This window comes from Apodemus sylvaticus, chromosome 11 (genome assembly GCF_947179515.1).
Source record: "Apodemus sylvaticus chromosome 11, mApoSyl1.1, whole genome shotgun sequence".
Lineage (NCBI taxonomy): Eukaryota > Metazoa > Chordata > Mammalia > Rodentia > Muridae > Apodemus > Apodemus sylvaticus.
In genome coordinates, this window is record NC_067482.1 from 10,556,502 (window position 1) to 10,628,590 (window position 72,089).

The 72,089-nt window shown below is 43.2% G+C and overlaps 2 long non-coding RNA genes across 2 annotated transcripts; one reads left to right on the forward strand and one right to left on the reverse strand.

The window, feature by feature from the left end:
• Positions 1-1,057: 1,057 nt before the first annotated feature.
• On the reverse strand, positions 1,058-43,100 carry LOC127695953 (uncharacterized). Its single transcript, XR_007980146.1, has 4 exons — positions 42,967-43,100; positions 42,179-42,246; positions 3,095-3,140; positions 1,058-2,991 (listed from the first exon to the last, which is right to left on the reverse strand). It is a non-coding gene; the product is annotated as an uncharacterized LOC127695953 (long non-coding RNA).
• Positions 43,101-43,142: 42 nt separating this feature from the next.
• LOC127695954 (uncharacterized) lies at positions 43,143-51,401 on the forward strand. Its single transcript, XR_007980147.1, has 3 exons — positions 43,143-43,199; positions 49,578-49,769; positions 51,075-51,401. It is a non-coding gene; the product is annotated as an uncharacterized LOC127695954 (long non-coding RNA).
• The last annotated feature ends 20,688 nt before the right edge of the window (positions 51,402-72,089 follow it).

Here is a 72,089-nt window from a genome sequence, read left to right on the forward strand (position 1 = left end):
CCATTGGCTCAGGACCACAAGTCAGAGTTCGATGCTGTAAGAGGAAATGCAATGGTAACCACAGGAATCAGCCTCTTTACCAAGGCCATTGTGCCGTCCAGGGAGGCTGCGAGGTCCTCTGTTGTATCCAGCAGGGAAAGGACCAGCCTCTGTAGTCACAGGCCTGCCTCACTCACAGCCAGCATCCACCCTTACTGCAGCGCGCTCCTGGAGAACGTGACAATGACTCTTTAGGTGAAGCTGGATTTAGCAGAGCTGGCGGTAGAGTTAGACCTGGATAATGATGGCCACTAGACTCTTTCTGAGCGTGGAAGAGTAACACTTAAAAGTGTTGTTTTGTCTTTTAGCAAATTACAGGGAAGAAACGGCAGTAAGCTGGAAGTGGCCGCTGGCCCACTCGAGTGATTCATTCTGGACTCTGGCCTGCTGTGAGGTCTGTATCCAGGCCAATACCTGTCTGTCTTCCTTCTTTAAACTTGAAGCTGCTCCAGCAGAACGCATGTCTCTAAGGGTGACCTCTCAGTCACTAGTAGGCAGGAGAAGGAAAGGCTCACCGCCTGGGAAGAGAGTGTGTCCTTTTCTTTTAGTATGAAGGGAATTTCGTTGTATCAGGTCAGCAACTGACCACAAACACTCGAACTTGGCAAGAGGCCGTGGCCGCAGTGTCAGGCCCAGTTTTCCTAAATCACCCTGATCCGCCCGCCCAGGGAAATGTTTGGGTGAACAGCCAAGGCAGTTGTACATCTTCTGTCCCTCCCAAATGTGTAAGAATACCCATTTCTGGGTGGAGTAGCTGATATATCGACTCGTGCAAACAGTAGGAGCGGCCAGGCTATGAAACGTCGCCAACAGACTACCTTCCATGGCTAACATATATGCGCCTTGTAAAATAAGATGAAATACGCATATGGTCTGCACCTCAACAAGCGCTGACAAATGCATTCATCATCACCTACTCTGCAAGGCAGAGCTGGGGATGCTAGGGATGAACCAGAAGGCAGGGTTTCTGTCCCCACGGAGAAGCGCTCGGAGATAATCACTGCTGAACAGCCAGATGTTAAACCAGAATCTTTCTAGTCCCTTTATTTGCACACCCTCACTCCCACCCACGTATTAGAGCACAGCTTGCAGCTGCTCTGGGTGTAGCTTGTTTCCTAATCGAGGTCCTTCTCAGCCCGCTCGCCGGCCCTTCCAGGTCAGCACATGGGCACTGGACACACAGTCGGCGGGCAGACAGCATAGATTACAAAAAGCAAATACTCTGTACAGCAGCAATTTCCCTCAAATCATCACAAAAGGAATCCTCGTAGGCGTGCGGGCATCCCAGAAATACCCAAGAAAGCAGAGCTTTTCACCTTTTACAGGTTTAGTCTCTAGCCGGATTCTTGGTGACAAAACTGGCATTAACCAGATTCTAAACTTCAGCCAAAACAAATAGGCGTCTTAGGCCAAAGCTCAAAGCTGTCAGTCAAAGAGCAGAGGGCGTTTCCTGCCCCCGAAAGGTCAGTAAAATGTCTCTTCCTTCCTGTGAATTCTGTCAGCAGGCTTCCCGCGTCCCCTGCAGTGGCAGGTGATGGGTACTCTAACTCCCTTCCTTCAGGCCAGGTCAAGTAGAGTCCAGGAAGGGAGCAGAAGCAATGACAGGCCCAGGTGTCTTACTCCTTGCCTAGCTCTTCTTCCTCTTGTTTATTTGCTGCAGTACTATGGAAGGATACACTCCAAAATCAGAAAGAGATGATATATGATATGCAAAGAGAAACATAGCATCTTGTTTGCATTTTTAACTATTTCGTGAGAGTTTAGGTTGAGAAAAGCCATTGAAAACACATGGCGAGGAGCCAAACTGTTGGGTTCAAAGGAGCTAAGTACGCGACGAAGATACCTTTCACTGGAAAAAGCATCCAAATGCCAGGATTTTTAATCAGCAATGGAGGCCCATTCTCTGAGTTTCACAGCGGAATTAGAAAAGACAAACAAAACAAAATCTTTTCAAGGCTCAATTACTATTTTCCATCAAGGGCACAGTTCTTGGCGTCTTTAACAGACAGACATTCCTGTGATGCAGAGAAGTCATCTTCAAGATGACTCGTTATATTGCAGGGACGCTAAGGGAAGCTCTCTGTCCATCCTGGATATGGCAGACTGGGGACCTCTGAAGAGTACTGTGGGTTGTGCATTTTCCTGGTGGCACACAAACTGTCTTTGTGCCTTCTCTTGCGGAGGAGGCCTTTCCCAGCTTGGGATGGGAACACGCCTTCTTGCATGCATCTGAGGCAAACTATGAAACACTTGGAGATGCTCAGGTGCTGAGCTCTGGCTGGAATTTGTCAAGAACTCGGTTGTCCACATTCTGGAGGCTGCAGTGGACTCCTGGGCACAGCAACTGGCCTGCATATGATCGATACGTATTCCCATCAGCCCAAGCGGCAAGCGCAACACAACACCCACCCAGGAGAAGCAGAGGCTTCCGCCCTGGCTTTTCCTGATTCAGAGGCACCGCTATCACGTCACCTCAAGGCTGATGAATTACATGATTTGCATCTGGCGAATTTATGCTAAATCATAAGCAGCAGGCAGCAAACGATGTTGGAAGCATTTGCACAATAGTAATTTTTAGAGAGGGGCTGGCTTGTGAAACAATGTAATTAAATAAGCTAGGTAGGGAAAATATTTTCCCTCTTCTCCTTGCTCTCTTCTGCATTTCCTACCAAGCTAAGAAAAGCCTTTTCTTAGAGACTGGCCCAAACTGACGTGTGAGCAGATCCCAGGGTTGCCTTTTGATGTGATGTGACATGCAAAGATGACCTCTCAGTATCAAATCTAGTCAGTTTCTCACATCTCCTTCCTGTGTGACCCATTTTGGAACGACACTGGAAACTTAAGAACTGAGGGAAATGCCACCCAAGGAAGAGATCCTCGGCATCTGAATAAAGTGACCCTGAAGCGTTTGCCATGGGTCACAGATCAGGACCGCTTCATGCCAATCAAACACTGAAAAATAACCAGCAACATAAAGCAAGTCAGAAACAGCTTTCATAGTCACAAACCAGGCATCGTCTGAACACATCAATCTGAGATACTGTAGCATTCTTACCTGTTAAATCAAGGCAGTATCGCATAAGGCCATTCCCATTCGGTACCTAAAAAAGAAACAAACCTAAAGTTAACAGCAAATTGAACAGTTTGTGTCGTGTACATACAATGAAAAGCATGCATCTTTTAGGAAGGGGCCAAGTGTTGATCCCCAAAAGAGACATCTGCCCTTGGTTCTTGTGTCCTAGTGTCATCCTGCCTTGGTTTTGATTTAGGGACACAAAATATTTTATGGATATGAGTTGCTGCTCTTACTAAGATCTTACTATTGTTAACTGTCAAGCTCAGAAAGTGCCAATGTCTACTAAGCAATTTCTCTCCTACGCCAAGACAGAGTCAAAATTGATTCAAATGAGAAAACACAATCTAACCGTACAAACCTAAAAAAAAACTTTACCAAAGTGGAGATAAATTCCAGTGCTTTGAGGGCTTTCTCTGTTGCAAAAGGCCGGGTATCTCCAGTTCATCAAAGCAGCATACAACGAAGTCTGAGGATGCCATTGTCCTTAGTCAAGGACAAGACTGATGCTGTCCAGCTCTGACCTCCCAGGAAGCCTGGCTACTGTGTCCACAAAAGTAGGATGCGAGAGATCAAAGGCATTCTGTTCTGGTAGCTAAAGAGATAGCGAAACACTCCCTCTTTAAAAGCTCCCTGCCTGAGTAAATCAAAGTATACATGGGAAAAAAATAAAATACACTTATGCACAGTGTAAGGATTTTTGAAATACTGATGAATCCCTGCTTGGGGAATTTTACTAGAGCCATCTCTTTATTTCTGATTACATCTCTAAAATGCATCCAAAATGTAGTTTCTGTTGATTTTTCATTAATTACTTCTGGTAAAAGAGACTAGCTTTGTTCCAAATGTCTCAACTGCTAATGTGACTGCAAGGTGCCTTCTCCTGGAGTCACCAAGCAGCGCTGGGAGAGGGAAAGGTGCTAGCGGCAGGAAGTAACCCCCTGGAAGGGTGGGCTGGGCTGGGCCATGCATTGTGACCTCATTCGGCATGTCATCAACCAACCAAGCCCACTTAATCCTAGACACAAAAGAAGGTTTTAGCAAGTCTAGGGGAGGCCTGTATTGTGTGGAACTGATGTTAACTCTTAAATTCCTTAGAAATTACATGGTAATCCTGAGCAGGCTTCTGCCTAATGCAATGGAAGGCGATTAAGGCATCCTTCGTGGTGCTGTGACAGAGTTGTTTGTCTTTCCCCACTTCTGCACCCAAGAGTCTATGCAAATGGGATGTGAGTAGCAGCCAAAATTACCTACGTTAGAAACAGAGGGTCCCCTGAAAGCAGGAGCGCATTAGGCTTAGTTCCCTCTTTTGAAGAAAAGTTGTATTGGAGTATAAAAATTCACGGCTATTTTCAGTGTTCATTATTTTGTCGTTGTATACATACAAAAACATTTTCGAAAACAAGCGCCTCAGACAACTGGAATATCACAGAGATCTCTAAGGATCTGGGGTGCTCTCCTGGATGAGAACACAGAAGGAAATGAATAGCCTCAGGTGGACACCACAGTCGCATCACATATTGAATGGAAAAATGTATCAGTTTAGGACGTGAGGGGTGAATGCTGGGAGGTTGAGGGCTGGCTTGGCTTGGCTTCCGGATGAGCGGAGAGCACAAAGGTTCTGCGGAAGGACGGTAAAGGAAGGAGGAGGGTCACGTGTGGAATGAGTCACGTGCGGAATGACAGGAAGAACCTAGCCAAGAAGGGGCTGTGGGTCAAGATGAGGCTTGATTCTGCAGTGGAGCGAGGAGGGAACTTCTGAAGTGTTTGGTTGGAGCAGGAAGAAAATAGAACACCATCGTAGGGGGATCACAACTCACTTTATTTTTAAAAGGATCGGGCACACTGCGGAGAACAGATCTGTATGGAGCTACGACACAGACTCTTCTACAAACCACGGACCAGAATCAGAAGAACACAGAGGGCTAGAAGTGCGGGTCGCAGCTCGGGCGCCACTTTCGTGGTTCTCCTAACAGCTCTGGGCTAGAGTTTCTGTCCCCCATATTCTTGCAGAGCCTGGCTTGCTGCATTGAATGCACCAATGACCTTGTTCCAAGGGTGTCATCATCACCTCCACTTCAAGTGTGGGGAAGTTTAAAGCCTGGAAAAATATAGCAACTTGCACTAAATTCCTCATGCAGGCCATGGTGGAGCTGGGGGCAGGGGCTGAGAAGGGAAGGAGAAGGAACCAGGACAAATAAAGTATAGATAAGCATAATTGTACTGGAGAGGCGACCGGAGATTAGCTGTGGCTGAAGGTTGATCAAGAAAGTGGGTTGGATCCATTCAAATGCACATTTATGTGTATAAAACGATGCATTTAAAATAGTGCTGGGTGTTTTGTGTGCCATTAACTGCTGCTGTTGGTCCCTCCCAAAATAGAACACCTGGAGATACAGACACACACACACACACACACACCACACACACACACACACACACACACACGTATGTATATATCCTTCTCCTGCCAATGGTCGTTCCTATTCCAACTGCCCTTCACCCCACGTGTGCAGTCTGATGAATCCTATGGTCTGACTAACCACGTGTTACAGGCTGGGTTAATTCCTTCTGAGAGCAGCTTGTACCTGATTGCCTCTTCCCTGATGTCTAACAGTCTCCCCTCTAATCATGCCTGTATGAAAAATCTCTTCTTTTCGTAAATAGTCAACTTGGATTAGGAGTCACCCTCACTGCTTCATTTCTTTAAAGTCCCAGCTTGCAAACATAGAAATGAGGCAATTTTAGGGCTTCAGCATAGGACTTTGGAGGTGATGCCATCCAAACATGGGTCTTCTTCCCATCCATAACCTTCCCCAACGGTCTGCATTTCCGCAGGTTGTTGCCACCTAAAGTTACAGGTGACAGCGTCCCTCCATTCTCCGCTTCCCTCCCTGTGGAAGCGCTGTTGGGAGCAATCTAGACCTGGGCTTCTCAGCATCACTCAGCATGGTGCTGAAGATGAACTGAACTCCGGTGACCTACGGGAACGAGACGGAGTCGTCTCTTCCCACGCATGTGCCGTGCTCTTACACTTGGATAGACAGCTTCCTAGTTTCATTTCTCCTTTTGCTTGTTCTGAACGCCTAGAGAATTTGAGCTCGTACTGTACGAATATATGGCCCGCGAGTTAACTAACACGTGCTTCATTTTGACTTTCTGAAGAGTTATGTAATTTGCATGCCTCTCTTTTGGGATATAGCGAAGATAGTTTATTGCTTTAGGCATATTGCCTTATTGGACCTCCTGAAAAAAATTGTATACAATGAAACCCCCAAAGAGGTTTCATATCAACCAAGCGTCAAAGCCAGTTTTCAAAGACAGCCTCTCAGGGCAGAAGGGCAGTGTGCTTTTCACTGTCGGACGGTTCTCACTTGGGAGATCCCTAGAGACAGACATTCTTATTCTAGAAGAATTGGCTGTTGTAGACTTGTCCGTGTACTGGTTAACTCATATTTTATTACTCTTATAAAAATACTGTAAATATTGGTTTGTTATATAGGCTTTGTATAAGTTCTAATAGATTTATATTTAAATTTGTGATTAGTGAGTATTAGATATTTTAAAATTTTGAAATAAACATACCTACATAAAATATTGGTAAGCCTGAACAACTCATTTGTACCTTTCATAACTTTTATCAATTTTTTTATAAATTTTGCTCATTTTAATAAACTGCTATATTATGCAGCATATAAATAGATATGTAAAAATTCTCACTAAACTTAGCACAGAAGTAAGTCACAGTACCTAGAAAATCATTAATGATTGACAGCAGAGGGGGAAACCTATGTATTAAATTATAATGAAAACTCTTATGTAGCTGCTATTAAGCTCTGAAAGGTGACAAGGGAGAGTCACAACAAAGCATCTTTGATTAGTGTGAGCCTGTAGGAGCTTTGTCTGAGTGTTGGTTTATTTGTGAGGCTGAGTTTCAGTTTAAATCCTACAAATGAGGCTTCGTGTGATGTATGTACTAGTCTACATTTGGGGAAACTGAGGCTTAGTGAGGTTCAGTCACTCATTACTTGACTTACTATGTTGGAGTTGGAGTTTGGCCTCAAGTCTCTATGATCATCATTTCCACTGTGGCACACGCTTAGGCAATTATAGGCCAGAGACACAGTCAGCAGTTACTCATTGAGACCAGGGACATACTGGGTACAACAAGCATTTGAAACCAGGGAAGTCATAAAAGAGGACATTGGTCATCTGACACTGAGTTACCTAACCTCTGAGGCCCATAGTGTCTTCATCTATAAACGTGAGAACAATTATGGTATCGTGGGGTGTGTGTGTGTGTGTGTGTGTGTGATTTTGCTATTTAAAAAAGAGATGATGTATTTACGATATATTAGTATACCCCTCATATATTAGAGACAGCTCTGTAAATCAATCTAAGAAGCCCTTTTGAAAAGTTATAAGCTAATGATAAATAGCAAGAGCTATAAACATGTTTATGTCTTTGGCCCAAGAGTTCTACTTTTAGGAATCTAGCTTAAAGAAATTATTCAAAACAGGAATAGAAAAGAGTAGTTTTAATTACATGGGGGAAAATGATTATATATATAACTGAAGATACCAAAGCACAGGCACAATATTTTTTAAAAAATTTTTATTGATTCTTTCTGTGAATTTCTCATTATGCACCCCAATCCTACTCATCTTTCCATCCCTCCATATCTTCCTCCCCTTATAACCTCCCCCCCCAAACAAAACAAAACAGTATCTCCATGGAAGCCAGGGTGTGTCGCACAGTATACCCTTTTGCCCGGTGGCTTCGCTTGCAGATGTTCGCTTCAGTGAGTCATGGGTCTGACTTGAGGCCTCTGCTACACTATCAGTACTGGAATTCTCACAGGACTCCTCTCGGATATCCTGTGTTGCCCTGTGTCCTAGAGATCCTGCAGCTTCGCGTCTGGAGGACCAGCCGTTCACAGGGTATCAGATAGGTACTACGTGTTAGCAATCCAGAGGCAATAAAAACGTCGGGAATGCGCCACACGAGACGGGGAATAGGGACGGGGACCTGCTACGCTGTGCGCCCTTAAACCTGCGAGCATTTGGATGGAGGCTGGCAGGAAGCTCACACGTGGGAGGAAGCCCTGACCCTGAGGCCCCTTCGGCAGCACCACAAAGATCCACAAAGCATGGTAGAAGGATAAGGGCATTTCAAAATTCAGTGTAAAATGGACATTTATATGCCAAAAAAAAAAATGTAGCTTTCAATTTCAGAGAAAGGACTAAAGGAGATACAGAAAAAATGCATAAACTGGACAGGTTTAACCAGATCCTGCCTGGGAAACCTAAAAGTCAGGATGTTCTCCACGTTGACCCCCCTCCCCGCCCCGCCCCGCCCCTCCCCCGACTGCTCAGAAGCCGGTAATAATAATAACCAAAGAGGGAGGAGGCTATGTAGCAGCAAACGGAGCACACGGTTCACTCAAGTTCAGCCAGACTGTACTCATGTGGAGCAAACAGGAGAGAGTCTAGTCAAGCCCCAGTGAGTCAACACGGAGCGTCCCTCCGCCCTCCCCTCCTCCTTTCCCAAGGACACCTCTCTGAGTCTGTGTGTTTGACCTTTCCAAGGAAATGGCTGCAGCTGGCTGGCGGGAGGGGAGGGTACAGGGGGTGGAGAGGAGGGGGATGCGGCGGGGTGGTGGTAAGGGGGGAGCTGGAGCAACAGCCCGGGCAGGTTCCCACCTAGCCTGGAGATGTAAGGAAGAGGATGGAGGAGCTGATGGCCTTATACAGCCATGCCTTAAACAGAGTATGAAAAAGAAGGTTCTGGTTTCAGAGGGAAGTTTAAGATCCTTGAGCTGCCCAGTGACAACTCTTAAGCAAATGTGACTGCACAGATTCCCCTGTTCACTCAGCTGGGAAAACCCACCAGATGATCCCTGTCCTCCTTCAAAACCTAGTTCATCTCTCAGTACAAAGAGCCACTCATGTTCCTGGCTCCGGGACAAATGCTAAAGCTCGCAGCCTGGGCCGAAGCTCTTTGGTGGTGCTTTGCTCTCCTGGGAAAGGCCCCTCAGAAAGTTAGAGCACGCAAATACCCCCAAACTCCCTTGGGGACCGCTGACTTAGGAGTATTCTGAGTTTATCCTGGGAGGATAAGAGGTGATCATTGCTTTGACATTGCAGGGATCTGGGAGGACAGTCAGTTTGCCCAGGCAGGTGGGGGTGGGGTGGGGCTGGAGGCGGGGCTGGGGCATAAACACCTCCCTGTTCCTCTCTTTATTCTGTCCATCCTAAGCATTCACATTCCCTTATTCAGCAAGTGGTGAGTTCGGGGAGGGCAACACCTGTTGACAGCAGCTATCTAAGCACTTGACCACTGAAGAGACAAGGAAACTCTGAGAAAAGCCCGCAGTGAGAGAAGGGAAGGCCTTTTAGCCGTTATTACATGCCTATCACTAATACACATCTTGCCTATGAACTCATGGAGCCCAGAGTCATATTTTTCTCACCAAACAAACAATTTATAGGTAAGAGATCTGTGTTTCGCGAATGCTCTGTTGTCTTAGTCTCAAGCGCACCCAGCGCAAAGGTGTCAAGGGAATGCTTGGCCTGCAGAAAAGCAGGCTACTCAAGCCCCTAAGAAAGCTAGTTCCCGCGTTGCTATAGCGACTGGAGGAGCCTCGGATGGAAGGGCAGAGTTCTTCAGATTCATCTGCTGCTTCCAACAGATTGACTTCTTCCAAGCCCAGTCATGTTTCCCGATCATCAATGCTGCAAGTGATAGTTTCATTAAAAAGAGTAACGGTAATAAACCCCCGTTTCTGTCTGACGTTGATAGACTTGAGCCTTTCCCCTAGTGCTATTGAACTGTCTTTTTATCTCTGGAAGGCGGAAGTTGTACTGTGATCTTTTAGGACCCTATAGAAGTTACATTCACACATTCACTAATAATATGGCCAGGACTTGCGCCAGTGGGATTTGACGGTAATTACACTTTGATGGCTGGAACATGACCTGTGAAATGAGTTGCTGGTCTCTGTTAACTCCTAACGGACATCAAGCCATGTTCCCTCAGAATCTGCGCATTTCCCCTCTCTCCAGCCCCTTAAGTTGGAATTTGGCATGATTTCTCTTGAGGGGAAATAGCAGAGCCTCCTTCCAAGCAATTTTGCTCTCCCTTTCTTTTTCTCTAGGTGGCAGAATCTATAGTTAGTCTCAAAATACTCTGCGAGATGTGTGTAAATAACACAAACTGTATTTCCAGGCAGGGCCACCCTGCCAGAGAGCATGACATCTGCCCTAGCAGGGTGAAGGACAGGTAATTAGCAGCAGCAGGAGGAGAGATTCCAAACCACTGGAAAAAAAGTTTTTTTCTTTACCTCAAGAAACACAGCCAATTAAGCAACAGCAGGGGATAGAGATGTGTCAATATTTGCTGATTTATTATTAAAGTTCATTTTTATTTTATGAGGTGTGCTGATACGTTTGGATCTTTTTTTTTTTTTTCATTAACAAGTCTCTTGATGTCCTTTCAAACAATACCAAGAGAGGGTGATAAATTCCTGCAGTGAGAAATGCGAGTTGGGATTGGAAACAGATCTAAGAGGATATTGTGGAAATTCATAAGGGCATGAAAGGTTTCAGTTGACTAAAGGAAAGTTTCCTTAGGAGGAGAAAGCACACCTATACCGTGGAAGACCAGAGCTAGGTGCTGAAAGATAAAACAAACAAACAAACAAACAAACAAACAAAAAAGCTGGGCCCAAGCCTTGCCCTCAGTCCACCCTCGGTCGCCCAGGCTCCCACTGGAATACAGTAACACATTCTCTAACAATAAGGTAGGCTGGGACCTGCAGTAGGGAGAACTTCCTCCTCTCCTGTACAGCAGCAGCCAGTGCTTCCTTGGGAATTGGAACAGGATGGATGGGATCTCTTCAATATCTTTCCAGGCAGATATGTGAAGAAAAGGTAGTAGGAACCATGAGTAACAGTATAATAATAGTAATAGTAAAGCCATTGGAGGCTTATGACAGCCACTTTGAACAATGGGGCTTGAGGTTTCGGGTTTTTGTTGCAAATAGCTGGGGCTCAGGCTGAAAAAGCTAGCAGGGGCTCTTCAGTGGATTCTGAGTTAAGAGTCACAAACTTTGGAAAGTCTGCCACACCGCTATAACATAAAATTTTAAAAAAATGAGAGATTTCCCTGCGCTGTTTTATAGGAGATGCGTTTGGAGTCTTATACTCTGACCTGTGTCCTAGAAGGATCCCTTAACAGATAAAGCAGGAATATTCTGAATTTCTGTCAACCTGTATCTCTGAGTTCTTTCTCCCCGTAGTAAGTGGTTTTGGAACATGCCCCTGTGCAAGGTTAAATGGATTTGCACAGACAGCAGCCTGAAGGAGCCCTGTGTGTGTGTGTGTGGGGGGGGGGGATGCTGGCTCAGGTGTTTCAATGACACCCATTACGTTCAGTGCCAGAGGCAAGGTTTTGAATGGCAGGAAGAGGGTCCCACTCTGCTTGGAAGCCTCCACAGCTTGAAATCTCTTCTCTGTTTTCCGTCCTCTGCAGGAGCAGCAGTGGAAGCCCGTGTACTGCAGCCTTGCCGCCAGCACGTGCCTTCCCAACCCTCTCATTGAGAAGCCAGGAGGCAAAGTAAGACTGCTTCTGTGTCTTGTTGGGTGGTGTAACTCGAGCCAAACGGCCTTCATTTCTTTTTGTCTTGAGGTATGGGGGGAATTCATCAAGTCCGAATACTTGTTAAAAATTCTGAACTTGAACGCCTAGGTTGGTACCAGCGAAATCTGACCTTGGCAAAATGTTGATCATGACAAACTTGGTTGGGGGTATCCCTGGCCTCAGCATCTGCCTCCCCGAGAAGCCTCCTCATCTCCTTCAGTCTCCTGAGCTTCCCCATCCATTAGGACCTGTAAGAGGGACGATGGTCCACTTACAGTCACCACATCTCAGTGTGATGCTTACACACAGTTCTCTGCTTTAAAATATTTGTTATTTAAGCCACTTTGTAGCGTAAAGATGTTGCCTCTAAATGGTGTCTATGTCGTACCCACTGTTGTTCTGGACTTGAAATCAGGGGCAGGCGTGACAGGAAGAGTGGACGCTTCCTAGAGCTGTGCTGGTTGGGTTCAAATGGAAGGAAGTTCTGGCCTCCACTAGCTCTAGATTCTGAGCAAGTTCCTTCTTAAAAGGGACATCATATCGCAGGCCTGCTTTGTGGGGTCGTCACAGTGGTGGAAGACTTTAATACAAAACTACAAAGCAAGTATTTCTTTAAACTTGTCTTGCCTCTGTCTTTCCAAGTATTGGATTGGTTATAAATATGAGTTGATTGAATGAAATGAAAGACTAAATGGTATGTTAGGGCAAGCCAAAGTCTCCAAATGGCTTAACTGAAGAAACCGGAAGATGGGCAGTTCACTTCACAAAGGTAGTGAGAACTTTATTGCATCTTCTAGGCACCACTTCACACGCGGAGTGTGCTGTACCTGCTTCTTCAGAGCCTTTCTGTCTTCAGCTGTTGAGATGCATCTATAGGCCACACACAATCCAATGCCTAGGGTGAAGTGTAGTCTCTCGAAAGGAAAAACACAAAACCAAAATTAAAAAATAAAATATTCACGTGGGTCTCTCATAGATGCGTATGGGCAGAGCCAGTTTTCACAGCTTCTGCAGCAAGACAGGTCTCTCTCCCTAACTCTGGGTACTTTTGCTAGAGTTGTGCATCCCACCCAGGGAGTGGTCTGCCGGGTGAAATCCCAGATGAGGAAGTCAGCCTGTTTTGTCAGCAGTCCTGACATTGAGCAGGCGTGGCAGGGAACAAGCTAAGCTTCCTGAGACTGTGTTTGCTCAGTGTTCAGTGAGGGTCTGTACTTCCCCTCTGCTGACTTCAGTTCAGTGAAAGGAGTTTCATGTGTCCCAACGATAAAGCCGGCCAACAAAGAAAATACTGTTCAGAGGTCACAAACTACGTTAACAACCATCCCGGCGTCCCTTGCTTCACCCAGCTGCTGCCTGCTCCAGTCAACAGACTCTTACCAAAGCACCACTCCGCCTGTGGAGTGAGAGCCTCACCATCTTCAAGGATCAGGTCTGAAGTTGATGGACCTCAAAGAGGTCTCTCTTGACCAACTGGAAGGGAATCGAGCCCGGTCCGGCCACTCTGGATTCAGTGGCGTGATCTCGGTGTGTGGGCCTTTGGCTTCCCTCATCTAGCAGACAGATTTCTGTGTTTTCCCCCAACACCGTTGGGTTGAGACAGATCCCACCGGACAATTTTTGTTCTCTCTTTTTTCATAGTCCTGGCATCTAGGCTTAATACAGTTGTTGAAAACTACCCTAGTGAATTCACTTGTCAATTACTCTGATATCCTAGTGCCTGGTGGGAGTGCAGGGGGTGGGGGATGAGGGGGGTACATGACCCTGAACACAGACTTCAATCTTCATTTGCAGGAGCCAAGGGAAGATATTGGATGTGGGATGTTGACACTGATGGCTAATCTGCTCAGAATAGAGCCTGCCTTCCTCACTACAAAAACAAAAACAAAACAAAGCAAAACAACGTCAACAACAACAAAAATTTCCTGTGGGTGAATGACTGATACCTAGCCCTGGATGGCAGCTCTGCCACCCAAAAGAAGCTGTCCCATTTAACTCAGGCCCAGCGTTTCCTTAATGGAGAGAAAGGAACGTCTTAAAAATTCCAGCTAGACAGAGAATTCCAGTGTGAGTTCATAATAGGAAAAATAAGAACATTTGGGAGCCAACTATAGTAAAGCGGCCAAAGGGTAAGTCTTTTCCTTAATGGCCATGATTGGAGTAAAGCAGGACCATGGATCCTAAGTAAGAAAGGCCAGAAAAAGTCACTGTAGGTGGCAGATAAGCAAACCCTGAACACCGGATTATTCACCCACACATAAAGAAGAGTTGAGTGTTTTATTTTTTTTACAGCTGGACTTGGAGTTAGTGCCTTTTGGGTGGATCATACAAATTTATGCAAATAAGAATGCAAATGTTAAAAGTATGTGTCTTGGGATTTCCTGGGACTAGCTCTGCAGTCTTGGTTTCCTCCTTTGCAGCTGCTTAAGATCATGCTATGAGAGCCTAAGCTTAGTGCGCCAGAGCCCAGGGAGCTAAGGCTAGAGGACTATTCTGTGTGAAATGCAGGAGATACTCTCTCAAGGTTAAAGCAGGGTAAAATACTAACAAATATTTGATAGTAAACATGGTATCCCTTAGAGTAGGGTCTAAGTAAGGGTAGCTGTGACCCCCTTGGGGGTTACATGTCAGATAACCTACTTATTTACATTGATTCATACAGTAGCAAAATCAGAGATATGAATTTCATGGTGGTGGTGGTGTCACCACGGTATGAGGAACAGTTTTAAAGAGCCGCAGTGTTAGGAAAGTTTAGAGACACTGACATAGAAGTTGCTTAGATAACAGTAAATGCAAAACAGATTTCAGGCTTTAAATAAATTAATTGAAGATCCAAAGTGCACTGTTCAAGAGGAATTAGACCTCCATGGCAGAGATACAAGGATCCAGGGATCTAGGTGGTAGGTAAGGGGGTAACAGGAAACTCCTCTTCCCAGCTGCCCTGGGAAAGTCCTACTAATGCTTCTCGAAGGTACTGTGCAGACGCCTTGAGCTCACAGGCCTTGGGACATGAAAGGAGACAGAGCTGTTTGGATTAGGGACTGCCCACGGCCTGGGCGAGGCCAGCCTGCCTTTCTTGAAGGACTTCAGAAGACAGTCAGACGTGTCTTGGCTCCATAGAATCATAACGTGAAGACACGACTTGGCTGGCGAAGAAAGAAACAGGGAGATAACGCACGAGGAGGGTAGTGGTGTTATTAAATGGAAGGGTGGGTAAGAAAATAAATGTGCTCCCTGGGCCTTGTGCACTGCGGGGTGAGCGAAGGGGAAATTGAAGGAGCCAGGTGGAAGTGACTGGATAAACAAGAGATAAAGGGCAAGGGACAAGGACTGCCGCTCAGTATGATAGTGATGTCAAGGCTGGAGGCCTCTGTGGGAGGAAAGAATGGGGTGCCCTCTCCACAGATAAATCTTTAGCTTTAACAAAATTAGGACATTGTTCTTACTAAAGAGCATTTGGCCTTGGAAATGGGAGGGGCCGTCTTCCCCGGCACCACCCCTTCCTACCAGAGCTGTCTCTCCTGGGTCTGGGTGAGTGGTACCTGTTCTTTAAGTGCGTCTTAAGTTAAACTCTTCATGTTTATTACTTAGGGTTTATTAGGTAACCCAGATAGATAGAGATAGCCCCCAAACCAGTCCGTGGCTTGATACTGCCTTACACAAAACCAAACAAAACCTATCAAAGGCACAGGAACAATCAGGAGGTCGTTCTGAGCAAAGCAAGTCTTTCAGTCACTATAGTTACTGATGGTCCTAACTTTTCCATGTCAGGATGCCTTGTTTAACTGCATCTGCTCTCTATACGTCTAGCTTCTGACCATTAAAAGTAAAATTAATTAAGCCAATTGTTTGTCTTCTGGGAATTTCTGTGGCAAAAAAGGGAAATCTTCAAGGGTCTCTTTCCTTCTGCTTCTAATATGATAGATGTTTTAGTTGGACGTACGTCCAAGATGCAAGCTCAGAGTACATTCTTAGCTTCTTTAGCACCAGAACATGGCTGTGCCTAGATTGTGACCAATGAGAGATGAATGAAAATGATGTTTGTGAATCCTGTCCCTTTTGCTCAGTGCCACATGACTGTGGCAGCCAAAGCTGGGATTGCTACCTTGCAGTAAGACAGAACAGCAGAGGACCACACTGAAGACTTAGGGTTTCTGACTCTCCAGTCCGTGGCTGCTTATGGGTGCTTGAGACAGACATTACCCTCCGTCCTGTTTGCATCACTACTGTTTTGGCTGCTGCTATTGTTGCGGCGGTGGTGTGTTGTCCAAGTCAGTAGTTACCTGGAGCAGGAGATAGAGTCTGCCCTGTGGAGGCAACCAGAGGCCAATGCAGGCCAAGAAAGAACAATATCTATGAGGCAAAGAAATGAGGAAACTGAATTGTGACCCCTCTCCTAAATCTAGCCTGGATGAGGACCAGAAGCAGAGCAGCTAACTTTGACCTCTGAGAGAAGGCTGGCAAGACCCTGGTCTTAAACCTAGCTACCTGGGTTCAAAGAAATTCGCAGAACTGAGGTCAATAACATTTGAATATATTCCAGAGCTGCAGTAGGTTAAGTGAGCACGGGCCACACTGTTTTCCAAACCCTTGTTTAGGGACCAGTGAGATGACCCGGTGGAAAAAAGCACATGCCACCAGTGTGCCTGGATTGGATCCCCAGGACCTGCATGCTGAAGGAAAGGCAGAACTGACTTTTGAAAGTTGCCTTCCGACCTTCACGTGTGCACATGCACATGCGCGTTTGTATGCATATGCACAAAACGAACTAGCAAACGTAATTTAAAATCTTAAGTGCTATATTGGCACCGATAGATTTATGCTGGCGTTAGTCTTTTGGGGAAAAGCTTCGGTCTTGATGTGGTTAATGCAGAGACTCACAGGGGAGGAGAACTAGTGACAGGGAATGCCCGATCCTAAACGGGATATCTATGTCAGCCCCTCCAAGGTCAGGGGTCATCTGGAAGAGGAGACAGGAAGAAGAAAGAGTAAGAACCGGAAGTTAGAGCGGTGTGCTGAAACCATCTCCTGCATGTGATGGGGTCATTATAGGCACAGACACACTCCGTTTCTGAGCCCGTCACTGTTTTATCATGCCTGGGCCACGGGGTAGGGGACGCGAGACTCATGAGGCAGTTAATGGATACTGGAGAAAGGTTGCCATTGTTTTTTCAGTAGTGTAGCCACTGATAAGTTGTTCATGTTCAAGTAAGCAGCCCCTCGGTCATCCTTCTATAAGCAGCTCTAACGAAGTCCAATGGGTCCCTGCACCCCCCAATTAAAGTAGGAGGGGTTTGTTTGAGGAAAAAGGGGTTTCCGAAGGAAGGGGGGTTAATGAGAAGATCATGGAGATGGGGTGAAATGACTCAAAGCTTGGTATACACACACGTGAAATATCCAGAGAATCAAAAAGGCAGAATACATGTTTTAAAACAAAAGCAAAACCGGAAGCAAAGAATATAATCATAGCGGAGCCGCTGCCGTCCCACAATCTTGCTGTCCGTTCCTTTGTCTGTAAGCGCTGCCCGTGCTTTTAGGAATATGCCTTTACCGTCAACTCTGCACCACAGCAGTTGTGTTAGCTCCGTCAATCAAGGTGTTATGGGAGAATGAGCTGGTTCCTCCTATCTCACTCTGGGACGGTGTGGCTTCTTTAACATTAAGGAATAATTTCCATTTTTCCTTCATAATTTAAACTTCTAAGAAGGCAACTTTTCCCACTGCCATATACTGGAGCCAGGTCGGTTTTTTTTTCCATTGATTTTTGTTCAGAATCCTTGGCACCACGGCGTGGCACGTGGTAGTGACCTTCTACTGGTGGCTCGGTAAGCTGTTCTCGCTTCACCTTTGTCTCTGTTACCCCCACGATGTTTTAGGCTTTATGTTCTATGTTGTAGGCTTACTGAAGGCAAGCAATTTTAAAACAAACACTATTAGTGTTGTCCTGTAAACAATAAATAATTGAGTAGGAATATATAATACTAAAATTGAGTTGCCTGGAATCTCACCATCACCTAAAAGACAACTGGAACTAAGGTTTGCAGTATTAGCTCCACCCTTAGGAGATCATCTAGGTTGGACAGCATAGTTTAAGACACTCAGGCACGAAGCCTGACCTCCTGTCGTTCTTAACAGGCAAGACAGTTCTGTCAACACCCTTGAGAAGAACTCAAAATTGTTCTTAAAACTCTTAACAAAAAATGCATAAATCTCTGACAATATGATATACATCTTCCTTTAACCTAAAAGTAGCCAGTACTAACTCTAAGATGTCCCAGAAAACAAATGAAATATGAAGAATTGATACCTGCAGGATATTAATAAAAGTCTGTAATTCCACAATATGTTGAGGTCTACATGCAGTAAAAGTAAGAAATGATAAATATAAGAAAGACAAATGTATATCTTCTGATCTTTTGCTACTCCTTGCTTACAGAGGCTAAACTATATAATACAATATACACGGGCTAAGTATACGCGCGCACACACACACACACACACACACACACACACACGTAAGCAGTGCCCAGACCCTTGCTGTTGTGGTATTCACTATTATCATAGAGCCTAGAGTGGGATTTGCATTACACGGATACCGTTTCCTTTTTCCTTATCTCGTTGGGCCAGTACTTTCCATTAGCAGTGCCCTAACTTGTCTCTCAGAGCCCAGCTGAAAAGTCTCAACTGCCAGTTTTGCCAGTAGACTAACCCAAATGTTACCAAGAGAAGAGGAAACTTAGATTTACGTTACCTACCACGGGTGTGTAGTGTGCTGTAAATAGCATCACAAGGCCATTTGGTCCAAATGATAGCAGCAGCAATTATTGCTGTAATGGCTACCACTGTTTGAGGACTCTGCGGCAGACACTAACATAAGTTTTTATAGGCAGTATGTCACTTAATTATTTTACAGATGAAGCCTAGAGGATAAACAACTGCTTCAAGGTCCCCAAACTAATAAATAGCAGTAGAGATGGCATCCAGATCCAAGCATGCTGACTTCAGAACCTGTGCCTTTCCCCACTGCCTGAGATGTTGCTCCAATGTATAGACATCCTTTCCTGATGAGTGAAGTTTCCTAAGAGGACACAAGAAAGATGAAAAGAAGGAAAGGAGAGAGAGAGAGAAAGAGAGAGAGAGAGAGAGAGAGAGAGAGAGAGAGAGAGAGAGATAAGGAAAGAAAGGAAGAGAAAGAAAGAAAGAAAGAAAGAAAGAAAGAAAGAAAGAAAGAAAGAAAGAAAGAAAGAAGGAAAGGGAGAGAGAGAAAGAGAGAGGGGGAGGGAGGGAGGAAGAAAGAAAGGAAGAAAGACCTTCTTATACTCTATATTTTAGGTCATTCTAGTTACAGTTAACCTATATACATTAGATTCCCTTTTACCAAATGGCCCTGATTATAAATAGCAACACTGCACCAACAGGAAATCTATGTGGGCATGCAGCGTTAGGTGAATCTTCTGAAGGCAATTTCTTTGCAAAGAATTTTAATGGGAGTTCAAGCTGCACTCATGTCACCATGTTATTCAGATCAAAATATTCAGAAGCTGCTCCCCAGAAGCTATTCCATACACTCAGGTACCCCAGTCTATTTGCTGTGGGAGAAGGAGGCTTGGTGCTCACAGAATCCATGAGGCTAGGCATTTGATGGTAAGGATATTGACATTCCCAAGGAAAGGAGTCAGAGTGGCATTATTAAATATCATTAAAGCCTGGTCTAATGAAGGAATCAAAACAAAGTCACAGGTGGAGCTGAGCTCTCCTGCTCGCCACCAACGCTTGTTAAGTTTTGCATATAGGTCATTGGGATGCCTGTTAAAGTAAATGAGTATAAATGAAGAGAACAGAGAACAGATCTTGCATAAAAGTTTATGGTCTGGAGAGTAGGCAGGTAATTAGGGTGCAATGAACTCCCCAATTGTGTCTGTTTTTAAAGGTCATTTCCTGCATTTCATGAGTGATGGAGAATTACTTTTGGTCCCCATAAAGTGTGCCTTGTACCCTTATGAACATTTCTTTCAGCCCACCTTATTTTAAGGTTGGTTGATTACATGTCTGCCTCTTTCACTAGCTTGTAATATCCTTTACTACAGGCTGGGATGGGGCAGGCTTGTACCTTATTTCTTATTCACGTTCCCAAAGCACCAAATAGGGTGTAGCTGCTTACTAAGAAAAGGGAGTGGTAGAAAAAGAATCCATATATCACCGAATCTAACATGTGTTGTCTGACTCCCTGGTCTTTAGGACTCTTTCAGCTTAGGATACTTTCTGTACCCCTGTAAGAGCTCCTCACTGAAAAAACTCAACAGTTACTTACTGAATTATAACTCATTTGCAAAAGTCAGAAATGTCACTTCTCCATTAAGGACTTAAAAAAATAGCAACTGGGTCAAAGAGCCATTATGTTGAGATTAGAAGCGGGGAGATGGAGAGAAAAGAGAGGAGGGGATTGTGTTCTCTTTTCTTTGTTGTACTGGAGTGTCTTGCCAGAATCATAAGAAAGCTGAACCTTCCAGAACCAAAGATGGCACAGTCCCATTCCTCATTAGCTAGACTTCCACAGCACCTGACTCAGCTGTCTTCTTCTTGAACGCTCTTCCTTCCTTGCCTTTCACAAACTCAAACTACTCTGGTTCTCATCCAGCTGTCTTTGTCTTGAAGAACCTCCACCACATCTTTAATTTTGGGTCTCCCCATGTAGCATCTCCACTACATCTCTGACTTTGGGTCTCCCAGTGGCCCATCTCCAACCCATCTCTGACTTTGAGTTTCCCTGTATGGCATCTCTACTGCATCTCTGATTCTGGGTGGCCCCGTGGGGGCATCTTGGCACTCTGTTTTAAGACCATTAACTCTTATTCTTTGAGCAGATCTTTACTCTCCCTACTCATTCAGTCAACTTGTTCAAACCCAACCAGTTAATTCTCTTTCCCTTCTGTTTCTCTGTGGTTGAAGTTCCTCCCTGTACCCAAGAATTCAAGCTGGGCACTTGGTCATCATCTGTAATTTCTTCCTTCTGGACATCTACTCTGCTAGCCACTAGAGTGAGATGACTCTAAATCCTTAACATCACACCCTATCTTTCTACGTCATTATGGTGCTGATTGGAGTCTGGACCTTATCTCATCAGATACTGTATGCCAAGTGTAAATGCAATCACTTTACTTGGCTGAGGAGCGTGCCTTCCCACTGGCTAATGCACTTTTGTGACTATATTCCCTTGCACACAGCGTGCCCTCTTGCTTTGCTCCTTTCACTTATTCTTGCTTGGTTCCTTGTTCTTCTCAAATTTCTCCTTCTGGTCTACCTCCATTTCTTTTCCTTCTCTACCCCGGTGGCTCATCCCAGTTGGGTCTGTACTTTGCATTTCCATGGTTGTATGCTCTCACTTGTCACATCTTCTGAGCACTGGAGAATCTTCAGTGTGTGTTAAACACGAAGCACACATTAGAAACCCAATGACCCAGAACCCCTCCTGTGACCATGCATTATGTCTTTATAGTCATTTCACTCCATGCCCAGAACCAGAGCTCATTCAGATTCTGAATTAAATTCTCTCCACTACAGAACCAGACCCTCCACCTGAATTAAAATACCTCTTTTCTATGTAGATGATTAATGCCCATTAATGCCTATTATTATGCTGGAACTCATTGTATAAAAAGAAAGAAAAGAAAAAGGCAAGATGATTATCAGTTACAGGCCATAAAGACAGATGCCTTGACCAATGTGAATGCCTCTCTATTACCTCCTAACAATGAGATAATTGAGGAAGATGGGCATATTATCCAGTTTAGGTGATTATACCAGGTCTGTTTTATGAAAGAAAGGCAGCGGCAGGCAGGTAGAACTACCTGCTGTGCCATAGAGGGGGGATTATTGTGGACAGTTGAGGCAGGTGCAGAATGCATAATGAGATGAAAAATGTCGAAGGCGGAATGCACCCTAGACTCTTGATTTGAGATCAATCGAAATGGAAAGTTCAGCTTCTTGTACCTCAGAAATTCTGGCATTCTGTTCAGGAGCAATTTAGATCTGGTGTGGAGAAGAGCTTAAGTATGAAAGTCTGCACACTCCAGTTTTAGGTAACACCTATATTATAAAGACAAGCTTTCCCTCATCATATCTTTTAATAAAAAGTCTCTGATCCAGTTCCCAGCATGTATGTCTGACAACTCACAGACCTCTGTAAGTTCAGTACCAGGAGGGTCCAACACTTCTGGTCTCCACAGGCACCTATACTCACATGCCTATACCCACATGTGGAGATGGATGAAATGAAAATTAACAAAATTCTTTAAATGTTTTCACACACCTTAATTTATTTCACCATAAAATAATGCTTTGGACAAGGAGAGTATATACTACAGCTACAAACTAAAATGTTATCAAATGTAATGGAGCAGTACTCCTTGGTTGATAGCCTTGGGCATTTTGAAAAACATAAAGTTATTCAAATCTTAAGGGATATAGAAAGAATTATTCTCTTTGTAGATCATTGAAATGTCATCTCTCATCTGATGTTAAGTAGTATTCTATGAATATATGCCATACTTTCTGTAAATGTATGGGGGGGGGAACTTTCTCTTATGTAGCTCATTCCATAATGTTAGTTCTCTTAATATGGATAATAACTAAAATACATGGTGTGCTAGGTATACACGTGCTATACCTTAGGAACTTTTTTCTTCAAAAGTACTAGATTGTATGAACCATGCTTTTAAAAGGTCCTGCTGTTATTTCCATTATACAGATGAGAAAACTGAGACTGAGCAATGTTAGGCAACAAATTCTATGATCAATGTATCACACAAAAGAGAGGACCCGACTTTACCTTCATGGCCTTAACCTTAAGCAGCACAGATAGTGTGTCCTCTCTAAATTTCTTCCCAACCTCTTCACAGTGCTCACTGAAGTCATGGGTCCTTGTCTTAGTGAGAGGCCAGGCAAAGGGTCTACTCTATTTTCACAGCATTGACAGCAGCCATTGAAACCCTCTTGGCCAGCACAGTTTTTATGGGATTTATAGGTGTATCACCTGACTTTCCATGACTTTCAGCATGAGACTCCGTTCCTTGACAAATTCTATTTTGGGCTCTTATACAATCGCCACATGATAAAGTTACATTTTATGTAAAATTAGCTTTGGTGGAAATGTGGAAAGATAAGGTTTAGTCATACCCTTGTGGTCAAACCACAGGCAGTCTGTGCTCTCTTAACAAGCTCCAGCTCTGCGGCATTCAAACAACTGGGAGTTTTACCGGAATTTAGAACTTTGCATGTAATATGTTATACTTTATGTTCATAGCATGGTTTGTTTCCTTAGGATGCTGAGCTCTCTTGCAAGGAAGACTCACCATTAACATTTTGCATATTCTGTTTGTATCTAAGAATGTTCACCCAGCATTAATCCCACCCCAAATTTGGATGATTAAATAATCATTTTGCTTCTAATTCTGTGTTGTACAGTTAGGTTGGGCCATCTCAGTGGTTCCTGTGAACTTCTGTGACTCAGTTAGCTTCCAGGTCAGAAGAATCTCAAGTGAGATGGCTAGACTATCATCCTTCGGGGAGCTAATCTGGACATTAGCACATGGCAGAAGATGGGTCTTATGGCAATGGAACCAAGAAAACTCGGGAGCCCTAAGCTCAGATCCTGTGCATCACCCTTGATTCCATGATCTGTTAAGCAAAGTTGCCAAATGTCAAAGCTGGAAACACAGACTCATCTCCTGATGAGAAGATCTTAAAGTTGTTTCAAATGTTCTGCACTTCAGAAGACATGAAGAGTGTAGCCAGCTACACCGTAAGATCTTATCATTTGTCTTGCCATCGAAATTACACCTTGAGTATTTCATAGGAATTTTTCCCCTATATTCTTTGCTTACATTCTGAATGATTTCCCCTTCCTGGTTCCCCCCTCCCCATAAGTCCCATAAGCCCTCTTCCCTCTGCCTGTTCCCCAATCAACTCCCTCCCACTTCTCTGTCCTGGTACTCCCCTACAATGCTACATCAAGCCTTTCCAGGACCAGGGCCCTCTCCTTTCTTCTTCTTGGGAATGATTTGATATGTGAGTTGTGTCTTGGGTATTCAGAGCTTCTGGGCTAATATCCCCTTATCAGTGACTGCATTCCATGTGTGTTCTTTTGTGATTGGTTTACCTCACTTAGGATGATATTTTCCAGTTCCAATCATTTGCCTAAGAATGTCATGAATTCATTGTTTTTAATTGCTGAGTAGTATTCCATTGTGTAAATATACCACATTTTCTGTATCCATTCCTCCATTGAGGGACATCTTGGTTCTTTCCAGCTTCTGGATATTATAAATAAGGCTGCTATGAACATAGTGTAGCATGTGTCCTTATTGCATGCCGGGGAATCCTCTGGGCTATGCCCAGGAATGGTATAACAGGGTCCTCCGGAAGTGTCATGCCCAGTTTTCTGAGGAACCGCTGGATTGATTTCCAGAGTGGTTGTACCGGCTTGCAATCCCACCAGCAGTGGAGGAGTGTTTCTCTTTCTCCACATCCTTGCCAACACCTGCTGTCTCCTGAGTTTTTAATCTTAGCCATTCTGACTGGTGTGAGGTGAAATCTTAGGGTTGTTTTGATTTGCATTTCCCTGATGACTAATGATGTTGAACATTTCTTAAGGTGCTTCTCAGCCATTCAAAATTCTTCAGGTGAAAATTCTTTGTTTATCTCTGTACCTTATTTTTAATAGGGTTATTTGGCTCTCTGGAGTCTATCTTCTTGAGTTCTTTGTATATAGTGGATATTAGCCCTCTATCCGATGTAGGGTTGGTGAAGATCTTTTCCCAATTTGTTGGTTGCCGTTTTGTCTGAAGTTCAAGAATTGACAAACGGGATCTCATAAAATTACAAAATTTCACAGGAATTTTAACTGAGCAAACTCTAAATAATGAAGGTCTAGGTGGTTTCCCAGGGGTATGCCTGTGGTTCAGTAAGACAAGCCAAAACAGACCCGATGTAAGAAGTAAAGGGAAAAATACACGCCAAATTCTAACGTTCCCTTCAGATGAAGGAGCAAAGAAGTTTGCAGGGATCACCAACAGGACACTACTCATGGATGAGTTAGGGCTGGGGGCTGGGCTTGGCAGAAAAACAAAGACCATAAAGTTAGGAAAGCTATTGGGAGGAAGGAATAAGAGAGATAAGGATGTCAGAGGTGCATTGTGGGTCAGAGAAGGCTGGTGACAAAGTACAAGATACTGATGAATAAATGAAAGAAATGAAGGGGATACATATGTGTAATGTGAGCTGGGTGCTCCCGGACAGTACAGGAGGAGGAGGAGGAGGAGGAGGAGGAGGAGGAGAAGGAGGAGGGAGCAAATTAAATCTGGACTTGAATTTTGAGGCAATAAGGAACTATACATGCTTTTTGTGTGGTTTTTGTTTGCTTGAGTGTATGCTTTTAAAGATTTATTTATTGTTATGTGCCTTGGTGTTTTGCCTCCATGTATAGTTGTGTAAGGTTGCCAGATCCTCTGAAACTGGATTTACATACAGTTGTGAGGCACCACGTGGTTGCTGGGAATTGACTGGGAATTGAACCTGGCTCCTCTGGAAGAGCAGCCAGTGCTCTTAACCACTGAGCCTTCTCTCCAGCCCCTTGTTTTATGTTTGAAGTGACTACAACTGCTGCAAGACTAGCCTCATGTTAACCTGAAGGGGGCATTTTTGAAGTCAGGAAAACCATTCCCAGTAAGCCTTCCAGTCTTCTTCTTCTTTTTTTTTTCTTAATAAAATCAAATGTCTAATGACCTAAGTAACTGCCAAGCCAGGAAGTTTCATTTCTGCTACTACAAGGAACACACGGCGCCAGCATTTGAAAAGGGGTGAATATGTTGTTTTTCTTGAAGAGAAATAGGAAATGTAGTGACTTCTGCTTAAATTTGAGTCATTATGTCATGTGTGCAGACTTTTCAAGGTTATTCCCCTCAATGGCAAACTGGCGGTTGGCAGAAGCAAAACGCTGACATTTTCATGATTTTTAAACTGGACCAATTTGACTAAACCCTGACCAATGACCAAGGCGAGCATCAGTGTGGAGATGCTCCTGGTTAGAGAGACACAGCAGAGCCCAGGCTCCTCAGCCGCCCTTCCTTCCCAGTCCTGTGTAGGCTGCACATGAACAAGTCCCTCTCCAGTCTCTCTTCCTACACAGAATGCCTAGAGCGGCTGCGTAGTCACTGTATGCTCCGCTGAGAAACCAACCTTAGAAATGCATTGTACTGCTGGATGCAAAGAACAATTAGCAATAACTATTAAAACTATTACTCCAAAGTAGGCAGTGTAGCCAGTGACAGAACGCTTGACTGAGATGTAAAAGGCACTGGCTTCCTCCAGCCCCACAAAAAAAATATTCCATGTTTGCTGGTGTGTGAGTGAAAAAGAATGTGTGTGTGTGTGCGTGCATGTGGATATATGAGTGTGTGTGATACTTGAGTGTAAGAGTGTCTGTGTGTAACAAATGAGTGTAAGAGTGTGTGTGTGTGTGCATGCATGTGGACACATGAGTGTAAGAGTGTGTGTGTGTATGTGTGTGTGTGAGAGAGAGAGAGAGAGAGAAAGAGAGAGAGAGAGAGAGAGAGAGAGAGAGAGAGGGAGGGAGGGAGGGAGGGAGGGAGGGAGAGAGAGAGTTTGTATAGAGAGGGTGAAAGGAGAGTCAACATTGGGGAGTTTGAGAACTTGGTAAGGGATAGAAGGCTAGATTTAATTGGAAATACCTGAAACCATTAGCCAAATCTGAGAAGAAGTCAGATGTTTCTGAAGAAAACCCACCTAATATCCACACAACAACAACAAAATGGCCTGGGCAAACACAAAGAGCACATCGGTTAACTTCTGCCTGCTGATCCCATTTAAACCCTGCTGCAAAAACTCAGTTCTGAAATGACATTAAAAACAAAGAAAACAAACCAAAGAAAAACAGGACCTGCAAGATGACCCAGTGGGCAAAAGCATCACTGTGACAGCCTGATGCCCTGTGTTTAGTCCCTTGAACCCACATCCAGGGACATCAAAAGAGCTGAGTTCCCCTCACACACTGTGGCTCATATGTACTCATGCACACACACACACACACACACACACACACACACACACACACAGGTTCGCGCACAGCAGCTGCTGTGTGTGTGTTGATTACTGCTTTAGAATCTCATGTTAACTCGTGATGTATTATGGAGAATGTATATATGTTGTGATACTAAGTTTGAGATTAAGTTTAATATGCTTCAGCCAAAGATCAATAGGGAAAGGAGAAAGCATCAGCTAGTAGAATTGCAGAGTTGGGTAGTGTATGGTTCAGTGGGGTAGCACTTGCCTAGTGTGTAAAGCCCTAGCTCAGATCCCCAGAACTGGAACTTAAAAGTTAAAGAGAAAAGAATTGCAGGATGTTGATAATTGTGCCAGATAGGAACATTTGGGCTCCTTAGAATAGTCTTGCTATTTTATGTACACTGTGTATATTTTCTACATATGGAAATATTCACTCAAACTATTTGAAGGTCATTATAAAAAATACCATAAAGTAAAAGGTCAATATATTCTATTTCACTAAGAACTTATAAGTCTTCTTTAAAAATTGTGGTCAAGTTCTTGAAGGACCCGTAAGAACTCTAAATAGAGGTGGAAATACTACAGGGAGAAAGAAACTTGGGTGTCTTTGTAACTTTACACAAGGCATCCATCACAGCCCTTGGGAGGCCACAAAATGTTGGGGAGTTTGAGGCCATCTTGGGCATCATAGTTCCTGTCACAAACCAACAGCTTCAGCTGATAAACATACTCTCAAGAGCCACCTTTTAAAAAATATTGACTGGTCACAAATATGTATGTTTATAAAGAATTAAGGTCCAATTTCATGTGCCTACTCATTCAAGATGATAGAAAAAAAGTACTGAAAACAACAGCTTAACAGTACAAGTACACAATTCAAAAGGGAAATGTAAAATACTTAAAATGTCCTTCCAGAAATAATTGGAGAAAGCAAGTTGGATTATTTGAAACTCCAAAATCGAGCTGTTCTCTGAACCACATATGCCTTTTGCGCTCTGGAAAATAGTTACTTTCTGTGATCGATAGAAAAAATCTTTTTAAATGGTAGCAGCCTTTGAATTAAATACCAATGAAGTGCCATGTGGGTACATGGTAAGGATTATTTTTGGAAAAAGTTTTAACACTTCTCCAGGCTGATAAAATCCTGGCAAAGACTCTCTGCTGAGGCTGAAGTGATGTGTCAGCTGAACTCAGCGAGTGGGTGTTCCCAGGGTGTTGACAGTGAGCTTAATTTGGTTGATAGCCATATGGGTGTTCCTTTATAGCCACTTCTTAGTGCTTGTAAGTTTTATTCCTTTCTTGGTAAATATATTTTCTGAGGAGAAAATGTGGCTTTAAAAGAAATCTCCCAAGCATGGTCACCTTTGTGTCTTGAGATGCTTTGTGGTGGTCAGTTCAGTGTCCAGGGGCTTAGGGAGGCCAGTGTGGCTGACCGTGGAGTGTTCTGTGGGACTGGCCTGGATCGGCTGCAAATACAGAGACAGATGGAGCAACTGTACAGAGGCGTAGCTAGGGTGCACATGTTGTAAAGTTTTAGGTTCCTAACTTTTGCTATTCATTTCTAGAAATAAGGAAGTCATAACTGAAATATATGCTGGCCTACATGTAACTGTCTAATATTGATTTCATTATGATTTAGGATGACAAGGATTAGAAACAATGGTGGAAATTGTGGAAATGGTTCAAGCCAGCAGTAGGTTGCAGGTCGATAGAGAGGCTCTTCAACTAAAGAGCTGGAATCCTGTCTCTGCTGGGGTTCCCCACTCACAGCTTTGGCTGCTGGAGAAGTGCTCTCTGTTCTACAACAATACAAAGGACAGAATATCCAGGGAAACCCAGAACTTCCCTGAGAGGTTCCTTTTTTTTTTTTTTTTCTACCTGAAGATCCAGCCACAGGGATATTTTTTAATGACCAATAAAAACCCTACAAATATGACACGCAAAATTGTTTATACCAGGATTTCCTAAGATTAGGCAGGCTCCAGAGGCTTGTGTAAGAGTGAAGACAGATTATTGTTGTTGTTGTTATTTTATTCTTTTGGAGTAAAATGCCAGTAATAGCCTTCCTTCCTACCTTCTTTCCTTCCTTCCTTTCTTCCTTCCTTTCTTTCCTTATTTGTATCCCAAAAGCTGCCCTCCTCCCAGTTCCCCCTCACAGACCTCCCCCTCCCTTCTCCCCTTCCCCACCCTGAACACACCTAATCTCGTCCAACAGATTGATTCTTAATTATTCTTGTCTTCCAACCTAGAGAGGATGGCAGGCTAGGCCTGAGGGGGCGTGTGGTGTGTCCCTATCTTAATAACTCACCCAAGAACTCACTTAAGAGCTCATACTCCACTGTTAACTTCCAGCCTGTGGTCCTAGGTGCGGTTTGTAATTGCTGTGTCCAAAGAGCTTGAATATTACATCACTGCAGTGCTAAGATAAAGTCCTGTGGTCAGTACCAACTGCATCACGTTGTTAAATAAAGAAAGGTGGTTACACAGAGAAGCCTCAAATGTCAAAGAAAGGTGTGGTTATTTGTTGCTTAAATTGTGAAAATAATATATTAAGAAGCGCTTTGAAAACACCTATCAAGATTACAAATTATTCTTGTAATTCATCTTTAACGGCTTCTAATAACCAATTGCCTGCTTTCTTTCTTTCCTCTCCCTCTCCCCCTCCCTGTCCCTGTCCCCTCCTCCCCCCCCCCCTTTCTTCAGGTCTCACTATGTTGCCCTGTTTGCCTAAAACTGACTTTACAGTCCAACAAGCTGGTCTCAGACTCAGAGATCCACCTTCCTCTGTCTGTAAAATACTGGGATTAAAGGCAAGAGGCACAACACCCAGATCTACTCTTTATCATTCATAGCAGCAAATAACTTTCCCTGAACCCAGACAATTGAAAGTCTACAGCTCCTGGTTCCCACGCCTCCTCCAATCTCCCCCAACTTTATTACATCGCTTGGATGGACCTAGAGCATTATATTTACTTTTCGTTTGTTTCTTTGTTTGAACTTTTGTTTTATTTTGAGACAGGGTATCTCCACAGAGCCCTTGCTCTCTGGGAACTCGAGATATAGTCCAGGCTGGCTTCCATCTCTCAGATTTCCTCTGCCTCCCAAGTGCTGGGGTTAAAGGGGTGACCCAGTATTCCCTGCCAAGAGTATTAGAGTTTCAAGAAAATCTCGTTGTCTCTTTTAAGAATGCAAGGTTTAGTCTTTAGGTTTTGCCTGTGAGCTTAAAATACCGATTACTGAAAAATAGAAATAATCTGTAGTTATTTGAATTTAAATTTGGACTTTTTTTGGCTCATAAAAGGGACAGTCGTGTGATTGTGATTCTTCCTCATTGTGATAACTTGAAAATCTTAGGGGCATTCAAGAAGGAAATAAAAATTTCCATAGAAATAACCACAGTGAATATTTTTGACACATTTCTCCTTCCTTAGGTATATATTTGTGTTACATAACTTATATTGTTCAGCAGGTGTGATCTCCTTCCTAGTGTGTGGCCCCTTCATCTTACAACGTGGCTATTTAAAAATATCATTAAATCAGTTTCAAAGGAATCTGTTTTAATCACTACTGTATGAATATATTGCTATAGCTTAATTATTTTTAACGATAACTTATTTTGAACATTTGTCCATTTCTAACTTTAATCATTATAGACAGAGCTAAAAACAATAACTCGGAAGCACTTCCACATAGAGGTGTGCATTCGTGCGCTCTATGCCTGCTCCTGCCACTGCGCAGCGAAGGGTAGAAACAGCCTTCCACACACTGCCTGATTGTACCTCAGGAAGGTTATGCTTATATCCTTGGCTCGTTTTTTTCTATTTGAATCTTAACAACTTTATGCAGCATGTTTTCTTAGGAAAGTGGCAAAGATTCAGGAGAAAGATAAAGCTTATTTTCCACTATTGAATTGTATGCCCCTCTCCCTTCTTGATTTTCCTTTTCTTTCTGATCTCCCTCCCCCTCCCCCACATCATGTTTGAACACTCCCATGTCACACCGTCCACGTGGAGCTTAGAGATAACTGGATGTGTCCTTTTCTTTTCGAACTCAGGTGGTCAGGCTAAGTGATGGTGCCTTTACTCACTGAGTCAGTTCACCGGTTGGCACTCTGAGGGGTGGGACCTGCGGTTGGAAGATGAGGTCCGGTTGGGAGAACACAAGTTAACTGATGTGCCTAAGAACACGGATGGGAATGCATCGTTTTGAAGATGTGGAAAGGTAGACCGCGTGTGAGGGAGAAAGTTATAAAAGAGAAACAAGTTAGAGTGTGGGGGGCGGGGGGGGGGGGAGCAAGAGCTACAGTGGGCGACCCTCTGGGGACCAGAGTGTGGAAGGGCGAAAGCGCTGTGTCTCCTGAGGCTTGGCTCACGGGGACAGGCGAGGGTGGGTTTAGCTCTGCTGGGCAGCTCAAGCCTGCTGGGTTCTGTCTCCCACACAGTCTGTGGATCATCCCTGCAAAGTCAGCGGCAAACTTCAAGGTCTATCGCTGACTTTGCGCTGTGCTTGGCTCTGCAACTGTGCGGAGAGCAGCCTCAAATGAGGGGTTTCCAAACACAAAGGTTAAGTATATTATCTAACTTAAATTCACAGCCTAAATACGATACTGGCGCGTTTTCAGTGCGTGTTTTCCCTCTTGGTTACTTAATGTTTTGAGACAGCCACAGAACTTTATAAAGCACCTTGTACGCGGAAAGAGGGAATTCCAGGTGCCCTGCCCGGCCTGGTAACATAACAAGGCATTCAGGAAGGAAGGGAAGGTGAGAAGAAAAAATACCAGATGTTTCTAACCTGGCATAAAAGACTAATTGGTTGACTAGAGAGAGGCATGTGTGCTCATGTGCGATTGTTGAAGTGATCCCCAGGGTCTCTCCATGCCAGTGGTTACAATTAACACTAGACCACCACTAACACTATTCTCTGATGTCTAGGAGAAGGTGAAGATCTAGATTGATTTTTTTCTAACATCGTCATCAGAAAGTCTGTTTCTTCCATAAAAATATATGATTCGTAACGTAACATGAATTTTAAATATTTATTTTTCAATCGGGATATAATGCTGTTTTTTAAAAAGTCAGTTCTAATATTTACTCACTTTTTTCCTCCTCTCTGGGAATTTCTAAACAGACGTGCACATTCTCTATAATGGAATGAAAAGAGAAGATAGGGGTGGCAGTGAGGAACGCCTTGAAGCCCAGCATTTGGGAGGCAGAGGCAGGCAGAGCTCTGTGAATTTGAGGCCAGATTGGTCTATAGAGTGAGTTCAAGGACAGCCAGGGCTACAAAGAGAAACCCTGTCTTGAAAACACACAAAGATAAGGCGGGGGAGGGAGGGAGGAGAGGGGAGGGGGGAGGGAGAGGCTGAGAGGGGGAGAGGGGACTTCTGTGTTCAGGAGCTTGGGAGAGAAACAGAACGGTAAGAGGAATAGTCCTGTTATTCTGGGAATGCAAAGCTACAGGAATTTTCCAGTCACAGAGTAAACACATTTGGTGACAGAGAAGGTGGCAAACTCCCTTTCCCAGCATTTGATACTGCACTTTTGAAACAGAAAGAATCCAAGATTCTTCCCAGCTTTCTTGGGGTGTTGCCAAGCAATGATGTCAGCCTGGGTAGGTACAGTTTCTGCTCCTCTTATAAAGGGTATTTAGACAAGATTTTGTATTTGCTCAGGCTTTCTAGTAGAAAGAGAATGGAAATTGTAGATAAGGGGCACATGCTGTTACAATGGCTCCTCACAGAACAGTATATTTCACAGTGACCTTTATCCCAGATCATCTTGTCCCTGGGACAAAGATCAGGTTAGAGTGGGGCTGTGTTGACCCTAGTGTGAATTATAATAGCATGAGGGCACTGGAAAACACCTGCTGAGCTTGGATAAAAATACTGAGCACAGTTAAGAAAACTGTACTCCAGGAAGGCTTGCTAGTCATGGGTCTCCTCTCTCTCTCTCTCTCTCTCTCTCTCTCTCTCTCTCTCTCTCTCTCTCTCTCTCTCTCTCTCTCTCTCTGTGTGTGTGTGTGTGTGTGTGTGTGTGTGTGTATATGTGTTTTACTTCTACTAGGAGCAATTACTCTCAAAAGAAATATTGTATTTTTAAAAAGATAATTTGAGCATCTGAAGGTCTTAGGTTTCTTAGTCTCTAGAGAATACTTGTAATATTTATGGTAAAGGACTCTATTTTTTTGACTTATGATGTTTAGCAGTGTGTGCATACTGTAGAAAAGAATTTAGCCATTTGAGAGTATGGATCTATGGTATATGACATACAGGACTGTAGCAGTTTACAAAAAAGGCTGACATTTAAATTTGGCTTGGGGGAGGAGTCAAGTCTTCTTTGGTGGCCATGACATCGAGCATCTCAGGTAAAAGAGCGTCTCAGTGTGTGTGTGTCAGAAGTCTGGTGCTGACTGAAGCATAGAAACTAATGGTAGAAAGGCTTCTTGCCACTTTAAGCTGGAAAGTACTGGAACATAAGACTCCTCTTTCAGGCTCCTAGAGTGCCCTCTGGAACCCTTCCCCACACGTCTGCTCCTCCTTCTTCCTCTACTGTGCTGACCTCTTTCATGAGACAGATTTTTGCCACCTTGTATCTTCATCTTAGCTGTGGTCTGCTTTCTTACACTTTTAGTGGTTGTTCTGGGCGTCTCTTGCAGCTGTGCTGCTAGAAGGTTCCATCCCTGGGTCTTCTGGTTCTAAATTCCATTCAGCTTTCTGAGCCAGATCGAATGTCACAATAGGGTATGTTCCTATGCACTGTAAGCACATCTAATACTTAAATATTATTGAACCCCCTGTGTGAAAAGGGGGTTCAAGTAGAAATAATTGGGAAAATAAGTCAATATATTAGCAACAGTTGTCTCCTGCTAGTGATACTGTAAACATTTCTTTTATTTCACTGTGGTGGTTTGAAAAGGGAAGCCTCCCCCCAATAGGCTCATGGACTTAATGCCTTGTCACTAGGGAGTGACACTATTAAGAGGTGTAACTTTGTTGGAGGAAGTGTGTCACTAGGGGTAGACTTTGAGGATTCAAATGCTTAGGCCAGACCTAGTCTCCCTCTCTCCCTCTCCCTCTCCCTCTCTGTCTCTCCCTGTCTCTGTCTCTTCTTGCTGCCTGATGATTCTGATGTAGAACTCTCAGCTACCTCTCCACTAGCATATCTGTCTGCATGCCACCATGCCTCTCACCATGACAGTCAAGGGTTAAATATCTGAACTGTGAGCCAGACCCAATTAAAGGTTTTCCATGATAAGAGTTGTCATGGCCATGGTTTGGTGTAGCTTCACAGCAATGGAACATTGACTAAGACATTCATTATGATGTTTTCCCCCCAATGGACACACTTTTAAATTACTTTTTGTTTGTCTGTCCATATATTTGTATGGGGATAGGTGCATGTCTATGGCAGTGCCCACAAGGTGAGGTGTTGGGTCCTTTCAGAACTGAAGTCATAGGGGGTTGTTAATTACCCAACATGGTTTCTGGGAACCAAACTCAGGTCTTCTCCAAGAGCAGTATATACCCCTAATCACTGAGCTATTTCTTCAGCCCGGTATAGACACAGTTTATAATGACAAACATAATGTACTTGAAATCTTTCTTATTTGGTTGTTTTAAAGCGAGGCAATGTTAGGGTTGAAGATGTGGCTCAGTGCTTGTTCAGTATGCACAAAACCTTAGGTTTGATCTCCAGCTGTAAAAGAGACGGAAGGACAGTCTTTTAGCCAAATGGCTTTATAATTCAGTTCCACCTTGATTTATAAAGTTCAGTGCTGGCTCAAAGTCATAGAGTCATAGTGGTTACAATGCTTCCCCTGGCTCCTATCCAGAACAAGGGCGGCCTTCAGGGGCAGGGCCTCCCTGAACCACAGAAACAAAGGCTTCCAACTGCAAGTCAGAGCCTGTTGATTGCAGATCTCAGTCTGACTGCAAATTGCTGTAAAGCCCTCAAACTTGGCATCTTGTAAAATCATACCCTGTTGACCTGAAACAGACTCCAGCTCCCCGGCTTTCATTAACCCGCCATTTTGCTGTGCATTACATTTCGCAGGGGGGCTTTTGCTTCCACACAGCTCTGCTTCCTTTCCTATACAGACAGTAGAGATGCCAAGGAATGTGGGGATCTCCAGACATGGAGGCCGATCTCCTTCGATCTAGCTTCCCCTCTACACTTAGCAGCTTTCCCTTCACTTCTTCCCCTTTGGTGTGTCCCCCTTGAGGGATAAACATGATCTTAGGAGAGGAAAAGCCTCAGGTTGAGGTCAAGTTGGGGCTGGAAGGGCATAAAATCAGATCTACCCTGTGGAAGATAAGGGAAGACAACTTCAAAGACTGAAGATTTCATTCAGCAGGCTTCAAACTAAAAGGAAATGCCCTCCCAGGCAGACAGAGGACTCTGAGGAGTTTGAATCTAGTCTTGCTTAACCCAGAGGAAATGAAAATGTGGGTGAGGGTATATTCTTAGTCAGTTAATTGTAGGGATAAAAACACATTCAGACCAAGCAACCTATGGTGTGTGTACAGGGAATCAGCTAGAAATTCTCTGGCTTGATCTTTAAGCTTATTTAGTATTTAGTATTTATGTTGACTATATTATGCACTAATATGGTTTGCCATTAAATCTCTCCAAATGGTTCCAGTCCTTAGTGAGAACTTATAACATCATCCCCAAACAAACAAAAACCCTAAATATATACACAGAGATGTGCTAAACTCAGATGCAAACAAAATTCCCATATAAATAAGCAATGGTTATTGGGAGAAAGTAGCTTTGAGGTGTTCAAGTTTAACATGTGTTCAGTATGGTTGAGACAACCAATATAGGAAGAAAATATGTTGGAAAAGTCCTCTTGGATATAAGTATTCCATGTTGGCCAAATGGTACTGTGGGAGAAATGTGCCCAAAGTAGAAAAGAAGACCCGATGTTCATTGGAAGCCATGTGAAAAAGAACATGTAAGAATGGTTTTCAAATCTTTGAAAGAAACTCAGAGTTTGAAGGCCTTCATATACAGCAAAGAGTTAGATTTACAGAAAGCAGAAGGTGGGGGCGGAGCTTCATAAAGACAGAGCTATGTATGCCCACCTGGCCGAGTCCCATGTGAGATGCCGCATTCTTTTGTAGCAAGAGCCTTAGCACGGGTTTAAGAATATGTTGAATGATGGGAAAGTTTCTCTCAAGACTAATAATACAAACCACAGTATTCAAACCTTAAATGGCCTCTTCTATTTTATACCATCTTTTGCAAGAACTTTGCAACCACACTGCCTTCATTATTTCAAGACAGAAATAGAGGAATTTAGGATATTAAAATGGCTTGATATAGTTTGTTTCTGTCTGGTTTTGGAACTCACTACATAGTCTAACTTGGCCTGCGGCTTGCAACCCCACCTCAACCTGACAAATGCTAAGACTGTCTGTGGGAACCACCTAGGCCAACTCTACCACATTGTTCACTTAGACTGTGGAGATGCCACGACACTTTCCCTATTTGCAGGAAGCCATATGGAGACTCTGCCACATGCTAGGCAGGCACTGTCACAAGACTGAAGCCACAAATGTGAAAGATCCATCTCCCAGGGATTCAGCTATATATGCAGGGTTATGCATTCTTAAGGATAAAATGAACTTAAATCTTCATTTAGTATTCCCCATTTTCTAAAGCTTTGATATCATTAGATGAAAGCCAAGTTCATCACCATGTTGATGAACTGTCTCTAATGTTTTAGTAACTTTCACATGATACCCTTTTATGTTGTCAGCTATGAACAAAATAGCTTAGTACATCATTTTTAAGGGCAGTAGAAACAAACAAATAAGTGTGTGTGTGTGTGTGTGTGTGTGTGTGTGTGTGTGTTAGAAGTATCTTCCTGCATGCTTTGTACACCCAGAGGATGTAACATTAACGCCCACAACCTATTCCATGGAGTACAGCGAGGCTTTTTAGCAAGCCAGCCACATCTTCCCTGTACTTATTCTGTACCTATACCTAAGATCTCTCTTTGTCTCATTAGTTGATGAAATTTAAGTTCTGAAGAAATCTCAGATAATTACAGGCCCTTTGATCTAGAGCGTTTCACGGTTCCTGCATTAAGCACAGTGACATGGAAAAAAACAAAACCAAGTGAGAGGTCACTTTGAAAGTGCTCCAGTGGTACCCGGCTGGCTCGTTGGGCTTCTCTGAGATGGAACAATTGAAGAGTTAGGCTCCCTTAGGTGCTGATTACTCCCTGCCATCTAGGAACTTAGACGCTTTCTTGCAATTTTTCTTTAAAAAGTTGCATCAAGTAGTTGGTAAAGTATATTAAAGAGCAACCACTAATGTTGCACACAGTTTGCTAAAAGTTCCACACTGTGTGTGTGTCGTGTGTGTGTGTGTGTGTGTGTGTGTGTGTGTGTGTGTGTGTGTGTGTGAAGGTCCCTAGGGTGGAGCCAGTGGTGGAGTAGCACTTTAGCAGCTGAAATGTGATTCTTTCATAAAAGAAATATCAATTTAAGCCCACACCCTGCTCCACGGAGCACAGCCAGGCTTCTTAGCAAGCCTGCCACATCTTCCCTGATGCTTTTGCTTGGAATGGACTGTCTGATAAATCTGTATTCTGAGAACTCCACCGAGAGAGTCACATTCTTAAGGAAGAGTCACATGCATTCTCTGAATGTTCACTACCGTGACAGGTAGGATAGCCCAGTAGCAGGTGAAGAGTATTACATCAGAACATTTATTAATTATTTAGTAACTAATTGCTGTTTAATATGCTGCATTTATATGCTTACTTATTTGTGTGTACGCACATGCCTATATGAAGGTCAGAGGATAATTTCTAGGAGTCAGTCTCTCCCAAGGATCAAATTCAAGTCATCAGGCTTGGTGGCAAGTTCCTTTACCTATTAAGTCACTGTAGTGGCCCCGACAAAAATCAAACAAATGGGGATGGATGGAAATCAATAAGACAAAAAAGTGCCAAAAACAAAGCAAAATGAAACAAAATGTTCACCATACACATACACATGTACCTACATACACATAATCATTTAGTTCATTTTGTGTTGGCCAGTTACTCTTGGCTGTGGAGCCTGCCCTGAAATATGGGTGACATACCCAGTGGCACACCAATGATTTTCTATTGGTCAGCAGCTGGCTTCTTGGTTAGGAGTGGGACCCCTAACTGTGCCTACTTCTCCTTCTCAGCAGCAGGGCAATACTTACTTATGTCACCAAGCATGGAGAAGTCAAACTGATGCCTAACTAGACAGGGGTGATCCTATCGATTAGCATTCATGATACTGGATGGCACTTTGCATGCTACCGGAGAAGAAAGGTAATCAATATCACCCTGCTACAAGCACTGTGACCTACAACATCAACCTGTCTGAAAGGTATATTGGTGCAATGGTGGTATAATTGTTATAGGAGTAACCAATCACTAGGTTTTGTTTTTGTTTTGTTTTGTTTTAATTTAAGATATACTCTATGGGATGGAACCTGTACTGATACTACTAATATGACCAAGACCCTGAGACTAGATGGATCATGTATCTAGGTTAAAAACCTAATATTATTATTCTGCTAAAGAAACATAGCAAGAAAATCATTCCTACCAGACACATTGCTATACCCATAGATCAGTGCATCACTCAACACACATGAGCAGCTTCTTCTTATAATAATAGAAATTGACATGGATATCCACAACTGGACAATTTATAGAGAGTGAGACATCAGAGCATTCAATCCTGAATGCGATGTCTTCATCAAACACCTTCTATTGGGCTCAGGAATCTATGTGGAAGAGAAAGATGATAAGAACCAGAGATTATGGATGACCCCATGAATACAATATCTTCCAAACACAATAGGACTGAACTCACAAAGACTGTGGCAGCTTGTATAAGACCTGCACAGGTTCAGGCCAGCTCTGAAACAGAAGCCAGTCTGGCTTACACCATACTCTATCACCCCCATACAGCTATAGGAAATCAAGTGGAGGCACAATTACAACAGTAAATCACAGTAAATTACACTCTCATAAAATACAGGAGAGACCCTTGACACAGTTCTCTTTGTATAATAGTGGAAACAAATATTCTGTCTTTTGTGCTCTGAAGGATCCTACAAAAAATAAAGTATCATGTCTTGTGTCTTTGTAGACTTGGGGTTTTTAAGGTAGGGTTTGCTGGAATATTCGTGCCACATGGTTTTACAGAAGTTCTTTCTAGTAATGCGTGGTGATGCTGAGAACACCTCTGTTACCCGACTGCCCATCAGGCCTGTCACAAGACAGTGACTTGGCCCATAGCATCCAGAACTCACAGTGATTTGCTATTGCATCAGTGCAATGTTTACCTTTCATGTTAAAAATGAGCCTGGTGCCAAGCATGGTAGAGCAAACCCTTTATCTCAGCACTAGGGAGACAGAGGCAGGAGAATATCTGTTAGTTCAAGGCCAGGCTGCTCTACACAGTGAGCTCCAGGTCAGTTAGAGCTACATAGGGAGACCCTATCTCAGAAGTAGATAGAGAAGAGGCAGAGGAGGAGGGGACAGGGAGAGGGATGGGAGGGGAGAGGGGAGGCAGAGGCAGAGGGAGAGGGAGAGGCAGAGGGAGAGGGAGAGGGAGAGGGAGAGGGAGAGGGAGAGGAATGGGAGGGGAGAGGGGAGGCAGAGGCAGAGGGAGAGGGGAGGCAGAGGGAGAGGGAGAGTAATAGCAAACTTAAAAGGACCTAAGGTAGGATTAGAAGGTTCATGGAAATAAGTTTCCAAACCTGACTCTTCTTTGGGGTGAAAGGAAGCATACCCAGAAGGAATGTCTTCTCAGACTCCCCCAGTCCAGAGCCATTGCTTGATCATACTGTACACTGTCAACCAAGTCACACATTTCTGAGAGTCAACCAAGAGAACTATATATCAAACACAGCCAGAGCCCCCAAACACAGCTCATACATGTACCAGATTATGATTGTTAAGGTCATGGATAGAGTGAGACAGTGATGCTATTTCACATCAGCAGAAGAGCATCTCAGATACCTACAACATCAGTACAGGTGCCCAGATAAAGGTTCTTAACCACATCTATGGCTGGACCATCACTGCCCTCTTATATTTTTCTTAAGTTGTATTCCTAACAATAAGACATAAGTTATATTAGAACTTTTCCTTTCATTAATATAGATATCCTTCATATAGCAACATCAAAATAAAATATGCATGTATGAGGAAATAAAACCATTCCGTAGCCATCAAAATAAACATGTTTCTCCCAAATTGTGAGTTCTAGGGGAGGAATGTGCACGTGTTTGAGCTGCTCTGACTGTTCTTATATCTGCTTGGCATGGATCCCTGTAAGTATCTACATATGATATATACATTCTCATGAAAGTAATGATACAGTTAAGGGCTTCCAATCATCAGAAGATAGCCTGGAGCTAGCACATGATAAACTAAGGTGAGCTTTACAAAGTGTTCAGAATATCAGTATTGAGTAGACAAGCTCTCCTAGTGCCAATAACTTTCAACAACAGGCACCTGCTTAACATATCTAATGATTAATCTAAGTAGAGCATTGATAATGGACAACGCTTAAAAGCACCAACCAATAGATGACAGACATTAACTATGGCGTTACCTTTGAACTCAGACCAAGAATGGCCACAGGCCAGTGAGAGACAAGTGGGTGCCACATCAGAGCTGCTCCCATCAGATCAGTTCACAATGTTTCCTTGTGGTTCCGGCCAAGCAGAGCCTAGTGCCAGAGGTACCCTGGCTGCAGGCCCACCTGGCTAAGCATGTCAGCGCCACTGTTTGGCTCATTTCCTAGGTCCCCAGTGCCTTGCCTCCTGCCTCACTGTTCACCCACATGACTTCCTCTCCCAGGGTCTGTAGCATTTTCTATTTCCTGAGATAGACCTGAACACTCTTATCATGGATAAAGAGCACCAGACACCTCAAAATCCAAATGAGATGAGGGCATATCACCCCTCAAATCTCTTTTAATTTTTTTTTTGATGGCTATATCTGGCCCAGATTGGAATAGAGTTTCTGCCAACACTTGACATACTGGTTCACTCTAGCTAATTTTTTTTCTGCTAGGCAGTGAGCTATTCTGGGACTTACCAGATCCTTTCTCCCAGACAAAATCAGTCATTGCTGCAGGATTTGCCTCATTGTATGAGACTAAGAATGCTTGTCATGATACAACGGTAGAGTGGGTTTTCAAGAACAGCAATAACCAGACATTTCAGACACTTTCCAGGGGGGACAGGGTGGAGAATCACCTGTAACACTTCAGTCTGAGGCAAACTTAAGAAAATGTGCTTTTCAGTGTCTGTTATATGGTAAGCCAAGAATGTATCACATTCCATGGAATAAAGAGGTCTTCCTTACTCTTCTGATGTGTGAATTGGATATATGCAATTGGTAGAGAGCAGCAGGCTCTCCATCTCAGTAATAGCTATTAAATAATTCTAGCTCATTTAGCAACAAAACCAGTTAATTCTAGTTTTATTTTATCAACCGTCTCAAAAATACCTTCTGAGGACCTCTGCTAAAGCTGTGTGACTATGTAGGCACAATTGCCATTGCTAAAACTGCAATGTCAACAAACTAAACGGCTTTCACTTACAAGAGCTTCCACTTCTCCTTAGGAGGGGCCGAGGGAAATCTCCCAGGAGGAGCATCGGGTCACAAGAGGGTTAACATCACCTCATTCATCAGACCAACTATACAGAGCTGTATTCAGATAGACCTCAGAAAACCAGTGTTCAAGGAGGAACTGTCTTTACTACAGTGTAATATTGGAAAGTATGTTTTATTTGAACAAATAACCAAATAACCAGGGGCTAAGTTCTGGAGGTGGCATGGCTTAACACAGTGGTCCATGTATTCCAACATGTTGGCATTCTCTGAAGAGCTGATGGTAGGTAGGGCCAGCACACAGGGCTACAACAAAAGAGGTTCTTGTCTGCTGGGGGTGGCGATACATGCCTTTAACCCCAGTAGTTGGGAGGCAGAGGCCAGGCTCAGCCTGGCCTACAGAACTAGTTTCAGGACAGCTAAAGCTACACATAAAGCCTGTCTGGGTGTGGAAGAAGATAGGTGACAGATAGATGGATAGATGGATGGATGGATAGATAGATAGATAGATAGATAGATAGATAGATAGATAGATAGATAGGGAAATGGGTGTATGACTTGTGTCTGTGTGTCTGAGTGTGTGTGTGTGTGTGGTGTGTGTGGTAAAACCCTGTAACCTACTTTCACAGCATGTGGCCAGATTGTTTTGATTCCAACTCCATAAAACTTAATTTTAAAAACAGAGGAAAGAACATGAGCATAACAAACAGAGCTCATACCTCACTTAACCCATCCGTTGGTTTCATCTGGCAAGTTACTGAGGTGCACTCTGAGTCTGTCTCCTCCTCTGTAAAATGAGGGTGGAATTACTCGTGACTCTCACACACTATTATGTATAATTAAATCCATGAAGAAAGGATGCAGGTACAGAATGTACAGTACGTATTCAAAATGAGAATTTTGCATTAAACGACCTTGGTGGATTTCATCAAGAATATAAAAATGAGACTCGGAGGCAGCTCTGGGTCCACAATCAGTGCATGAATGTATAATTCATTACTCAGACTGGGAAACGTTTAAGTAAAAAGAGATATTGTTGACAATTATGTTCAAGTGTCCTATGTAAATGAAAGGTTATAAACTCACCTTAATTATTGGGGAGATAAAACCAAAAAATCCACTTGCTTGTGATGAATTAATACTCTGTATGATTCTAAGACTGAGAAAATGTTTTAGCTGCCTTTGTAAACACCGTAAAGTCACCATTGGTGAGCTTGTCGCCTTTGGCAACTTCTATAAATGTGCTTTACTCTGTTCCTAATTCCCAGTGCCATGTGTGGAACGTTTTAGGTCCCTCAAAAGTAATTCTATCCCTCTTTAACCCAAATGTTCCCAGAATTTTTAAAAATTAAAAATTACTTGAAAAGAAATATTTCCCATTTTCTGTTGTGTCTGAAAGTTCCCAAAAGCACCAAAATGATGAGAATCATAGAGCAGTCCTGTCTGAATTCTTCATTTTTCCTCCCCATGAATCCCTGAGTTCAGGTCAACCAAGGCCTTCACTTACCCAAGGATGTTCTTGATGCTGACCCCGTAGATTTTCTAAATGTGCAGGGTTGCTGTTCTCAGAACATAGTCCTTGCACCCACTGGGTTGCTGAAAGGCCAAAACTCTTCACCTAGGAACAGGAAGGCCTTGTTCCCTTTTTGTTGTGTTGGCATTTGCACAGATAGAGCAAAGGGAGTGGTGGGCGGGACAGTTAAATCTCGGCAGAAATCAAGGCACCTACTGGAACTGCAGGTAATCATTATATTCTTAGCCACGAGGCAATTTTGTTTACTTTACCAGGCCAGTTTTACTTCAGACCGTCCTCGACAAAGCCGAGCACATGGCCAGCTTCACGCAGTCCCGACCCTTGTGTGTCTGTCTCATCTCTGAGACAGTGGTGGTGTGAAGTATCTGCGATGCGCATGTGCGGGGGCTGTCTCCAGAGAGTGCATAGCCTGTTGTTCTAGTCGCAAGTGGAACTGTTACAGACCGATATTCTTCATAAAGAAATAACTGACAGGCATGCTGTGTTTCTTTGGAATCGGTTATTTGACAGATAAAACTGAAGTGAATTGCAGCGCTTCAAGGCAAACAGTACAATGGTCCGTATTTATTGTCAATGGTAAAATTCGAGCTTTCACGAGAAAACTGGCATTTTGGGACCCTTATCTTTGCCCCATGAACTTTATAAGATTCTGAAAATGCTGGGGAACACTGGTGGCGATTCGTGAGTGTAACTCTATGTTACAACAATAGGAAATGTATCAACGTTTAGGAAATATACCTAGCAGAGAGCTTATTTTCAGAATGATTAACAAAAAACAGGCACGGATAAATTATTCATTCAAAACTTACCGTTAAAACAGAAGATTTTAATGTGATAAGTTAGAAGTTTATTGATGTGCCTTCAAATTCTACATTTTAACTAAAATTTAAAAATTACTACTATATTGAATTTTTGTTTGATCAGAAAATAATAATCACAGTGATATGGGAGGAGGATTTTTGTTTTTTTGATTTTTTGGGATTTTTTTTCGTTTGTTTGTGTCCTGGTTAGGGTTTTATTGCTGTGAAGAGACACCAGACTAAGGCAACTCTTATAAAAAAAACATTTTAGTTGTGGATGGCTTACAGGTTCAGAGATTCAGTCCATTATCTTCACGGTGTTCCGGAAGCATGGCAGTGTGCAGGCAGACATGGGGCTGGCAGAGTCGAGAGCTCTACATCCGGATCCAAAGGGGGCAAGGAGGAGACTCTTCCACACTGGGCGGAGCCTGAGCATAGAAGACCAAAGCCCGCCCTTCCCCCCCCAGTGACGCACTTCCTCCAACAAGGCCACGCCCCCTAATGGTGCTACTCCCTATGGGCCAAGCATTCAAACACTTGGGTCAATGGAGGCCAAACCTATTCAAACCACCGGTTTGTTTCTTTGTTTTTCCAAACAAGGTTTCTCTGTGTAGACCTGGCTGTCCTGGAACTCGCAGTAGACCAGGCTGGCCTAGAACTCAGAGATTCTCCTGCCTATGCCTACGATGGGGTTAAAGGCATCAAGGAGCCGCCACACCTTGAGTGTTGTATTACAATACTCTCCACTTTACCAAAGACAGATCTATACCAGACCAGATCTTCTTTCTATAATTTAACTAAAACAATATTTTACAACAAATTGAATGCAGAAGTAAACATGAGATTTCTAGTGTTTTTAATTAGGCCAAAAATCAAACGGATTTATAAATTTTATAAAGTAATGCCATTTTTCTTTACTAGATCTTTTTACCTTTGGAAATATGGTTAATTTTAATTTTCATAAAATATTTGTGTTCACATAAAATAGAATTATAATTTACTTAATCAATATACTTTTAAATTTTTATCAGGATTAGTTTCTTATATATAAGCATGTATATCGATATATCAACAAGAACTCTCCAAGGTCTTTCTTAATTTTTAAACCTTATTTATTGTATATATGAATATATGTGCACTTGTATACGTGTATATATAGGATATAGATATGAAAGTGTGGGTGCTTTTGTGCCAGGGAATACATATGAAGATTGAAAGATCTTCCACAAAGGTCCTGGGGATTAAACCTAGGGCACTAGTCTTAAATGGTAAACCTTTATGCCCATAGTATCCTCTCATTTATATAAAAAAGAAAAATTAAGAAGATATCTATTTATCTATACATATATAAATAGAATACATATATATAACCATTGTTAACATATGCATTGTTGTATTCTATAAAAAGATAGGGAAGAAGGAATATGTATGGTGGATGTGCAGTCAGGTGTGAGGGAAAGGGGGTGCCTTTGCCGGCCCACGCTGAGGTATCCCTTCCTCCTGAGGGACCAGCCACGTGATGACAATGGATATAGTATAGAACAGAGTTTATTCAGGGCATGGGGAGGGGAGTTGAGAGGGTAGGGACAGAGAAAGGCAAGCAGAGAGAGAGGGGGGGGAGAGAGAGAGAGAGAGAGAGGGAAAGGAGAGAGAGAGAGAGAGAGAGAGAGAGAGAGAGAGAGAGAGAGAGAAGAGGAGTAGAGGCTGGCCAGGAGCACGTGGAGAGAGGAGGAAGGGGAATGGGGGAGGGGCAGGAGAAATGGGACAGTGCAGAAGAGAGCGAGAGAGCAGAGTGGGGAGCAGCCCCTTTTACAGTGAGCCAGGCACACCTGGCTGCAACCAGGTAACTGTGGGCAGAGCCTAGACAAAATACCAACAATCGCTGGTATAAATTTACAAGTACATTGTGAATAAGGATGTATACATCTAAGAAAGTAGTCTAGAACTTGGGTAGATTGGAGAATAACTTTCCATGCTGTATCTTTATGTATTTTAATTTCCTTCTACAATGGGCTTAGGTTAGTATGAAAACTATGTAATGACTTTATTTTATTTATTTATTTATTTATTTATTTTTATTATTATTTTTTGCTATGTAGACCAGGCTCAAACTCACAGAGAGCAGCCTGCCTCTGCATCCAGAGTGCTAGGATTAAAGGTGTGTGCCACATGCTCAGTTTGAAATAGGGTAATCATTTTAAAAAGCAAAAATCATATAAATAAGTGACAAAGTACCCAATATTGGGTGAAAATTCTCAATAGAACAGAGAGGACAACAGACCTTCAGACTAGTAACCCTGAGCTCCCTGGCGCCAGCTCCTTATCAATTAAAAGGAGTCTCCTCTTGAATTCAGTTTCAGATTTTAACACCAGGCTCATCAAATAAGTACTTTTTGTCCTGTTTCCCATCCTTTTGCAAATATTTATCTTTTCGTAAGACTGAACCAATCTTAACTGGCAATGATTATTTTTCTTAAAGCGGAAAGACAAAAATCTCAGGCAGGAACTGCCGTCTCCCCTCCCTCCTCCCTGGATTTAGTTTTGGAGGAAAAGAAAGATAAACAGAACGGGAGGGAGAGAAACGCTCAGGATCCTGTGCAGAGTGCCAGAAAGAACCGGGAAAGATTCAAATGAGAGGAGACAAGAGGGGTGGGGGCGGTGACGGAAAACGGGGAGAATGTGGGAAAGAGAGTGGGGGCGTTGGGACAGTACAGGCTCCAAGAGCCAGATGCTGAGGATGGGTGCAAAGGGGGGGGGGGGGGGGGCGGAGAAGAGTAGAAACCGGAACAAGAGAAAAAACGGGCTATAAACAAAAGGCCACATATGATCGTGTCCTCTGGAAGTCACCGAAAGATTGCTGAATTTGTCTCCAAGGGAGACGGGAAGGGAACTTTGACAACAGAAATTCAGTAAGGCTGAGAAATGGAGTGGGACGAGTCGCTTTGACTAGATATCGAGCATGTTTTGACTGTGATGAGACTTCTTACGGGGGCACAGACCTTTTCCTGGATAGTTCGCTGGTGTCAATGACAGTTGTCCTTAACTTTCTGTCCGCATCTTCCAACCCCAAATCAGAGCGCATAGAACTGTCCTGGGGGTGGGGGGGAAGAGGCAGAAATGAAGATGACTCTATGTTCCCTTATCCAGGGAGGAGGAGAACGAGGCTCTGAAAGAGAGCTTTATCTCACGGCCGCCGCCATGCAGCTGGAGACAGCGCGTCTGTCTCTCCAACAAACGTCAGTGCAGGCACTTCTGACCCAGACAGTCCTTGACAAGCGGCACCCCACCCACCGGACTGTGGCCAAGTAGCAGTAGGAGGCAGGGAGTTCGCAGAACCTCCAGACTCACTGGGGAAATGGAAAATCTGAGAGCAGAGCAAATCAGGACCAGCATTAGCAAAAGCGAAACTCACAGGAGACACACTGGAGCAGGAAATTTGAGAGACCAGGGGAGGAAGAGGAGCAAACGCTGAGACCTGCAGTCCAGAACACACCCAGCTGCGTTCTGACCTCAGGATCCTCTTAAAATTCATTTTGAGGAAATGGAATTTACCCTGTGATGACAGACACTTTGAGGATTCTGTGTTACCAGTTTGTAAATGCCATTGGAGTTTCCTAAATGGAGATCCAGCCCAGCTTCTATGTTTCAGTTTGAACTCTGGTAATCAGAGGATGCCTGACCACAGATCTGCTGGTGCCACACAAGGGGTGCCCGCAAGTCAAGTGAGGCAGTGACACAGCTGGCTTTCCACGGGTAATTTCCTGACTTGCTACAGTAAGACACTAATTAGCCGACGGTGGATACTGAGACCAACATCCCTAGAAAACAAAGATGGGACAATTTAGTCACAATCTTGCTCCAGGCTGCTGTTACCTTTTGCCTATCTGTTGTCAGCCTATAGAGGAATTATTAATGGATTGTCCCTGATGCTAGCTTGCTACTTAACAAAAGAAGAAGCTGTTCTCAAGTGGTGAGGGAAAAAAAAAGAGAAAATATAAAAATAAAAGACAAAAGTTTACCCTAAAACTTCTTGTGGGAGTCATTTGATAAGGCCAACAACTTGTCTTTTGAAGTGCTAGGATATCTTGAGGGTTTTATGTAAATAATTTGTTTCTTGCTAAATAGCACAATACATTCTTTGGGTTTATTTTTTTTAAAGTATTCTTGGGTAACAATTTTGTCTGTCTTTGGCTCCTCAGTGTCAGTTTTGTTCAAAATGAGATTGTCCTCAGCATGTCTGTGGAGATAATCTGGGTCCTCCTAAGGATGTGAGCCTGCTTGCAAGACAACACACACAGGTTCTAAGTCAGTACAAGAGAAAGGTGAACATCTAAACTTCAGCCATCATGGCTATCAGCCTGGACACCCAAACTCCAGCCAATATGGCTGTCCCTCTGGGTTTCAGAGTGTTAACTTTGCAGGGTCATGGGATGCTGAGTGCTGATTTTGTTTTATTTATATCTCTATCTATGATCTTGTTAACTAAGATGCCTGGGTGCATTCAGGAATAATGAAATACTTTTGGCATAAATTGAGGAAATTCTGGGCAGTTATGACATCATCAACACAAATGGTGGCAAAAATAGTTACAGAAAGAAAAGGTAGATTCTTCCTCCCATATCAAAACACATTTATTACTTACAAAAAATTCTAATTTATGTTTGTCTTAGTTAGGGTTTTACTGCTATGAACAGACACCATGACCAAGGCAACTCGTAGGCAACATTTAATTGGGACTTGCTTACGCGTTCAGAGGTTCAGTCCATTATCATCAAGGTGGGAACAAGGCAGCATCCAGGCAGGCACGGTGCAGGAGGAGTTGAGAGTTCTACATCTTCATCTGAAGGCTGCTAGCAGAATACTGACTTCCAGGCAGCTAAGATGAGGGTCTTAAAGCCCATACCCACAGTGACACACCTACTCCAACAAGGCCACACCTCCCAATGGTGCCACTCCCTGAGCTTCCTGCCTCTACCTCCATGGCATGAGATACTCGACCCCACCTATTTTACAAAATTTTTAAAATAAAGAAAAACAAAAGTGATCTCAAAAACCCCAACAATATTATTAATATTATGATGTTTTAAAACCCCATATTTATATGGTTTCTGTTTTGACATACTAGTTAAGAAACACTAGTATTTCATTTTATAGAGAATCTTGTAAAGTCTGTACTTAATGTGCTATAAATATGTCTAGCCTTCTTTATCCAGTCTCTATTTATAATTCAGTTATTGTATAACACATTGAATGAATAAGATGGACACTAAGGTACACATTTCTTGGTCGCTATACACATCAATATATTTCTATTTTTTACTTACTTTTATGAATATATGTATTTCAAACAAATAGTTCTCTTATTAGATTGTTTAAAAAACATTTTTCTTAACATTTTGTTGGTTTTAACCACACTTTTCAAAATAAATTTATTTCTCTAGCAAAACATATTTCACCAAGATATGAACTGGAAAATAGATTTCATTTGGATGGAAATTGTCTTGACAGCAAACTCAGTGAAAATACTAATCACAGACAGCTGACAGTTTTTTGCTCACTCAGATGTCAAAAGCTTTCTTTCTCTTGTTCTACTAGTGTAAAAGGAAACTATTTTCCTTTTTTGACCAAAATAGTGATTTTTTTAAGAAGACTACTCTTTTTCTCAATCACCCATATTCCCCAATTTAAGTAAAATGAAATGAATAGACTCTTTAATCTCTCTTTGGAGGCTGTCCATTGAACTCCATTGAACCAGGTGCATTGTCTCATACTCTTTCCTAACAGACGTAGGTGCCAAAGGGCACCTTTCAGTGCCCAAAGGAATCGAGAAATTAACTACACATTGAATGTCCAAGAAGAGGAAAATCCATTATGCAAGAATCTTCATAAATATATTGAGAAAAAGAACAATCTTTTACCCTGTAAAAGATTGTTCACTACCCACCCCTGCTGCTTCTGAACTTCATGAGACACACGGTAAGGAATTCAAAGTCAGATTGTATCACTTGTCAAATTTACTAAATTAGAGTTTAGTAGTATAAGTATCCACTATAAACTTTTGTCGAGAGGAAAAGCAATATTAGATTTGAAAACCCCATTGCAGGTTTAAAATTCCTAAGCATTACAGCTTTTGCAGATTCAAGCTATTGTTGAGAAAGACCCTAAATACAATAGGTTAAGATAACCTAGCCTGTGGGACACGTTAGATAGCTCAGGTGTATGGGTAACAGGCTTTTTGATTGAATTCTCTAGATGTCAGTTCCTTCGCTGAAAATATGAAACGATTAAAACTTATAGGAAAACATCTCTGAGAATCACATAGGCCGCTACCCCTAGCTAGACTCTGAAAGAGCGGAAATTGCTGGTCTGAAGAGCTAAGGGCTATAAGAAGCCATCACCCGTGATACTGGCTCTCTAAATCCAGCGGTTACAGAGGGTGAGTTCCTTCTCACTTTCAGGATCACAGTAGCGGGTTTTGTTTCCTCCTTTGTAGGAACCCCCTTTCTCTCTGACGTACAGGAAGGATGCTTGAAATAGAAGCAGAAGCAGAAACTCCAGCCATATAGGAAACCCTTAGTGAACCTGCACGCCTACCAGGGGCTGGGAGGAAAGGTGTTTAGTAATGAGCACTTCCTCACAGGAGGCCTTCCTTAAGAGACTGCTCTGTCTCTGTTAAGCACTCAGGTCCAGATCTGAAAGCAGAACTTCCGTGGGAGTTTTCCTTACGAACTGCTGTCACTGACTATCAGAAGGTCAACTGGAATTTTTGTTGTAGATTACCATCAATTTCCTAATTCGGTAAACTAGTCCGGGGGAGGGGGGGTCATCACATGGAAAAGCTCTTGAACTTGGCTTGTAGTAGAGACAGCTTATTAAGGAAATAAATCCACCAAAGGTTTATTTTGGAGTAGGCTACGACAGGCCCACCCAGGGTACAGGCCGATGCTTGGTGATACACAAGATGCTTGGTGATAGGCACATTTTGGATTTTATTTTTAATATTTGCCTATGCATAACAAGATATATTATGGATGGGACCCGAGTCTAAGTGCAAAATATATGATATATTACGCATATGTACCTAATACCTGGAGTGTGGAAGTAATTTTATGCAATATTTTTAGGATGTCTGTTTTGCCTGAGACCTATCACACGAGGTTAACTATAAAATTTTCCATTTGTGCTGTCATTTCAACACTCAAACAGCTTTGGATTCTGGCTACTTACATTTTGGGCCTTTGAGGTTAGGACTGTTAATCCTGCACCACTCATTTTGCTTAGGAAGGCAACGGACAAACTACTCCGAGGGCTGCATGCGCTGCTCAGAAGTCAGCAGCTCTCTGCACGGCTGTGCCAAGGTGCCAGGCTGCTGGAACAGCCACAGCTCCGACCCTGGGTCTGGAACAACTGGAAGCATTAAGAAAATCACCACACTGTGCAATGGAAACTCATCTTAAACCATGAAACCGGGACTATGAGATGCATACATGTACATATGTGTGTAAATACTGCCCCCAAAATCTCAAAATTATGTTTACCATGTTTGATATGGTCTGAGAGTTTTGAGTTTTGACTGTGTTGCTTTATTTGTTAAAGTGTCGTGGTGTGGAGTGGGAATATTGTCAGGGGCAGGGTACTTGCTTAGCAATGCTCAAGGCCCTGGGTTCAGTCTCTAGCACTAAAGAGAAAGGAAAGGATAGAAGGAGGAGGGAGGAGCAGGAGGAGGAGGAGCAGGAAGAGGAGGAGAAGGAGGAGGGGGTGGAGAGGGAGGAGGGGGTGGAGGAGGGGGAGGAGGAGGGGGAGGAGGGGGTGGAGGAGGGGGTGGAGGACGGGGAGGAGGAGGGGGAGGAGAAGGAGGAGGAGGGGGTGGAGGAGGGGGAGGGGGAGGGGGAGGAGAAGGAGGAGGAGGGGGTGGAGGAGGGGGAAGGGGAGGAGAAGGAGGAGGAGGAACATGGAAGGAAGAGAAGAATGGGAAGGAGGGAGGAGGAGGATGAGCATGAGAAGGAGGGGAGGAGGAGGAGGAAACCTCTCAATTTCTTACTTCTCATCATAAATGAGAAGTCTATAATGGGGCATGGTGGCACACAACTCTCATCCTAGCAGGCAGAGGCAGGTAGGTCCTGAGTCTAAACTCAGCATGAGATACTTAGGAGTACTCTGTCTCAAAACAAAAACAAACAAAAAATGTATGTGAATTCACTGTACTGACTGTTCAATATGCAGATAGGTTTCTGCCCATAGTTTGGGAAGCATTGGTTGACATTAATAATAATTATGAAGAGTTGGTTGCCTCAGAAGGGTCTAGAACAGATGAGAAGGGACTTACTTGCAGTACAGGAGAACATGTGGGTGACAGTTAAAGAACACAGCCACTCTGGGGGCTGTTTGTCCTCCAGGGTTTGTCCTAGAGTCCTGGTTTGTCCAGTGTTGAACTGAATGTTTAACAGATCTTCTAGATCTACTCTGGCTTTGGCCAGATGTGGGAGTTAAGGGATAACTTATATAACACATCACTATTTTATGAGTTTCTAAGAAAAAAAAAGCCTATAAGTGCAAAGTGCCACAGATTATAAAACATTTCACAGAAATGCTAAAATATGAAGACAAAAATGACCAACTCAGGGTAGTGACTCACACAGGCAATAGCTTCAAGCCTTCTGGGTTCCCCGTGCTCTCTTTGATGGGACCGTCGGGGCTTACTTCATCCATGGAGAAAAGGATCAAGGATTGTGTTTTATACATTGGATGCCGGTTAATGGATCCTTGATTTGAATAGCATCCTTGGTGATAGTCTAGATTGTACCTCCCTATGTTACAGTGGAAGAACCTGATAGCTAGACTGTAGTGTGACTCGCCCTAGACAACATAAACAAGCAGAGACACAGAAGAAGTTCAGAAGGGAAAGATCAAGTTGTTAGACTGGCAAGGGAAAATGAACTCCCAGGGAAATGGAGTTCAGACCCCAAGCCTTTGGCCTGGCCATTCTCTCCTCAATATGGAATTGGTCGTATGAAAATGAGGCCACGAAACAGAAGGGGAGGATGAAAAAAAGAAGAGGAGGGTGTCCCTCTTGGCCTTTGGGTTCAATGTCTCACTTCTAGGGAGAGACATAAATTATCACCAGAGACTGCTTTCTGAGTACATCATTTCCATCATTATAAGTTATGTCCCACTCACTTCCTGTAAGTCTTACAGGAAGACTGGCTTTTTAACCTACTCGAAGCAGTCATATTGTCCCCATCTCATGGGACAATATTTACTGGACACGGATACCTCACATCCCCTGCTGAGGTCAGCCCTACCTCTTCTGCTGCTTCTCTTTGCCAATTACCTGTCTCCCCTTTCTTTCTTTTATTCATTCATTTACATCCCAAATGTTGCCCCCCTTCCAGTCCCCCTCACAGAGTCCCTTCTCCCCTCTTCTCCTTTGAGAGGAAGCACCCCTCCCTCCTCCCCGTAATCCCCAACTCTGACACATCAAGTCTCTGCAGGCCTGATGCCAGATAAGACAGTCCTGTTAGGGAACAGATATCATAGTCAGGCTACAGTTTTAAGGAGAGTCTCTCCCCCTTTTTGAAAAAAATCAACATTTGCCCTTTCTGGTTAACAGTAATTATCATTGTTTTGTGGCCCATTCATTTTAAAGCAACTCTCTTCTTTCCATTTTAACTCATGGATTTACTTGAAAGGTACTGCCTAGCTGATCTCAGTAGTTGTACAATCCTCCTAAGGGTGCGTGTTACACCACCTACGGCACTAAAGACAACACTCAATCCAACATTACCCCCTGGCACTTGTGGGTCTCTTTCCTACCAGTAACTACTTAGGAGAAAGAAATATTCAAGTATACACACACACACACACACACACACACTAACCACTGAGATACCGGAAAGAACACGTGAACAGCAAACCTGTTACTACTCATTCACGAAGGTCGGTTCATCACCCAGTGAACTGCTGAAGGGACAGGGCATTTGGCTATAGACTCTGACCTGCTCTTTGAACACCCTCACACAGCATCTTCACATTTAGCACAGTTTCAACCATTGCAGACTGTTCACAAGCTGACACACTAGGCGCCTATCCACGGCCTCCTCTGCCTAGCCCAGCCCTCGTGACCTTCTTCACCTGCATTCTTCATGCCCCACCTCAGATCTCTCTTAGGAGGTCCTGTCTTGCCCCTACTCTGCCCCACTCCCTCCACTGAGCAGCCTTGGAGCCCAGAGAGCCCTTGGCCCGTCTCCCCATCTGGCTGTGCTCTTTGGCTGCTCATCTTTCTCTAGGTCCCATCACCTGGGACAGTCTAAGGTGCCAAAGAACCGTTGGCTCCTATAAAGGGACAGCTACAGTTGGGGCCAATTCTTACTGTCTCAATAAAGCATGCAAATGCTTCTGAGGGAAAAAAAAAGCCTCATCTTCCACTGAGGATAAACATATAGAAAATAAACATACAGAAAATAAACATACAGTTATTCATTGTATGTGCTAGAAGTTATTTACAGTTCCAGGTTACCCTTTAGAGTTTATCTTTGACACGTTAGAATATCTGGGGGGGGGGGGATCTCACCTCCCAAAAAACTAAAGCCTCATCAGGCCTCATGAAATGTGTGCAAAACTTCAGTTCTCTGGTGGTTTTAACACTGCTGTAATATTGACTAGCTTAGGGAACTCACGTTATTTTGTTTTGTTGGTGGTTTTAACACTGCTGTAATATGTACTAGGTTAAATGACTCGCATTATTTTGTTTTGCTCATTCCTCTTGAATTACTGGTTCTTTATCCTTTCAAATAAGCTATGTACCCACCAGCTGTAAAAAGTTTCTAGTGGTTATTATTGATACCACCCCTCCAACGAAGGGGCGGGGTCCTCTTTAAAGAAGGGGGAGGCAACTGAGATTCATTTACGAGGAGGAGCCCCTTTTACAGCTTCTGCTTCATCTGCATTCAGGTCTCCATAATCTGAAAGGCATTCCCATTACCTTGAAGCACACAGGGCGGCTTCTTTAGAGACCGTTGCCGGAGTTTAGGAAGTTCAGCCTTGGAAAAGCAGAATGGACTCCGGAGACCTAGAAACCTCTGTGGAGTGCTGGTCCACTGACAGGCGATGCCACAGGCATCTTCCCAGTCACAGGCTTGATCCCATCTCCTGTCTGTTCGCCACCTGGATGAGGCTGAGTGGCTTGCTTTAGCTCCATGCCTCAGTTACCACATCTGTAAAGTGAGTTGTAAACGCTCGCCTCCAGGTTGTTGTGAAGTGTGTTTGTGAAAGACTATCTGAAGGCTCACGCTGTTTGTCATCAGGTGTGTATGGACTACTTTGGGGTGTGGCTTCTATTAGTGTTGTCAGTTATAGTCTGTCCTCAAAAATTATTAAATATTAAGTAATTGTCATTAGTCTCTCACATCATTCAAAGGTTTACATCTGAAAACCCAGTCTGGGTTTCAGCACCAGGATCAACCTGGTAGAGCTGGGCCTTCCTATAGAACTCACTTTATCTTGTTGCTTCTCATTCAGTATTTACTGTTGCTTTGTCTGGTGCAAACACAAGTGTTATTGTGAAGGTAATTCACACAGGGATCCAGAGATCCATTGTGGACACTTAAGAGAACTCTTTGTCTGGGGTCCATTATAAAGCCCCCTGGTGGCTCATCTTAGCTGAGTGTGCATGCGTGTGCGTGTGCGTGTGCGTGTGCGTGTGCGTGTGCGTGTGCGTGTGCGTGTGCGTGTGTGTGTGTGCAGGAGAATAGCGTAAGACATCTTGCTCCATCACTCTCTGCTGCACTTACTGAGGCAGCGTGTCTCCCTGATTAGTTAGTCTAGCTAGCCAGGTCGACCCAGGGATCCCAGTCTCTGCCTTTCGAGCAATAGGATTACAGGCAACTGCATTTCCCTGGGCACTGAGGACCCTAAGTACAGTCCTCACGATTACATACACAGCCATTTGCCCAGGCCCCTAGTAAATTACTCTAAAATTTTTTATTGATGTGAGGAAAAGAGCTGGTAATGTGTTTCATGGCATAACTCATGAGAACTGAGAAGCAGCTTCCAAAGTATTCTGTCCATGAAATATAGGAAGAGATCTCTTATCCAGTCAGTAACAGTAGGAGGGACTCACCGTGAAGAACAGTGACATCGTGCCTACATAATGCCTGGAGGGTTATTGAAGGTTCTGCCTCTAGAATAAAAGTCGGGCAGGCTGTGTCAGCATTTCGGAAAATCACATAAAGAAGGAAGTGGGGAGGGGCTCTCTCAGTAAAGTGTTTGGTACACAGGGGACCTGAGTTCAGTGCCCCAAGCTCGCACTAAGGAAAATAAAGCACAGCTAGGCTCAGTGCACGCTTGGAATCCCAGCACTGGAAAGCAGACAGAGGGATCCCTGGGGCCTGCTGGCTAGACAGCCTGGGCTAATTGGCCATCTCCAGGCCAGTGAGAGAATTCAAAACCAAGGAGGCCAAAGAGGGCGGATTCTCAATGCTGGCCTCTGCTTCCTTGCTCTCTCTACCTCTTTGTCTCTCTATGTCTCTGTGTCTTTTTCTCTTGTATACACACACACACATTTAAAGTGAATACCATTCAAAATTTATTCACATGAAGTTCAGGGACTTTATGGCACGTCTTGACACCAGGTGTCAAGTCATCTTGGCTACTGACATAACTGTGAAGTGAGAAGAGGATTACAATGGAAGTAAGAAAATAAGTTAATTTTTTTTAAAAAGGAAAAATATAAAGGAAATAAATAACTTAATGAAATAAAGGAGAAGAGTATTACAATAAGATTGTCTAGGTGTGTGCCTATAGCCTGTGTGTATGCCTATGTATGTTCCTGTGTGTGCCTGTGTGTGTGTGCTTGTGTGAGTGTGTGTGTGTGATTGTGTGAGTGCCTGTATAAGTGTGTGTGTGCCTGAGTATGTGTGCCTGTGTGAATGTATGTGTGTCTGTGCAAGTGTATGTGTGCCTCTGTGAGTGTGTGTGTGTGCCTGTGTGCCTATATGAGTGCGTGTGTGCCTATGTGTGTGCCTGTGTGTGTGTGTACCTGTGTGAGTGTGTGTGCCTATGTGTGTGCCTGTGTGAGTGTCTGTGTGTCTGTGCCTGTGTGTGTGTGTGTGTGCCTTGTGAGTGTCTGTGTGCCTGTGTGTGCCTGTGTGAGTATGTATGTGTGCCTGTGTGAGTGTGTCCCTGTGTGTGTGCCTATGTATGTGTGTATGCCTGTGCGAGTGTGCCTATGTGTGTGTGTGTGCTTGTGTGAGTATCTGTGTCTGTGTGTATGCCTGTGTAAGTGTATATGTGTCTGTATGCCTGTGTGAGTGTCTGTGTGTATGTGTGCCTGTGTGTCTGTGTGTGTGAGTGTGTGTGTATGACTATATGAATGTGCCTGTGTATGTGTACCTGTGTGAGTATCTGTGTGCCTGTGTGTGTGCCTGCATGAGTACCTGTGTGCCTTTGTGCCTGGGTGTGTATGTGAGTGTGTATGTGCTTGTGTGAGTGTATATGTGTGCCTGTGTGATTGTGTGTGTGCTTGTGTGAGTGTATGCCTATGTATGTGTCTGCCTGTGTGTGTGTGCCTGCATGCCTATGTGTGTCTGTGAGTGTGTGTGTACCTGTGTGAGTGTGTGTGCCTGCGTGCCTGTGTGTGCCTGTGTGTGAGTGTCTGTGTGCCTGTGTGTGTGCTTGTGTGTGTGTGCCCGTGTGAGTGTGTGTGTGCCTGTGTGTATTGATACCTGGGAGAACAATAACTTTCTATTTTCTCTTCATTTGATGAAAGCGTCTTCTACAGAAGATTGTTCATGGCACTCTTTCCAGATTGCTGGGATCCACACACACCCTTCAGTACTTAATAGTAGTGTTATTTACTCATAGATTCTCTCACCTGAGAGGAAAAGCCTGCTTGTCTCCACAGGCTTGCATGGCATAGCAGCCTGATGGCAAAGTGTTGATCTCCTGTGAGTGGTAAGTCTGCAGCACCCTAAACCCAGATGCCCAGGAAAACCAAACATAGAAAATCATCTTTAAAATCATAAAAAAGATTGACCTTAAGAAGCAGATACTTTTACTAAAAAAAAAAAAAATTAAAAATTTGGCGCCACCCTGAATTAAAATATTAATTAGAAGTCATGTACAGAACATAACAACGTGCTACGTAATTACTCACCACCAAAGAACAAAAATACCCAACCGCCGCCTCTTACAGAGCCCAACGCCTTTGTAAAGCAGGAAGACAAAGCCTGGTGTGTAATAATGAGGCTCTGTATCTTAAACATTTAGATTCCCAGCAGCAGGATAAGGAACGTGTTTTCCCAAACTGAAGCCAAGCACTCTGGAAGGTGAAGTCTGCTGGCCAGAAGCCAATAGACTTTGAACTTGTTAGATCTCTGTTAAACTATCCTGAGAGTCAGAGAAGGAGGCACCAAGTCTGATGACTCCTTACCTTCTAGCTGGTGGGCCACACCCCATGTGGGTTAAAGCTGGTGTTGGCTGAGGGCAAGGGGCTCTGAGAGAGAGGCTGTGTTGACTGACGGGGTGTGTCCGGGCGGTAGAATGTTGACTTGCTCCTTAGGTCTGCTGGCCCCTTCAGGCATCAGTATCTCACAGCACAGGAAGCAGCCTGCAGATTAATTATATAGTTCTTTGCTCTAATGAAGTTCTGTGATTAGACTCTGCCTTTTCCTGCCTCTCTGAACACTATTTGTCTTGAATTACAAGTTACATGGTCTGTGAGTCATTAATCTTTCTTAATCATTTCTTTTCGTCTAGAAATCCATGAATAAACAGACTCCCACCAAAGCTACCCAAGCAAGGACAGATGGAAGTGGGGGGTGGGGGATGGGGTGGGGGAGGACTCTAATGGTTAATTTGTAGAATTTTTCAGAGGTGAACATAAAGGAAAATATTCAGTCTACCTTTAGTTGAAGGAAAGATGAGTTTTGCTGTTAAAGGATAACTGTAGAGTTAGGAAAGTGAACATGATTGTCTTCACCTAGAATTGGCTGGGAAGAGTCTGGGTGAGGGCTGTCTGTGGGCTTGTCTGTGGGAGATTATCGTGATTACGTTAATGGATGTGGGAGAACCCAGGCTAAGAGGGGGTGACATCGTTTCCTAAGTGTGGGTCCAGAGTTGTGAGGGGAGAGAGAGAGCTGGCTGATGGGGAAGCAAGCAGATGCATTTCATTCCCCTCAGCTCTTGACTCTGGGTGTGATGTGGCGACTGCTCTAGGTTCTGAAGATCTTAACCTTCCTGTCCTGATGAGTGGCAACCTGTCACTGAGAGCTAAAATCAACCCCCTTCCCCAGAAGTTGCTTTTAGTCAAGGTATTTTTATCATAGCAACAGAAATTAGACTAGCACAGTGAAGTTGTGTGCTACGTTATCAATATTAACATGTTTATTTCCTGTTAATATTGGAGTAGGCATACAAGAAACTAAATTGTGGATCTTTGTGTAGGTTTCCTGATCATCTGAATTAAATGCCAATAGCTTCAATTAAAGAAGAAGGTCCTATTTTTTCTTGATATGTTTTTTATTTTTGTAATTCTATCAGTAGAAAACTTATTAGTGCAAAGTCTTTCTTAGATATCTTTAAATGAAGTAGTTTCTAACTTCCTGCCCATATATATATATATATATATATATATATATATATATATATATATATGTTAATTATAAAACCTGGAGTCACATTATCTTAAAACCTAATATTTTTTGCATTGGATACAAAATAAATATATGTTTTTAGTTTTAAATTTTAGCTTCTTCTAAAATATTCTTATTATAATATTTAAACATCTAGTTGTATGATTTTTAAGGATAGATTTTGAATCCTCATAGAAATACCTATTAAGCATTTGTTATTGTTAGCTAATGGGGCAGGGTATTGTGATCTCAAGGCATTTAAAATGTTTTGAGGCAGGAAGAAGTCGGGGAGCTTGCTGTTCTTCTAGAGGATCCAGATTTAATTCTTGATACTCATGTGGTTGCCCATGACCATGTGTAAGTCCAGTTCCAAGGAATCTAAAGCCCTGTTCCGGTCTCCACGGGCACTAGACATTCTTCTGAGCTTCAGGGATACCAATCACAAATGCTGTGTACAGACATATATGCAGTCAAAACATCCATACACATAAATAAAAATAAATTTAAAATCTACTGGGGAGACAGGCAAGTGATAATAAGACATCAATATGACCAATGTGAATTTTAAGCAATAGATAATAATTTAGTAATTCATCAACTTTATTTTTTTCCTCTGGGTCAGGGAACCACATCAGTACCACAGAGCCTGTTTCTCCTTCTGTCTCTCAGCTTCCCTGTTTTGGGGGATGACATTCTTAGACAAAAGAGAGATTTCAACAGCCCCCAACTCACTGTCGCAGAAACAGGAACATCAACTCGCTAGTTCCTGAGAATGCCGCAGCTGGCTTTGGTTAACCATTCATAAGTCACATGCCCACTTTCCATTGCCAGCACTGTGGGATCTGTGACACACCATTCTCAGTGGTTATCTGATCTTGTGGACTGAGCTAGGGATGGGCGAGTCTCTAAGGAGTGATCAGGAGGCTAGAGTTCAGATATAAGGTGAGTCACGTTCTTCTGTAACCCCAGCATTGTAGGGGATATAACAAGGGAGATGCCTGAGACTTGCAGATCTCCAGCCTTGCTCCTGGTCTAGCAGAGGCCATATCTCAAAAGAATGGGTTTATAGTGATAGAACAAGGTACTGGGCATCCTCCTCTGGCCTCTGTGTGTGCAGAGGAACAAGCAAATGTACCCGTACACACCAGATACATATTGATTTTAGTTGTTGACTTGACACATCTTGAAAGATGGAGCTTCGGTTGAGGAATTGTTCAGAACAGATTGGCCTGTGACTGTCTGTAAGAGATTGTCTTGGTTGCAAACTAATATGGAGAGCCCAGCCCACTATGGGCATTACCATCACTAGGCAGGTGAGCTTTGACCATATAAGAAAGGTAGCTGACCATGATTCTGAAAGCGAACCAGTATTCAGTGTTCTTGCTTCTGCTGGTTTCTGCTACAGTTTCAAAGAATGGGATATTATTGCAAAGACGGCAAACTTGAGAAATTAAGATAAACACAGGCAGTGTGGTCCTGATGCCACTGAAGTACTTGTTACGTTTTGGCTCCGACTTCTTTCAACAATGGGTTGTGACTTGAGAGCAAAACTTTCCTCCTCAAGTTGCTTTTAGTCATGCTTGTCACAACAGTAGAAAACAAACTACCATGTGCACATGAACACAACACACATCGAGAATATTTTACTATAAAACTATGTTACCTTGGCTTCTAAGTGCAGTGGTTAAAAAATTCCAACCTCAAAGAAATGTTGTGTAACTTTTATATTTTCATCTTGTATAAATAAATCCATAAAAATAACAAATATTTTTAATTAGAATTCATTCCTTCTTTGACAAAAACATTTGCTTCTTTTTTGGAGAAAAAACTTAGCTCAATTTATTTCTTGAAATATTGCTTGAATAACTCTTAGCATGGCAGGTCAGTTACATAAGCAGGAAATAAATTATCAGTAAACACATAACTGTGTTTTTCCACCAGACCAAGATGTTCAAATGGTTTCCTAGTAAATGAGTTTGCTTTATTGAAATATATTTCCATAAACCAGAGGCCATCGCTGGTCACTGATACCACAACTGTACCATAAATAAACCATAACAGAAGTACGTTGAGTGAATACTGCAATAGAAATCGAAGCTTAAAACAGTCACGCGTCAAAACGGGAAGCATCCTATCTTTTGTGAGTTCACCAATGATTTTTCCCAGTGTGGGGACTGCCTCGTGGATATAATAAAACCTTGCTGCTTCCCTGTACTTCACAACATTCTTGTGCCTGTTACGGCCTTTTTGTTACAGGTTCATAAATTTCCTCATGCTCACCCTTTCTGTGGAGGATTTATGGCAGTTGATATTGGTGTATTTTCATATTTGCATTCCCACCCAGACTCTGAGATCATTAAGGACAGAAGCTAAGTCACATTTATCCTTCTACCCCTAGGCACCGTGTTTAACCGAGTAAAGAATAAAAACTAACAAATTCTTCTGTGACTCCCAAACTCCCGTTTATCATCTTTGTTAGATTCCTGTGTTAAGTGCCCTGGAGCCCACTTTTACACCAGCCCCCAGTTATACACCTGCCTACAGAATTAGATTATGATTTATGAAGGGAGTGGCAGGGAGAGTAAACTGAAACAAGGTGTGGTTGGCAGTGTCTGTTGACTTCCCCAGATAAATCTGTAGTGAACACACTCAAAACAACACAACAACAACAACAACAAAAATAAAAACAAAGAACAAAACAAAAGAAAACTAACTTTGTTGATAAAATGCGTAGAAGTAGAGGGGGACTCACGCTAGGAAGGAGGAGGTGGGTAACTGAGATTTAGGAGGATGTAAATATGATCAAAGTGTGTTATATGCATGTATGAAAATTGTACAACAAAGCTCATTAGTTTGTGTAATTAATATACACAGAAAATAAAATGCACTTCTATTTTTTATTAGAATTTAACCTTTACCAATCTCTTTGACAAGTTCTCGGCCCTGTCTTGGGGAGTTTTCAGTGAGGAAGGGGGCTCTCACATCTTTTGAGAGAATTCATTCCAAGGAAGGATTCCCCATCTTGACAAACCTGCCAACAGTGTCTTCTTTACTCTGGTCACCATGCCACGGACGGTCATGGGACCACTTTGTCTGCTCTGCCAGCTGCACTAGAGCCATGGACGGTGAAGCTTTCCTAAACACTGTCTGACATGGGGGTGCAGAGTAGGGGGTCCACGTTGGGGGTCCCTCTTGTGGAACATATAACACAACTGGGTTAAGGTGGCCACCTATACATGCTCCACCACTTCCACCCCACCCCGCCCCGCCCCATGTCACTTTCTCCCATCCACCTACATAGTCACCAAGGAGGACATACATTCCCTGTCCCAGATTCTCCTCGGAGATCACAGGATTTCTAACCTTCTTCCCTCAGAGCAATGGCTTTCAAAGGAATCTCCTAGCTTTTCTGTCAACAGCATACCGACCCCTGTGAAGCTTAAAGGGAACAGCTTTGGCTGACAAGGATGTTCTTACCCATGGTGTTTCTTGCTCTTTATGCCCAATGCTGGTACCCACATTTCACAGTGGGATTTCCTGTGTCCTTGTGATGAAGCACAAAGGAGATGAGCTGACCTTTGACCTTTGCATTCAGCCAAGTAGGACTGGTGAGGATGGCCCGTGAATCTCCCATGTGCCTGACTGAGGGATGACTTTGCTCAAAGCTCCTTCACCTCTAATTACCTAGCTCCATACCACGCTCCAGATAGCCCTATATATCCTGAACTTTAGTGGGATGATGTGCCATATTTTGGCTTTTGATCCAAATTACATTCCTCAATTCATACTTAACATAGTTTACAAGACCTTTGGACACTTGGCTAGCTAGCTAGCTAATCTGATTTCTGATAACCCTGCAAGTAGTCATCCATTAGCCATCACTTCCTTGAGTCTGTACTAACTGTGGGAGTAGGGTAGATCCTAGCTCATCTCCCATACAGGAGGGCACTTCTCTGACCCTGTACAGAGTTGTGCGATGTGTCCAACATGGTAGTGGCAGAGTACCCTAACCGCATGCGCCCTAACAGCAAGCCTGGTAGACCAGATGTACTGATAAAGCACTGAGCACAATACTGTCTGGTGGAGAGTCAGGAGAGGACGTGGAGACTCCCCAAACACTAATGGGGCTACAGTGTCCAACAGACATCTGTCCTGATCACTTGTGTGAGAAAGAGGTGGTGGTGGGGGACTCAGGGAAATAAATGTTGGACGGCAGTGAGGCTTCCCTCCCTTTCTAGGATGAAAAAACATGGCCAAAGCGACTTACAGAAGAAATAGCTTATCCTGACTTAGAATTCTAAAGAGAGAATCCATAATGGTGGGGAAGGCACGGCAGCAGGAAGCAGGGGCTGGCAGAGCACAACTTATCTATAGTCAGGAAGCAGAAAGCCAGCAGGGCGACTCTAAACCCTCGGATCTCACCCCCAGTGACTTGCTTTCTCCAGCAGCACTCTACCTCCTAAAGGTTCCATAACCTCCCCAAACAAAGCCACAACTGGGGACTGTGTTCAAATATATGAGCCTGTGAGGGCCATTCCTCATTCAAACCACCACGTCGGGACTGTTGGTAGGTAGAGACGGTGGAAATGAAACAACTGTTTGAAGCAATCTCTTTGTTTTCACAGGTTGTGACATGTCTTTTCGTTCTCAGTCTGAAAGTGAAAATGGGGATGCATTAATTTATTCAAGGGATATCTGTTTATCTGTTTTCCATATCGTTGCTTAAGAAAATAGTATTTGAAATAAGAAAGCCACTGTTATGATAAGGTACTGATATACTAGTGGAAGTGTGTATGTGTGTATGTGTGTGTGTGTGTGTGTATCTGTGTTCACACATGCACACATGTTTCAGTGAACCCAGAATTTAGAATATGTATGGTAAAATATAAGCCTACAAATCAGAAGAGAATACTTCTTCCTTAAATCATTTTTCAAAGATGATGACCTTATCTAATCCAGCTCCTCTGACGTGAAGAAATTCTCTTTGCAGATCAAAACTGTTTGGTTCAAAGTGAATTTCTTTCGATGATTATTTCAAAGATCATGGCAAACCCACATACTGTTCACACTTAAAAACTGTCACAAGAAGTGAATGCCACGTAGCGCTCTGTTTAAAATGGGACTTGGTACCTAAAGCATGTGCTTGAGCACATGCCCACTAACTTCTACTGTGAAAAAAATACAGCTTTCCATCTACAAATATTATAGATATTTCTCAAATTTCATTATTTGTTTCCATTTCTATAGCAAACAGTTACTCATTTTATTCCAGGTAGTAGAAATATTTATTTCCTATTCTCAATAAAAATGCAATCTAATATAATGTTGAAATCATAAAATATTTTTATTTGTGTTAAAATATTTATATGTTCTCTATCATTTTATCTCTTTCTTTCTTTTCCTCAGAGGCATGGGGGAGGTTGAGGTATGGTCTGTCTGTATAGCCTAGGCTGGCCTGGAACTTGTAGCTCAGACTAGCTTCAAACTCTGATATGGTTTGGTATAATACAATGAGAGTATGGTTTATCATGATGCAGAGAGGTATGGTGTATCATGAGGCAGTGGGGTATGGTGTATCTTCATGCAGTGGGGGATGGTGTGTCATGAGGTAGTGGGGGTATAGTATTTCATGATGCAGTAGGGTATGGTATATCATGCAGTGGGGAATGGTGTATCATCATGCAGTGGGGGATGGTATATCATCATGCAGTAGGGTACAGTGTATACTGATGCAGTAGGGAATGATGTATCTTGAAGAAGTGAGGTATGGTGTATTGTGATGCAGTAGGATATAGTGTATCTTGATTTAGTAGAATATGGTGTATAATGAGACAGTGGGGCATGGTGTATCATGATGCAGTTAAGAACTGGAGGAAGACCTGTACTAAAACTTCAGCCCTGCTCCTCACTAGTTATGTAATCTCATTCAGGTTACTGCAACCCACTAAACCTTGGTATCTCCCTGTGAAATGCAAACTGTGTTTGTGTGCTAGGCATTAGTGAGACAAAGATGTTGGCTATTTGTAACATGATAGACAGTTTTCATACCCAATAAAACCTCTCTCTCTCTCTCTCTCTCTCTCTCTCTCTCTCTCTCTCTCCAGCTACAAATGGGGAGATAAAGACAACAAAAATCTGAATATTGTGAAAATGTCTTTTATTCAACTTCCTATCTGTAAAGGGCGGATAAATCATTTTAAATTTTAAGTTCTTAGAATGGCTTTGCCCCACTCCTACTCCTCCCCACAAATCTTTGAGTGAGGCAAGATGTTTAAGGACAAACATTTCTAGCCCCAAGTTCAGGATCTTTAATGGAAAAAAAAAGTCACCACCCTAGAGCTTTGGGGGCCTATGTAGACATGGGTTTGAATCTATAAGAGGACAGGAAGGGAAGTATAATTCAAATTTCAGTTCAAAGTATTAGTTTAAAAAGAGCAAATAGACTGAAGGGATATCTCAGTGGGGAAAGACACTTGTCACCAAGTTTGAACACATCAGGACCCAGATAGTTAAAGGAAGAGGACAGAGACCCAAATTAATTTTAAAAACTGAACCAACCAGCTCTGTTAGAAAATATTGTTCATTTTTGGTTGACTTCAATAATAAATTGAATACAAATATTTCATATCAGCTTGTACTGACCCAAGGAAATTGCATGTAAAAACTAAGCCTTTAGTAAGTTCTTAAAAGGTTATGAAAAACCTGACAGTCTTCAAAACATGATGTCTAAGAATAAACATATGACTAGAAACATGTTGTAGAAAGCACACAAGATTACCCTTCATTAAAGAATAACACGTATGTTGTCAAAGGTCTAGGAGAATTAAAGGAACCCCAGCCCCCCAGCCCCCCAACAAACACACCTCAGAAGATACTCACCTCTTGATTGAACCAGTCAAAAAATCATCCCCACCTCATGGTGTTCTACGATTTTCTCAAATACATTTTTCATAAATGTAGAAGTAAGATCAAGGCTGTGTGGTATATAGACATGTATGCAAATATACACACACACACATGTTAACTCATGGGATGCTTCATTTGAGAAGAGTTTAGTTTGGACTGATAGTAGCATCTTTCAAGCCGTGAACTACATTTTCCATGCCAAAGTTAAGGGATTACTTTATAAAAAGGCATCCATGATAAAACAGTGTTGATAAACACGGGATGGTGCAGAAACATTCTGCACATTTTGAATTCTCAGAAGTCTCTTCATTAGCTCTGATGGGGCCTGAGAGATTCTGCATTTCCGACAAGCTCACAGGTGATTATGGGCCTCTAGTTCCAAGGACCGCACTTTGAATATCAGTTCCTTAAAACACTGTTTGGTGGTGCACGCCTTTAATCCCAGCACCTGGGAGGCAGAGGCAGGCAGATTTCTAAGCTCGAGGCCAGCCTGGTTTACCGAGTTCCAGGACAGCCAGGGCTACACAGAGAAACTCTGTCTCAACGCACCCACCTACTCTCCCCCCTCCCCCCCGCCACCAAAAAAAACCCCACTGCTATTTATCAGAAAACAATGTTTCCTAATTACATACGATTAATTCTTTAAGACTTGTGACTGCTTGGGGTAATTGTTTTTAGGTGGCGTCCAATGATATCAAATCAAGTCCAAATCTCTCACATCAGCTTGTACTGACCCAAGGAATTTTGTATAAAAACCAACAGTCTTTATTAATATTCTTAAAAGTTATCACTGAACACTTCCATTTAATTTAATACCCTATGTCGATTTTAAAAATCATTCTCCATTTAAGTACTACGGTTAAAACCTGCTTTCGCCCCTTCTGTGGCTTTGCTTTGGTGGAATTTTCTGAATCATATTTTGGTTCAGTCTTGGTGAATAATTTTAGAAATAAAGGAATGGGTAGGAGTCTCTTGAGTTCTATTCTCCTCTGCAGTGAATTGTGTGTAAAAATGGTAGTTGACTCCTATAACTAAACTGCATTTTACTGGCAACTGTTAAGATTCATATTATTGGCATAATAATTGTTGAGAACGTAATCATGATTTCACGTAGAAAAATCAGCCCTCTGCTTTAGATGTCCAGCAAGGCAGCGGCGATCATTCCATACTACCAGCTCTCCACACCTCTTCTCTCGATCATGCTCTGTTTGCACCTGCCTCTCCATCCACAATGCATTCCTTTATATGTTAATGTGACAGTGTTTGTGTGTTTCTTTCCTTTGTAGATTTTCAATAAAAACAAAGCTTATCCAGGTTTAATGTAGATAGAAGATAAATTAATGTTGTTCAACAATAATAAAATCACATTTTATTTTAGGATTTTCTAATTCTGCCCTGTTCACGCCACTAAGCCCTTGATCTGTGTGGAGAGGCATCAGGGCCTGGTGTGGCAGTGTGTAGTGTGTAGTGAGAAGAAAATGTATTATGTATGTAGTGCATGTATGTAGTATGTATGTAGTGTATGTAGTCAGGGAGAGAAGCATGCAGCCTGGAGGCCAAACACTGTCAGACCTTGCTCTTGAAACTGACAGACCTCCCTCTGAGGGATTCCTTCTATCCTTTCTGTCCTCAGTTTCTCAAACTGTCTACCCTCAGTCTGGTTCCTAAGCCAGCGTGTCTCTCCCCTTCTAGAAGAGTCTTTCAGGTCTGGTCTCCCCTGATGTGTCATCTATAATCTCATTGCCCTTGGCCTTGTATGCTATTTATTAATGACCATGGGTGATGTCACCTTTGGACACAAGGCTCCCTAGAAAAGCCCCTGGAGGGCTCCTAACTGACTTACCATGTCGTGGGTCATCAAAGTTCACATATGGTTGCTTAGTGAATATTTCAGGAGTGAGCGGGTGGCCTCACCTCACTTCTGAGCAGATGATGACTTGGGTGTCGAGCTTTTATGACTGCTTGGTGAATTTGAGGCTAGAAATACTACTGACTGTCGAGTTCTAAATGACTATGTTAATAGCTTACTATTGATAAATTTTTCACAAAGCAGTGTCCCATCCGACCAATTCGACAGTAAATCCGTCTTTCTGGAGCACAAGCTACTGAACTGATGTGTCTTTACTCTTAGAAAACTTACTCCTTCCTCTTTCAAGGGATCTTTCAATAAATAATTAATGTCAAATTTGCAAAGAGCCATGCGGGGTTGTCTCCTCTGCTGCCCATTTCCATTGCCTTTGGATTTCAGAGCATGCGAAGGAACATCAGCAAAGCTGCTGCTCACCCTTTCCTAGTTCAGAAAACACTGACAGCTTTTGTTGTTGCTGCGCCTGATGATGCTGTTCACCCCTTTGCACTGCTCCAAACGCTGTGAGCTCCCAAACAGTGTGTTAAAGAAGGAAGCATTGGGGAAATGCAAATCAAAACAACCCTGAGATTTCACCTCACACCAGTCAGAATGGCCAAGATCAAAAACTCAGGAGAAAACAGGTGCTGGCGAGGATGTGGAGAAAGAGGAACACTCCTCCACTGCTGGTGGGGTTGCAAATTGTTACAACAGCTCTGGAAATCAGTTTGGCGGTTCCTCAGAAAACTGGGCTTGTCACTTCCGGAGGACCCTGCTATACCACTCCTGGGCATATAGCCAGAGGATTCCCCAGCATGTAATAAGGATACATGCTCCACTATGTTCATAGCATCCCTATTTATAATAGCCAGAAGCTGGAAAGAACCCAGGTATCCCTCAACGGAGGAATGGATACAAAAAATGTGGTATATCTACACAATGGAGTACTATTCAGCCATTAGAAACAATGAATTCATGAAATTCTTAGACAAATGGATGGAGCTGGAGAACATCATACTAAGTGAGGTAACCCAGTCTCAGAAGATCAGTCATGGTATATGCACTCACTGATAAGCAGATATTAGCCTAGAAACTTGGATTACCCAAGTCATAATCCATATATCAAATATGTCCAAGAAGAACGGAGGAGTGGCCCCTGGTTCTGGAAAGGCTCAGTGCAGCAGCAGTGTAGGGGAATTCCAGAACAGGGAAGTGGGAAGGGGGCATGGGGAACAGGGGGAGGGAAGAGGGCTTATGGGACTTTCGGGGAGTGGGGAGCCAGGAAAGGGGAAATCATTTGAAATGTAAATAAAAAATATATCAGAAAAAAAAGAAAAAAAAAGAAGGAAGCAAAGGAAAGAAAGTGGCTCAGTGCATAGCTCGGAACAGGAGCTGGAGAACTGGCCCAAAGCTAAAGATAAGGGTGAATCTTCTTCTTCTTCTTCTTCTTCTTCTTCTTCTTCTTCTTCTTCTTCTTCTTCTTCTTCTTCTTCTTCTTCTTCTTCTTCTTCTTCTTCTTCTCCTTCTCCTTCTCCTTCTCCTTCTCCTTCTCCTTCTCCTTCTCCTTCTCCTTCTCCTTCTCCTTCTCCTTCTCCTTCTCCTTCTCCTTCTCCTTCTCCTTCTCCTTCTCCTTCTCCTCCTCCTCCTCCTCCTTCTCCTCCTCCCCCTCCTCCCCCTCCTCCTCCTCCTCCTCCTCCTCCTTCTTCTTAACTTTACTTCTCCCATGACCTTCTAAAACTTTCCAGGTTCTAATAGCTTTTCTGAAAAGCTAATGATTTTTGTCCAGCTAGACTTAGATTTAATTAACTCTGTCTTTCCCCACCATAATCAAAATCTTTGAGCATGTAGGGTTGCATTAACATTCATTCAGTTGTTGATTTGATGTGCCTGGCCCTTGGAGGCCTGAATTGGAACTGGCAGGCTCACCTTATGGAGCTGTTTTCATAAATACAAAGGGACCCCTGTGTCACATCTCAGGGACAGTACAGCTGTTTTGTGCCTGACGTAAAATGAACTCAAATACTGCCAGAAGGTGTTTTTGTTTTGACGGTACAAACAGGAAAAGTTACCAGCACAGTCTTCCCACACCCCCAGGTGTTCTCTGTGGGGCTCCACCTCCCGCCTCAGGCCTGTCACTGCCAAGGTTCCCTAGTCAGTTAGGACTGTGGGCCTTGGACTAGCTGATACCTGGACATGAAGCTCTAGACTTAGGCCCCTTGAACTTTGCTTTCATTAAAACAAAGAGCAAAAGCAAAAAACTAAGTGCTAGTCCACTAAATGGAATTTTCCTTTCCTAGGAGACTTGAACCATTTGGCAGACAAATGTTAAATTTTACCTTGCAGTCTGAGCCCTCCTGAAAGGCCCCCTTTGATTGATATGGGCATTCTAAGCCCTCTTGATTCTAGATGGGGTCCCATGTTGCCTTCTCAGCCTTTGAAAGGCTCCTTGTTGGTCCCCTCCCCAGAAAGGTCCACCTCTTTACCTCCCTCCCCACTCTTACAACAGCTGCCCAGGATTGAACCCCAGGAGAAGAGACCCCTGGGTGCTCCGGAGACCCAGCTTTCCCTTGTCCACTGGATAGTCCTGCTCCTGCAGGAGGCTTCAGAAGTGGAGGAGGGGGAGGGGCAGCTGTCTGTATTTTCTCTTTAAAGTCCTTGAGAGGAACCCATTCCTTCGTATAAATTATCTCCATTGTAAAAGATAGTTTGTATTACAAAAGGGATAGTTACCAAGGAAGCTAGGGTACTGGCCTCATTTGACCTGGGGACTGTCTTTGCTTATCTAGAGACAGCAGGGTCACCAATGATGCCTGCCTTCTGCGTTATTATAATTTGATTATAATTAAATTATAAATTATAAATTTTAAATTATAAATTTTAATATAAATAGTCAAATTTTGTAAGGATGGGAACTGCAAGCCATTGCTTTCTCACCTGTCCAAGAATCGCCCTGCTCCTCTCTAGGAAAAGCTGAACTGTGAGATGAAGGGAGAGGGGCCAGTGGCTTAGATACATTGGCCGCCATTCTGAAGGCTGTTGAGTATGTTCGCTGGATGGTGTGTTAGGGATGTAGCCCCAGAGAAACACTTATCTCGATGCTTAAAGATTAGAGCAAACTGAGTAGGGTGCGGGTATCCAGAGTAAGGGGAAAATAGGATGCCCTACCTCAGAACTTGCCTGAAATTTGAGAAAACAAAGATTTTTCCTTGTCGTTTCCAAGCCACAGGGTGAAGCTAACTTCATTCTGGAGAAGTGTAGGTGTCTGGGCTGTCATGCACTCCCTTACCTGAGAAGGCGCTGTCTTAGAAACACAGCAATTTATTAGATTAGTACCAGGTGTTGTCATCATAAAGAGATAAAGAGGTATTAAGATACATTCTGTGACATGTGGTGAGGTGTGGGGGAAGGGGATGTCTGGAGAGAGTAGAGAAGTAGAGGCTGGCCATGACCATGTGGAGATACAGACTGCAGGGTGGCGGGTGGGAGGAGATAATGGGGAGAAAGGGGGAGCAAGGGGGCAGGAGAGTAAAAGAACAGGAGTAAGAGAGCAGGAGAGAGAGGAGGGGGCAAGCAGCCCCTTTTATAGTGGGCCAGCCTACCTGACTGTTGCCAGGTAACTTTTGGGAGGAGCATACCTGGCTGTTTTGAGGTAACTGTGGGGGTGGAGTCCAGACATAGTACCAACACCAGGGATAAGAATTTTGTAAATTAGACTTATTTCCTGCTGGGCAGTGGTGAAACAGGCCTTGAATCCTCGCACTTGGGAGTCAGAGGAAGGTGGATCTCTGTGAGGCAGAGACAGGTTAGGTCTACAAAGTAAATTCCAGGACAGCCAAGGCTATCCAGAGAAACTGTATGTCAAAAAACAAAACCAAAACCAAACAAAAGATTTATTTCCTTACAAATTCACATTTT